Raw genomic sequence first — 71,855 nt, forward strand, 5'->3', positions numbered from 1 at the left:
ACTCCCTGTTTGCAGGGCTCTGCTTTCACCCAGAGCTGCTATTGCACTGCTGGCCCTGGAGCTGTCTGACAAAGGGAGACTTTGCAGAGGGGCTGTCTCTTCCTCCCAGCATAGAAAGTGGCTTGTTTTTTGGGTGCCAGCACCAACTCCTGAGCACCCTCACCTGCCTCGAGGCTTGGAGGGATTCAGGTGCTCCCTGGACGTGGCACACACTGCCCTGGGAGCGGAGAAGGCAAGAGGGAATCTGTCTCCCGTGCCCATTGTCAGTGTGGCAAGCAGGGCTGGAGCTGCCAGTGCCACTGGGGGCCCTCAGCATTGGCCACAGAGGGGCCTCCCATCCCTGCAGGCCCATCACAAAGTGCTGCTGGAGCAGCTGCTTGTTGGAGAGGCCGTGCAGGACACGTTGCAGGGCTGTCCAAGGACGCTGTGCGGCACCTGTGGAGGGCACTGCTCCCCCTGGAACTCCTCAGGTGCTCCATAGGAAATTTTTGCAGGAGCTTTTGCTGTAGCACCTTGCGAAAGAAGCATTTAAATCAGAGAGAGGGGGGAAGAGCCTCAGGAGTCAGATGAGCTGGGCTGGACTCCTTCCCTCAGCTCCAAGAGCTCTCACTCTGAGTCTCCTCCTTTTCTAAAAGCAGGTAGTTTTAAAACTTTTTAAAAGCTAGTTGTGCATCAGAGAGAATTTCTACTGCCAGGAGCCATCCTAGTTCACTTTCATGTCATGTACTAATTAATGCATTGACCCATGAGTATGGGAGAAGATTTTCCCCATGGTCCCTGCACTGGTCAATGGCATGGATGCAGGATGAGGTGAGGGTGATTCTGGCAGTGTTTGTGGAATAGGCCCCTCTGGCTACAGCTGCACTTTGCTCCAAGATGCTCTTCTGCCTCCATTTCCATGCTCAACACCTCAATCTCTCCTGTCTTCCGTCCAGGCTTTCAGTATCCTGCCACTGCCAGGTGTGCTGCAGCCAGGAGAGAGCCAGCAGGTCTCCTCCACCTTCTCTGGCCAGCTCAACACCACCTGCAATGTCCCGGAGCTGTACCACATGGAGGGAGGCTCCACCTCCGAGGTGCTGGTGCCCAGGGCGGCCTCATGTGTCAGCTCCTCCCTGAGCCCCCAGGAGATCAACTGTGGCTCTCAGGCCCCTCTCAGGGACAGGTGAGTCAGCCTTCCGTGGGTTCCTGCTCTGCCATGGGTTATTGTCCCTGCAGGGCTTCCCTGCTCCAAGGCCTCTGAGCTCAGAGGAGCTGCAGAGCAAAGGCCAGCAGCAACACAGGGATGGCTACTCTGAGCTCCCTGGCTGCCAAGAGAGGAAGGACCTTCTTCTGTTGAGACAGAACATCTTCTTCTCTATTTGAGTTCTGAGCCCTGCTGGCTTAGCTGCTGTCTGCAGAGAGCTGGGCTCTGGGCTTGCCTTGGCACCACCTCTAGAGGTGTCTTGAAGTCCATGGTGTTGAGTGGCATCTTCTTCATCATCTGCCTTCTTCACCAGAACAGTGGGATTGTGGTATGGGCAGGCGTGGGGCACAGAGCAAACCTTGCTTTAGGTCCTGCTCCTGCCACAGATGAAGTCCTTGCACTGCTGATTTGCCAGGGATCTCCTTATGGTGGCAGAGCAGCCAGAAAAGCTCCTGTCGTTTAGGCTCCCCTGCAGCTGCAGCCGTAGGCAAGCACAGGAGAAGCTCAGCTCCAGCAAGGCAGCCCAGCTCAGGACACACAGGCACAAGTGTGGAGCTGGGAGTGGAGGTGCTTAAAGCAAGCCTGTGCATCAGGACTTCTTCAGGCCAGAGTGAAGTTGGTTTCATGGGGAGGAGACGGATGAGGCTGCTTCCAATGGTTTCCATGGCAGCCAGCACTGGTTTGCTTGGTGCTTGGTCCCAGCTGGGTTCCAGCAGGAAATCTGCCTGACACGAGCCTGTCTTGCAGGAGAGGAGTTCCTGCAGCCTTTGCTTTCTGACTGATAGGATTGTGCTCATGAAGGAGCAGTCTAGGAGTCGTTAAAACCAAAGATCACGGACAGAGACTCTCTAACTAATTAAAGTTAGACAGTGGGATGTTTATTAACACCGGGAGGCGGCACCAGAGCCGTCCCTAAAAGGCGTGCCCGCGTTGTCCAAGGTTCTTTGCCCTCTCTTTATTTCCCAAGATCTTACATAAAATACATCTGCACAACCCCAGAACCTCCCATCCCTGCTCTGTATTCAAATGAGGTCATTGGTCCTTCACTCCTGTGCAATTCTTCCCTTGAATTGGGTTGGTGGTCTCGAATTGGGTCAGTGGTCTTAAGGGATGAAGTCAGGAATGTCTTCATCAGGTCTCTGTGACCCTCTGGCACCATCCAAGGTCCCCTGCTTAGTGATTGATTAACATCAAGCCCAGGTGCTAACCATTGTTCTACTGGTTTCAAGATGTTCTTATAACAGTTCACTTCCTCCACTTCCCTCTAGAAAGAAGCTCCTAATGGTAAACAATAGAACAATCAGCTCCAGCTTAAGCATCTCATAATCATTAACCTATGGTCTGCCTATCTAACCTACATCCTGATCAATGGGAATTGCTTCTAACCCTCAGCTGAAATCTGAACTCTTTAAAATCATGCTTCAGCTATGCCCAGGGAGAAGGGGGCTGAATGAGCTGAGTAAGAACTGTAGGAGAGCTAAGCAGATGTCAGCAATCTGTGCTCTGCTTTAAACTGGGAAGCCAAGAGACAAAGGGCGTTTCCAGGCACCAGCGCAGAGAGCTGCTGGATCAGCCTTTGGCAGGGGCTGGAGGGGTCTGGCTGTGCCTTCAGAGGGAGCTTGCACAGCCAACACCTTATGATGGCAAATCTCAGGTTTGGCTGGTCCTGGAGGTCCCCTTCCACCCATGCCCTCACTTGGGATGTTCCCAACCTCTGTGGGTTGAGGAGAATTCACGGAAATGGCCTCAGGGTCAAGGAATGAAGTGCAGGGCCAGTCAGGACTAGGGAGCCTAAGGTTCTGGTGGGACTCTCAGCCACGTTTTCTGTTTTGTCTGCAGAAGGGAGCTGAAGCAGCCAGCTCAAAAGCTTGAGCAGGGGGAGGCAAAAGCCTTAGAGAAGGAAGAGAGGAGGAAGGAGGAAGAGAGGCAGAAGAAGGGAAAGAAGAGTGTCTCTGTTGGCAAGCAACCTCCAATACCAGCAAAGGGGAAAACCAAGACCCGAGAGAATAAGGAAACCAAAATCCCAAAAAAGGAAACCAAAATCCCAGAGAGGAAGGAAATCAAAATCCCAGAGAAGAAGGAAAGCAAAGCATCAGAAGGGAAGAAAATCAAAGCATCAGAGAAGAAGGACACCAAAGCATCAGAGAGGAAGGAAACCAAAATCTCAGAGAAGAAGGAAGACAAAGACCCAAAGAAGGCGGAACCCAAAGCTCCAAAGAAGGGAGAACCCAAAGCCGTCAAGAAGGGGGGAACTGAAATCCCAAAGGACTAAGCTAAGATGGAGAAGAACTCTTTATTCTTTATTCATACAACTCATTTTACAAAGTTTAACTGACCTTGTGTGCACCTTTAGTTCGTTCAAAGATTTCTTATCAGTTAGTTGATTATTGGTTAATAAAATAGATTTTACTTGTGCATCAAATCTCTCTATTGTATTGTTTACCTCTTCACTGATTCTCATGGGACAAATTACTTGTTATTGCAGGTGCATTTGTTTTTCACCCTCAGAATAGAATGGTCACAAAGTCTCATTCTCAAAATAGCTTCACATGAGAACTTGTAACTGCTTAGTTGCACACAGAAGAGATGATAGGCCAGCTATTGATATGGCTGAACAAGGCTGCATTTCAAAAGGCTTTTCTTTTATCATTATTCTACCTGTCTATGACATCTCCCGTGGTGTCCTTGGACCCACATTGTCAGAACTGACCCATGGTTCCATGAGGTTCCCCTGTGTCACCATGGTCACTGTCAGAGGCTGGATGAGATCAATGTCCTGAGACACCCTGGGATGAGCTGTCAATCAGTCACACAGTGGGTACAGTGCTAACCCAGCCCTGATTGCCTGTGTGATCAGAAATCCCACCTGGGAGAGGCTCACAAGGGCCCGGGGGCTTAAAAACATAGAGCACAAGGTGAGCCCCTGGTATGGACTCTGCCTTCTCCTGGGGTTTGTGTCTCACCCACACTGGAACCCTAGGAGCTGTTAGTCATATGTGTGTCTTTCTATAGATCTTCTGTCTTTCTGTCTCTCTCTCTTTCTTCTCCTTCTAATGCTCTTTATATGGAACATTTTTGGATACCCTAACAGCTTGCGTGTTTTAATGTTTCCAGGATAAATGGGCTAAGTTAATGAAGTTACTGCTATGATAAGTGTTTTATGTGTAATTTGATGTTGCGTTAAATCCTCTTCCAAAGTTCTTGATTTTTTGCACTTTGCCAGTAGAATTTTGTGTCATTTTGACCTCTTACGAATATCTGCTTGGTGTTTTTCCTGTGCACCAAACTCAAGTAAAGGTGGCAGATGAATTGGTGAATTGGCACGCAAATCCCGAACGGAGCTCCGGATGCGTGGAGGATCAGGGCAGTGTGAGTTGCACACAATCCCTGGAGTGCGGGGACACGGGTCCCTAGCGGGGTTTAGGGTGCCCCGAGTACAGCAGCAGCACTGAGTAGAGCCAAGAGGGCCCCAGTGCCCAGAGTGGAACGGCGGTGCTGGGGGTTCAGTGTGCCGCGGTTCAGGTAGAAACCATAAACCCACTGGAGGCCCCTTGGGGTCACAGGGCAGGGAAGGGCTGTGCTTACAGGGCAGGGTAAGGCTGGACCTGCCCCTTCCTCCCCCCCCACACACAAAATGTTTAGAGCAGACGATCTCCTCCAGTCTGTCACAAGAGGCAGTGTTGGAGGTGAAATCCCAATTGTGGCCATGGGCACCTGGCTGAGAAGGACAGTTCTTTTCCATGGGAAGGAAAGCACAGAGCCTCAAGGTTTGGAAGGCAAGTGAGAGCCTCAGCAGGCCAAGGCCAGCTAGACTTGTCAGTAATTGCAGAGTTTGGATTTAGGGAATTTTGGAGGTGGAAACCCAATCTCAGCCATGGGCACCTGGAGAAGCAGGACAGTTCTTTCCTTAGGAAGGAGAGCATGGAGCCTTTCCCAATGTTTTGGGGACGGATGAGAGGTGACCCTTGTGAAACCACTGCCTGCCAGACTTGTCCTGGCAATATTCCTATTGGAAGAATCCCTGGATATAAGGACCTTTGGAGGTGAAATCCCAATTCTGGCCATGGGCGCCTGGAGCAGAAGGACAGTTCTTTTCCATTGGGAAGGAAAACACAGAGCCTCAGTGTTTCAGCAGCAGATGAGAAGTGACACTCAACATGCAAAGGTCAGTTGGACCAGTCAGGCAGTCTATGGGAGGCCAAAGCAGCCAGACCTGTTCTGTTTTCCCTTGGTTTTATGGGGCTCCATATTGTCACAATGGTTCCTTGGATCCATGGGGCCCCGCAGTGTCATAATGGTGACTTGATTCCATGGGTTCCAGCAGTGTCACAATGTCTCCTTGATTACAAGAAGACTTGCAGTGTCACACTGGCCCCTAGGTTCCATTGGGTCCCACAATGTCACAGTGGCCCCCAGGTGTCATAAGGCCCTGCAGTGTCACAATGGTCCCAAGGATTCCATGAGCCCTTGCAGTGTCACAATGGTCTCTGTGGCTCCCCAGGCCCCACAATGTCATGTGACTCCTCTGTTCCATGAGGTCTGGAATGTCACAATGGACCTTTGGACCCTGGGGTTTTGCTGTGTCACAATGGTCTCCTTTGGCTCCACAGTGTCACTATGGACCACTGATGACAGGAGGCCACTCTGTGTCACCCTGGAGCTTTGGTTCCATGCAGCCCTGCAGTGTCACAATGGTCTCCTTTGGTTGCCCAGTGTCACAATGGACCACTGATGGCAGGAGGCCCTGCAGTGTCACAATGGACCTTTGGTTCCATGCAGCCCTGCAGTGTCACAAAGGCCTCTTGGTTTCATGAGGCTCCACAATATCACAATGGTCCTCCCAGGGTCACAATGGTCTCACTGATTCCATGAGGCCTCACAGCGTCACAATGGTCTCCATATTTCCATGAGTCCCCTGAGTGTCACAATGGTCTCTGTGTTTCCATGGTGCCCCTCAGTGTCACCATGGCCCCTTGGTTCCATAACACCCCAAAGTGTCCAAATGGTCTCCATGGTTCCATGCAGCCCCACGCTGTCACAATGGCCCCTTGTTTTGATGAGGCCTCTCAGTGTCACAATGATCCCTACATTCCATGGAGCCACACAGCGTCAGTACAGTCCCCTTGGATCCATGAGGCCCAGCAATGTCACAGTGCTCTCCATGATTCCATGAGGCCCCACAGTGTCACAATGGTCCCTTGGTGTCACAGGGCCCCACAGTGTCACAATGCTCCCTTGATTCCATGGCCCTGTGCTGCTGCATTCCCCCCTCCCCTTCTCAGGCTGCCCTGCCAGCTGAGAAATGCTCCTTGGGCCTCGGCCTTGGCCAACAGCCCCTGGGCTCAGCTCCTCTGCAGCTCATCACAAACACGATCTGCTCCAGGCACTGCTGCTGCCCAACCAGCTCCTGGTTCCTTTAGCAGCAGCCCTGGGAACTGTTTTTGTTCCCTCAGTGGCAAAACATCCCTGTTCTCATACTGCCAAAGAAAGCTGTTGATGCCAAGTGCGGCCAGGATGAACCATTGCTGGGACTGAAGCCCCTCTCTTGGGGCCCTGCACACAGCGCTCCAAAAGGAGCCCTTGGAGCTCTCCTGGGCCATGACTCCCTCTGGGTGGGGCCTTTCCCAGCCGGGAACTCTCCCGTTTGCTGCACTCGGGGATCCTGAACAATGACAGAGCCTGGGCCGATCCCCCCACTCCTCCAGGCTCAACCCTTTGCCCACTGGGGAGATGCCAAAGGATCCACAGGGAGCATTTCCTGCCCTCAGGGGAATTTCTCCCAGGTGCCTTGCACTGACTCTTTGTGTCAGTGTGCACACAGGAGTGCCTGTGCTGGGGAAATGTGGCAGAAATGCTGCTCTCTGAGGAGTTTGAGCGCCTTGGATAGCTGAGTCAGTCAGGCCTGTAGGGAAGGTTAAATCACAAGGCCTAAGTGAAGTTAATTGCTGCTAAGAGTTTTTCTTTTGCTAAGTTGCTACCTTTAGTGTAAGTTATAAACTAAGCAAAATATTGTAAAGTTTTATTCCTTTGTAAAATTGCAAAGTCAAAAGGTTTTATTTAGGTTGAATGCTGTTACGCTCTGCTCTTTTGCTAAATTGTGAAGTTGAAAGTATCAGTTAAGGTTAAGATATAAGTTAAGTCCTGTTAAGTTTGAGCTCTGTTAAGCTTTTAGGCCATATTCCTTTGATCCTTGCCCTCACTGTCCTTGTGTCACACACACACACAGAGGGACAGTTCTGGGTTAATTTCTGGTTTGATTGCCTGGATTCTGTTTGGTTTTGTTGTTGCTTTGTTTCCCTGGTGTGCCTGAAGAGTCCAGTCAGGAGCAGAGCGACTCTTGCCAAGGAACTTTGTGCTGCTGTTGGTTAATATTAAATCTGGTTTTTGCTGCTCCCTTGCTGGGGATTTTTTTAGCGCTCTCAAGCCCTCATTCATAACAGGGTGAAGGAGCCCTGGCCCAGGCTCTGGCTCTGGGGGACACAGGGACACTGCCGGGAGGTCCCTGTCCCCCTGTGCCACCCCCAGGGCCCCGGCCCCCCGTCCCCGTGTCAGGCTCTGGGGTCGATCTCGTGGAACATCCTCTGGGGGAGGCTGCGGGGCCGGGGGCAGGGGGACCCGGGGGGACAGGGGACCCCGCTGTGCACGAGCAGGGTTGGACTGCTCTGGGGAGAACTGTGAGGGGAGCCGGGGCAGAGTGACCTTCCCAGTGACCTCACACAGCCCCTGTGATGTCACACAGCCCCTGTGATGTCACACTGACCCTGTGATGTCACACAGCCATCTGTGATGTCACACAGCCCTTGTGATGTCACACTGACCCTGTGATGTCACACTGACCCTGTGATGTCACAGAACCAACTCTATGTCCCCTTGTGATGTCATACAGCAGTGCTGTGATGCCACAGAAGTCTGATGTCACAAAGTCACCCTGTGATGTCACAATCTGTTCTGTGATGTCACAGCCTTCTCTGTGATGTTACACAGCTACCTGGTGATGTCACAACCCACTCCCTGATGCCACAGAGCCACCCTCTCTCATGGCAGACTCTGCTCTATGGCTTCACATCCTACTCTGGGATGTCACAGCCAGCTCTGGGATGTTACAGCCAGCTCTGTGATGTCACCATCCCCTCAGTGATGTCACAGAACCCTCAAGAACTCAGTTCTGTTGAAACCCTGAAGTTTCTTGTACTTTGAAGAGATCCCTGTCAGGGACACAACTGAGAAAGTGTCCCCAGGTTCCAGCTAGAACAGAACCCTGCAGGCAGTGATGCCAGGTGGGGACAAGCAAGGGAACGCTGTCTCTGGTGTTCCCCACAAGCCCCACATTGGCTGGAGATTGTGCCTGTGAGACTGAGAGTGAGTGACTGAGTGGCAGTGAGCTCCCAGGGGTTTGGGCGTCTGATTTTCTGTTCCTGTGGGTGTGCATTCCCTCTTCCATTGGGGGCAGCTACGGGAAATACTCATTCCCAAGCTGAAAAGGATGTTTTTGTTAAGTTTTGGAGAGTTTTAAATTTAGAGGGGAGTTATATTTCTGAAGGGAGTTTAAAAGGGATTGTTCATGGTTATTTGAGGAGCTTCCTGATATCTCTGTTGATTCTGTCTATCAGTTATCATTTTGGGATGCTGTCGGGGAAAAGTTTTATATTTTACAAACACAAGGGGTTTTAAAAGTTGGGAAATTTTATCTGTTGTTTCATTCAATTTATAGGATCATTTAAAGAGTTCATGGTTCCAACCCTTTTCCCTGGTTTATTCAACCCGCCCTTCACGTTCCTGAACCCAGGTTCCCTGAGAACAGGATGGGAGATGGCGCCCGCCCTTTGGCACAGACAAGCCATCTGCTGTCTGCCATCTCCCCTCCTTTTCTGTCCTCTCCTCAGGGTGGTAGTGGCCATACTGCCTTGACATATTCCCTCACCCACATTCCTTCATTCCCTAGTTCTAATCCTCCTTCCTATAAATCACAAGACGGCAATACTCCTGTTAGAGCGACCGCCATTTTAGATTCCCTCCCACCTTCATCCCCATTTCCCACCTTTGCTTCAGGTGCCTCCTCTGTGATGGGTCTCACCTTAATGTTGAATTCCACCGCTGCATTGGGTCCCTCCCCTGTCATCAGAAAGCTCCTCCCCGGCGCAGGCTCCACCTCTCCACTTCCAGACCCCTTCTCCAGTCCAGCTTCTTCCAGTTCCCACATCACTGGAACCGGACATGGGGCCAACTGGAAGGAAGCCATTTGGGCTACCAAAGGCCTTCAACGCCAGGCATTGCCGGTCAGCAGAAAGGCCTGCGCCTCTGCCAGCAGACCTGCCTCCTCTACAGAGGAAAAGAGTGATAGCTTATCTGAGAGTGAGGATGAGCCCAAGGATTCTTGGCAGAGGATGCGGAGAAAAGCTGCAAAGGAGGGGGACTGGGAGGTGATATCCAAGATTCAGGTGGTGTGCAGTATAAGCAGGGGCCAAAACCTAAATGGGAATCCATAGGGAATAGATTCCCATTTAGGCTTTGGCCCCTGGGAATCCATAGGGAATAGATTCCCATTTAGGTTTTGGCCCCTGCTTATACTGCACAGGTGCCACCTGAATCTTGGATTCCCTACCTCCATAGGGAAATGAATGACTTAGTAAAGGCTGCCAAGGATTATGGGAGGGGTTCTCCCTATTTTAACAATTTGCTGGACGTGCCATTTACTGCCCACACAATGGTATCACAAAATTTAAAATGGTGTATGAAAATTATATTGTCACCCGATGAATTTATTTTCTGGAAAGGAGTTTGGATAAAAAAAGTTCATGAGTTACCAAAAGGTTATGTTGAGGAAGAAGGGCGACAACACCTCACAATGGACCGCATTACCAGGGAAGGAGACTATACTAGACTGCAGTATCAGGCTGAAGTCTTCCCCCAGTCAATACTGGAAGATCTCAAAGGCGCTGCATGGTCCACCCTCCTCCAAACACCTGATAATTCTACACCCCACACTGACTTCACTGACATTCACCAGGGCCCGGATGAGAACTATATCAAGTTCATAAAGCACCTTATGAAAGCCCTGGAAAAACAGGTAGATGATCAAAAGGTCCAGGATGATCTTATTAGCAAATTAGCTTTCTATAATGCCAGTATTGACTGCAGAAAGGTTCTTCACAGCCTCCCCCTTGACCCTGAGCCTACCATTGCTCAGATGGTTGATGCTTGCATATTCCAAGCGGTCTCAGACCGTGACTCCAGCCTAGCCAAGGCCGCCAGCCAGGGTGCAATTGAAATGCTGGTTGCAGCAAATGTGCTTCCCCACAATACAGAATGTAATAAAGGCAGTGGAAACTGTTATAACTGCAGGAAAACTGGACATGTAACAAAAGACTATAAATACAAGAATACTGTTCTGGTTTTTTACCCAACCCTCAGTGCTACAGCCATTACCCAAACTGTTCCTGAAGCCAACAGCACTACCAGCCCTCGGGAAACTCCCAGCAGAGCACAAAATGACACCAAATATGAAGTTATTCGGTCCCACCCTTCCATTGGTGAGAGATGACCTAGGTTACAATATAAAGCTGTACTCTATTCCCATCCTCAAGAGCTGTTGAAACAGGAGGGGTATTGTTTTATTCCTTATCTCCTGTTAATAGGCCTATCAATGCCTTTCTGCATGACTCAGAGATAATGCCCTCCAGGAGCCATTTCTGTTTAATGGACCCACCTCATGACTCATAGAATGATATCAGCCCATTGTGAGATGCTCCACCCAGGGAGGAAGAGCTAAGCATGCCCCCCTGGATATTATCTGGGCTTTGGGACAAAACAAGCTGCCTCTCCACTGGATTCCTCAGAGTAACAGCTGCCATTTCCACTGGAACTTCAGAGGTAGGCTACACCCTGCTACAGGATCACTGCTCCAACATAACCACATCTGCCACTCCAGGAGGACTGCAGCCACCATTCCAACTGGACTGCTATCAGCACCCTGACCAAGAGAGTGACAGGTTATATTCTGACTTTATCAGTGTTTTTTCTTATGTATTATTGCATGATTTTTGATTTTTTTTTCCTAATAAATTGTATTTCTGACATCGAGTCTCTCTCTGGTTTTGCTTTCAAACCAGAACAAATGGAAAACCCTGAGTGGGTTTCCTGAAAAACAAACCCACCTCAGAAACAACCTGCTCAGTCCAGACTGCCTGGAATGATGTCACCTTTCTACAAGGGACAGTGTGAGCAGAAATGATCTCTGGGAGCAGAATTGTCTGAGTCTTGCACCTGAATTCTCTGTCCCTGTTGTTTCCCTGGATCTCTGTTGCAGATGAAGCTGCTCCTGCCATCCTCACCTTTTACCTCTCTCTTGAATGCAAACAGATGTTCCCAGGTGTATTGATTTTTCAAAGTTTCTACAAAACTTTTTTGTTCCTCATGGAACCAAGGGGCCATTTTGGCACTGAGGAGGTGACGTGGAAGCAAGGAGTCAATTATGACCCTGGGGTCCCATGGAATCAAGGGGCCATGGTGACACAGCAGGGCCACGTGGATCCAGTGGTCCATGGTGACACTGTGGATCCCAGGAGACAATGGAGACACCCCCAGAACCTCGTGGAACCAAGGAGTCCATGGTGACCCAGCGGGCCTGCATGGAGCCAATGGCCCATGGTAACACTGCCCATCCAAGGAAGACATTGTAACACTGTGGAAGCTCATGGAGTGAGGGAGGCCATTGTGACACTGAAGAACTTCATGGCACCAAATATCCATGGTGACACAGCAGGGCATCATGGGAACCAAGGAACCGCTGTTGGCAGTAAGGACACTCATGGACCCAGGGGCCCTTGTGGCACTGCAGAACCAACAGAGCTGCTGGACCTTGTCCACTGGCCCTGCAGAGCTCCTTGGGAGGCACGGCAGGAGCAGCACCCTGGGAGCCTTGGGAATGCCCCTCTGGGATCCATGGCACACACTGCCAGGGGCTGGAATTCCCATTCCCAGGCAGGAAAAGATGCTCCAAGTGGAGCACGATCTTACAGTGACATTTCACTACCAGCCTTCATAGCTTCACCTGTGGTTGTTGTAGCTCCGGGAGTGGGAAATAAATCAGGGCAGGGTCTTTGGTGGGAGCTGCCCTGGGTCAAGAGAGACACTGAGAGAGAAACAGAGCAGGCAAAGAAAGGCAGGAGAGAAAGAAGGGCACAAACACAAACAGCTGCGAAGGTGGCACTCTGAAAAACAAACTGGAACCGACAAAAAATGAATGGGACAGAAATCAGTCATTCTGGAAGTTTTATTTACTATCAAAATACAGGCCACACACCCAGCCCCACACAATTCCAATCCCACACCCTCAAATTTGGATGCCACTTCTCCCAATCTCCTTCCAACCCCCTCTCACCCTGGACACTGTGGAATCAAGTAGATTTGTCATGGGACTGAATTTTTCCTAGGTGGGAATAAGGCATTTTGACATGGATTGGTCAATTTTGGGGTAAAATTGAGGTGTTTTCAATGGGATTGAATCATTTTGAGGTGACAGACCAATCTATCTGGAATTCTGGAGTGCAAAGATATGGAGAACACTTGCTGAAATCCCCCAAGAACCCACAAATCCTACAGAACAAATGTTCACAAACCATAAATTCCACCTCAAATACCTGTTAAATGGTGGGACTTCAGACATCCTTGATCAATTACTTTCATTTTAGTCCTGTTTCAGGTGTTTTTAAGTGATAAAGACAAATCAGAAGAAAATTAGGGCCAAAAGGATAACCAGCCAGGTCTCCTCCCAACATGGATCACTGGGAATGTGGGTCACCAGTGTTCTGACCAATGTGGGTCCTCCCATGGGGGATGAAGCTGCACCAGTGCACAAAGCTCCTCCTGTAGTTGGAGCACACGCAGGGCTTCCCTTACCGGTGCCTCTGTTGGTGTCGGGACAAGGTAGAGCTGTTTGAGAAGCTCTTCCCACGCTGGGGACATTGGTAGGGCCTCTCCCCGGTGTGGGTGCGCTGGTGGATGCTGAGGTGGGAGTTGTGTTGGAATCCCTCCCCGCACTCAGGGCAGTGGAAGGGCCTCTCCTCAGTGTGAATCCGCTCATGCAGGAGGAGATGGGAGCTGATCCGAAACCTCTTCCCACAATGGGAACACTCGTAGGGCCTCTCCCCAGTGTGGATGCGTTGGTTCCTGATGAGTTCTGAGCTGCAGCTGAAGCCCTTCTTACATTCCTCACACTTGTAGGGCCATTGCCCGGTGTGGATCACCTGATGGCGGATCAGGGTGCTGCTCTGCCTGAAGCTCTTCCCACACTCCAAGCACTTGTAGGGATTCTCCCCATTGTGAAGCTGCTCATGCACCACCAGCTCCGAGCTCTGGCTGAAGTTCCGTCCACCTTCCTGGCCCAGGGTGGGTCTTTCCTCCTCAGAGCACACTGGGCTGGGTTTGCAGCCCCTCTTCCTGTGGGATCTCCAGGGCTTTTCCTCTCCATTGGATTCTTGTGCCATGGAGCTGCGCAAAACAGCCTCTTCCACGAGGTTCTGCTGTGGGGATTTGTCCGCCCTGGTTTCCATCCTCAGCTCCTTGTCTGGGGCAGGAAGGACAAAGAGAGGATGAGATTTGCCTCTGTGACAAAAGGAAGGGGAAGGAGATCTCCCCAGTGCTTCCCCGGCAAGACGGCATCGGCAGTGAGGTTGTCCTGCAGCCGGGGGCTGTGCTGGGCTGGGAGATGGAGCAGGAGAAAGGGGGAAAGGGGCACTGACTTCCTCCTCACCCGCCTGGGTGTCCTGGGGCATTGTCTCGGTTTGAATAGACAGGTGTCTGCTAAGGAAGGCAAGAGCCTCCCTTGAAATGGAAAATGTAAACAACCTCCTTCCGAACAGTTATAATTTTGAAATTATGGGGCTCTAAGGAAACAGATATAGGAATAGGAATAACAGTTATTTAGCAGGAAAATTAAAATATAAACACAATAGTACAAAGAAAAAACACTGACAGATTCAGAATACGACCTGACACCCTGTGGGTCACAGTGGCAGTGGCAGGGATCCTGCAGAACAGTGGGGTTTTCCTCTGAAGATCCAGTGGTGGTGGTGTTGGGCCTGGTCTTCCTCTGGCAATCCAGTGGAAAAGACTGACTCTGGTCTTCCAGCCCTCTGATTATATCCAGGTAGGAATGCTTGGCTCCTCCCTCTGGGGGGAGCTTCTCACAATGGGATGATGGAATTTTATCAGTCATGCAGTGGCACTCAATGGCCCATTAACAAAAGATATCTCCTGGCAGGGAGGTTGGGTTGTGAAAGAGATAAAGAAAACTGCCCAATTAACATAAGATAACTGCCCCATCAGATAGGAATAGAATACAGCCCCACTGTCCAACTTAAGATAGCTGGGAAATGCTTTGCAGTATTCTTTGTCTGTGTGTCTGTGTTCATGTGTATTTTACACTCAAAGTCCCCCAAATTTCCAAGAGGTTTTCTTTGGGGTGTTGTCTTGCCCCTGTGTCCATCTGCACCTCCCGTCACTCTGTCACTGTCACCTCCAGCCATCTCTGAGCCCACTGGCGCCTCCCAGGTTTGCACTGAATCCCTCCCTCCTGGCTTCCAGCACCAGCAATGACCATGGCAGGGAGCTCAGAGCAGGAGCAGCCAGGCCAGGGCTAACGCCAGGACCAGGAGCACCTGGCAGAGGCAGGAGGAATCCCCCATTCCAGGGGCTGCAAGGGCTGCAAGGGGGGCACCCATGTCCCCTCACAGCCCCAGGGCTACAGACTAGGGAGGAGATGCCTCAACTGCCTCAGCTGAATTGCTTCCCTCAGCCCTTGGCCCAGGAAGTCTCCGGCTGGAGCACAACCTCTTAAGGAGAGTTTCCACAAGGAAGAGAAAAGAAAGGAACTGTTTCTTCCCTTTCTCTCATCCGTGCCCTGTGTGCTCATTTTCTTGTCATCTCTTAGCAAAACCAACAAAAAAGCATCTGCACTGAGGTGTTTCCCAGGGTCGGTTCCTAAATAAGGCCAAAGGAAGGTTTTCTGCCACGGAAAAAGTGACAAATGTGGGATTTGTTCAGACAGTTGAAAACATGACAATTTCTAAGCACTGGAAATCCAAAGACTATAAAAACCGGAGTTTGCAGTTGTAATGGTCCATTGTCCTCCCTCTTCCCACTGCTGATTTGTCACATCCCAACTCCGGAGGAGCAGATTATGGAAAGAAGACCTGCAGGGAGTGTTGGAGGCCTAATCCCAGAGACTGGAAGAAAGAGTGAAATCAAGAAAAGATTTCCAGTTGTTTTCTTATCATATTGACCACAAATAGCTCTATAGTCCATATGCAATATCCAGATGAAGAAGCACGTTCCTGGTTTTATTTCCAAATTGCAGTACTTTGGAACATCTTTCTGGATGAGAACAAACCACAGGCCAATAATTGACCCACTTTGGTTCCCAAATCAGAAATCATTCAACTTCTACCAAGATGTCTTCCTCTGCAGGTGTCCCAGATTGCAAGGCAAAATGGATTTTATTTGCCATCTCTATGGCAGTTTTCCTTATCTCTTCCACAACCACTCCTCCCTCCAGGGGTGAAGGCATCTGCTGATAACAGCCTATTGAATGTCACTGCATGGCTGATAAGAATTACAGCATCCCATTGGGAGATTCTCCGCCCAGAGGGAAGAGCCAAGCATTCCTAACTGGATAGAATCTGGAGATTCTGGAATAGCAGCACAACTTCTCCACTGGATTTCCCAGTGGAATAGCAGCTGCCTGTTCCTCCACTGGATCCTCAGAGAAAGACTACGCCCTTTTCTACGGGAGCCCCTGCACCAACAGAACCACACCTGCCACTCCAGGAGGACTGCAGCCACATTTCCAATTGGATTGCTACCAACAGCCTGACCAACAGGGTGTCAGGTTGTGTTCTGACTCTGTCAGTGTTGTTTGACTGTACTGCATTGTTGATTTTATCCTTTTATTTTCTTCCCTATTAAATAACTGTTATTTCCGGCTTCTATACTTTTTATTTTTTGCCTGAGAGCCCCTTAATTTAAAATTATAGCAATTCAGAGGGGGAGGGTTCACATTCTCCATTTCATGGGAGGCTCCTGCCTTCCTTAGCAGGCACCTGTCTTTCAAACCAAGACAGCAGGACAGAAGGCACTTTGATTCCTTATGTCCCAAGTTTCTCCTGAGTTCATGACTCATGACTTCAGATGAACTGGAATGGTCCTGACTGCACAAAAGCAGCCACAATGAGCAGGATCAAATGCCCAGGTCACCATTAATTGCACTCGATCCACGCCTTGCACAGCCCAGCAGCAATTCCTACCTGTGCCCCCAGCTCTGGCTCAGCCAGAGGGGCATCGCTCTGGTGTGTACGGGACCGGCTCCTGCAGGACACAGCGCTGGGAGCCGCTCTGTGTCCCACAGCTTCAGCATCTCAGGCACCGCTCCACAGCTGTGGGGCTGTGCCACCACTTTTCCACGGCTGCAGTTCCTGTGCCACCACTGTTCCATGGCTGTAGTTCCTGTGTAACCACTGTTCCATGGCTGTAGTTCCTGTGCCACCACTGTTCCATGGCTGTAGCTCCTGTGCCACCACAATTTCATGGCTGTAGTTCCTGTGCCACCACTGTTCCTCCTTTTCCATGCTCACTCCACTGCTGTTCAAAAGCTGTGTGGTGCAGTTTCAGCACGGTTCCTCAGCTCCTCCACCACTGCTCCACTGCTGCTCCAACACTGCTCATTTACCACTGTTCCACTGCTCCTTCTCTGCTCCTCCCCTGCTCCCCTGTTCTTCCACGGCTGCTGCTTCTGTTTTAGTTCTGCTGCCACAGCTGCAGTGTCACAGAGAGGGGAACGTTCGGGCAGCAACCGCTTTGGTGTCGCAGAAACCGAGACAACGGGACTGCCACAGCTGTGGTGTCACAGAGAGGGGAACACTGGGGCTGCCACAGCTCAGGTGTCATGGAGAGGGGAATGTTGGGGTGGCTGCTGCTGTAGTGTCATAGAAGGGACAACTGGGGCTGCCACCACTGAGGCGTCACAGAGAGAGGAACGTTGTGGCTGCCCCCACAATGGTATCATACACATGAGAATGCTGGGGGCTGGGGGCTGCCTCTGCTGTGGAGTCATAGAGAGGAGAACATTGGGGCTGCCTCTGCTGTGGAGTCATAGAGAGGAGAATGTTGGGGCTGCCAAAGCTGTGGTGTCACAGACAGGGAACTCTGGGCCTTCTACTGCTCTGGTGTCACAGAGAGGGGGACTTGGGGCTGCCACAACTATGATGTCACAGAGAGGGAAATGTTGGGGCTGACACTGCTAGGGTTCCACAGACAGGGGAATTCTGGGGCTCCCACTGTTGTGGTATCATAGAGAGAGGAATGTTGGGGCTGCCATCCTTGTGGGCTCAAAGACAGGGTAATCTTGGGGCTGCTGCCCCTGTGATGTCCTGCAGAAGTCAATGCTGGAACTGCCAACTCAGTGGTATCACAGAGAGGGGAATGTTGGGGGAGTCACTGCTGTGGTGTCACAGGGGAGCATTTGGGGCTGCCACCCCTGCAGTGTCACTGAGAGGGCAATGTTGGGCTTGCCACTGTGGTGCTGTCATAAAGAGGAGAATGCTGCGGGTGCCACCTCTGTGGTGTCACAGAGAGGGGAACACTGGGCTTGCAATTGCTTTGGTGTCATAGACAGGGGCACATTGGTATTGCCACTGCTGTCATGTCATAGACAGGGGAACTTTGAGGTTGCCACCACTGGGGTGTCACTGACAGGGGAATGCTCGGTCTTGAACATCTGTGTTATCTTAGAGATGGGAACGTTGGTGTTGCCACCACTGTTGTGTCACAGACATGGAAGCACTGCCAAACCTCCCCTGGTGCTGTGCCCACTCCAGTGCTGCTCCTCTGTGACACTGCACTGCCTCCTGGGGACATTGTCACACTGCAGTGTCTCCTGGGGACATTGTCACACTGTGAAGACTCATAGGACTGTAGGGGCCCTGTGACACTCCAGGGTCTTGTAGAATCCATGGAAGCAAGAGGAGACTGTGAAACTCTGGGACTTCATGGAACCATCCATTGTGATACCTCAGGGCCTCATTCTTTCCAGGAATCCTTGTGACACTGCAGAACTAAATGGAACAAAGGCGACATTGTGACACTGTGGAGTTCATGGAACTGAGGGGATGCTCTGAGACACTGGTGCCTAAAGATGCTCAGGAACCATTGTGAAGCTGTCGCTTGTGGAACCAAAGGGACACTGTAGCACTGTGGAGTCTCAAGGAATCCTGAGGCCCTTGTGACTCAGTGAGGCCAGTTGGAACCAACAATCCATTGGGATCCCCCAGAACCTTGTTGTGTCCCTGGATTCTTGTGACATTGTGGGGCCTCATGGAACCAAAGGGACACTGGGACACTGTGTGATCGCAGGGAACCAAGGGGACTCAGAGACACTGTGGGGCCTCCTGGCTCTCAGTAACTTCAGACACTTGTGTCCATCTACAAGGGGGCAAAAGTCAGCAGCCTGAGCCTGTTGATCCAGAATATTCCTATCTCCATGGAGGGTGTTCCTGCCAGCTGTGGTGTTTGTGTTCTCTCTGCTCTCTGGGGGAATTGCATCCTACAAGAGACACTGACCACTCCAGTAGCTGACACCACAGGGCCTCCTGTGGGGTGGGGGCAGAGGCATCTTTCACTCCATTATGTTGCTCAGAGCCCATCCAAGCTGGAATATTTCCAAGGATGGGGCATTCACTGGCTCTCCACCAAGGCTAACGGAGAAAGCAGGGCACTGGGGAAGGCAGCAGGGAGAGCAGACGCTGTGCTGGATGAGCGAGGGAAGAGGATGAGTGCAGAAGGCACAGCCCACCAGGAGGCCACCAGGCAGAGCCGTGGAGCCTCCCCAGGTGAGAGTGACCTGCCCAGGGAGTGCCCTGCTGCCCTCAGGACTGTGCTGTCACCCTTGGCAGAGGTGTTTTCCCAGCAGAATGTCCCCTGGTCACCCGGGGCCGTGCCGCTGCCCCTGGCGGGAGGGCGCCGTCAGCTGAGTGTGCCGTCCCTGGAGTCGGTGGTGGAGGTGCCCGGAGCAGCCTGGCTGTGTTAAATGAGCACCCTGCAGCCCCTCCGTGCCCTGCCGTGGCTGCCAAGACTCCTGAAAGGACTGGCTGCTGTGCGGCTGTGCCCTCTGCTGCCCACTAAGAGATGTCTGAGTGCTCAGCCTCATTCCTGTGCCTGCAGGCAGATCAGTCGATAGAGCGACTGGGAGATGGGGGTTCACTATCCAATAGAGTGGCCATTAGCCACCCTGGGGGTGGGCGCCAGAAGCGAGAGCCCCCCTCAGGGTTTGCCCCCCCGCCTCACCGGGTAAGTGAAAAAACAATCAGAGTAGTGGTATTTCACCAACGGCTGGGACGCCAGCGGGCAGGTCACCCCGCACTGCTGAGCGCATGCCCGGCCTCCCACTTATTCTACACCTCTCATGTCTCTTCACAGTGCCAGACTAGAGTCAAGCTCAACAGGGTCTTCTTTCCCCGCTGATCCTGCCAAGCCCGTTCCCTTTGCTGTGGTTTCGCTGGATAGTAGGTAGGGACAGTGGGAATCCGTGCATCCATTCATGCACGTCACTAATTAGATGACGAGGCATTTGGCTATTTTTCAAACACATATAAATAATATATGTTCCTTTTCCGGGTTAAATAAAGGTGGCCCGTCCACCTTGGACAAATCCGGTAAATTGTTTCAAATACAGTAAATTGGTCTGAATCGGGTGGTAATTGATGCGTTATGAATTAAAGTCTTTGTCCCTACTCACTATGAGCTACCTAACTGGCTTGTGGCTTCCTTACGAACCTAGCTACTCTCTAGTTTATTAAAATGTAAAAGTGATACAAAAAAAAAAAAATTGCATACAAAAATCAACATATTAAAACAGCAATAAAAATCTACAAAACATTACAAAGTACAAAAAATGCAAAAATTCACTACCCTGAATCCTGTAATCTTCTGGCCCTACTGGTGAACATATGTACAATCTCCACAGACGATAGGAGTGCTTCTGTGGATAAAGTCTTTGCAACCATCGTTTGCCTCGATTTGGAGAGGCCAAGTGTACACAAAAGATCAAAGTTCCCCTTGTACCATTTCCCCCACGCTCCAAGGGGAAAGCCCATAGAAACAACGTCCTTTGCGTTGGTGAGGCTTTGCACCTTGGTTTCCAAATGTTTGTACTTGTTAACTTTCTCTGCAGCCACTTCTTCCAGAGATGTTTTGGAGGCTTCGTATCATACTGTCACTTTCACGATGAATGCACGTCCGTCCTTAACAGATATCAGATCTGGTTTGTACAGCTTCTTGATGGTTTCCCTTATGGGTGGTTCTTTGAACACTACCCAGTCCCTCTTCTTTGCCTCCTCAATAAGCCTTTCACAGATATGATTGTGCCTCTTGATTCGAGCGTCCTGAATCACTGGGCAGTAGCCGAGGATGAGGGCGCAGGTTTCGTTGTCCGCATCACAGTGCCTACAGGCCTTGATGTAATTTTCCTCTCTACCCCAGGAGAGAAATTCTCTTGTGGGGTAGAAGTTGTCCCTAAGTTGTAGTGTAGTGAGAAGTTTCCTGTGAGGAATGCATCTATAGTATTGGAGCCAATCACTACTAATTTTATCACCTTCAAAGCTTTTAATTCCACGGCCTTGGGATACTAATTTGGTCCATTTCTTGAATTCTTTTCTCCGCCAATCGCAAGGTTTAGGAAATTTAGTTTTAAGGGTCGGTGCTTCCCACTCCGAGGTTGTGTCTGCACTGTTGGATGGTTCATTCGCCAGTAGTGCTTCCCAAATTGAGGGTATCTTCTCGCTTTCCCCTCCAGCTTGAATCCACAATTTCTTATACAGTTGTTCCATTTGATCTTTCTCTAGGAACTCCTTCATTGTTTCATCCGAGGACTGTGCAATCCAGTGCAGTCTCCGGGCCTGTACACTGGGGATCAGTCCCGCCAACTTGGTGACGCCCAAACCGCCGTCCTTCGTGCTCTAGTACAAGATGGCACTGCAGGTGCACGGAGATAGTTGCAGTCAGTCCTTGACCGCTGTTCGGATCTTCTGGTCAAGGGCTTCAAGGGCCCCTGTTTCATTTGTGTATGGTCAGCCAGGTAGGTCAGTCGAGGGATGGTGTATGTTTTGAGGATATCAAGTATTTGCAGAGGTTTAAGTGGAGCTTGATCAATTCATTCAAGCCAGAATTCTAGTTTTGTGGGGAGGTTGGCTTTTGCTATCCCAGTCCAGGGGTCAAAGTGTAGGCCAAGGTATTTCTCATATTCCCTGGGGTTGATCATGTTCAGGGGTGCGCTGTTGATGGTCCATGCAGCGCAGTTATTGAAGGTGTAAGAGTCTTTTGTGGGCTTGATGTAGAAGCTGTGGCACTTTTCCCCTTGTGTTTTGAGAACGGTGAAATCGCAGAAGGTCTCTAATATATTGATATTTGTTTTCATGTTTTCCCAGGAGTCGCTCAACAAGACCAGATCGTCAGCGAATGCCACTGCTGTTATACTACTCTGTCCTCGGTGGAATCCTTTACCACTCTCTTCCAGCTTGCACAACAGGGGGTCCATTGCCAGGTTAAATAAAAGGGGTGACAGCGGGTCACCCTGCTTTACTCCAACCCGGATCTGGATTTTGTCTGTGTGTGTGTTCATTTTTGTGGTGACATACATATTGATGTCTTTGTACATATTGTTCATCAGGCCAATGATGTGGGGATCCACTCCCCTCAGCTGCAAAGCATGTATGATGTGATGATGGCTTATGGTGTCAAAAGCCTTGGCGATATCCACAAATACAACACCCAGTGGTCTGTGTTCACTTTAGGCAGTCTGAAGTATAGTTTGCAGGAGTTTCAGGTTTTCAGAGCATCCTGCTGCTCTAATAAAGCCTCTTTGCCTTGGGTTGAGGGGGCACGCTTTGCTCAGCCTTGCTTTTACAATCCTGGAGAACAGTCTCAACAAGATGGAATTGATTGTGATAGGCCTCCAGTTATTAATGTCCTTTAAATGTTCCGGTTTTGTAGATTTGGGAATCAAAACAGTTCTGCACCCCCTCACCATGTCTGGGATCTCCCCAGATGTTAACCATAAGTTGAAGAGCTCAGCCGTCCAGGAATACCTGGGATCCATCTTTTTGATGTCCTCAAGAGTAACCCTATCTGGACCTGGAGCTGAGCCCTTGCTCATTTCCTGCACATATCTTTCAATTTCTTTGGCCGTGATTAAGTCTCTGAAGGCGCTGTTGTCTGCCTTCCCATTAATTTCAAAGTCCCTGATGCCAGCAAAAGTACCAGGTGTTTCCCATCTGGCTTTAAATACCGAGTAAATTTCACTGGATGATATATCCCAGGACAAACACTCTACGTCATCCAAAATAATTTTTGCTAGTTTCCCCCTGTCAAGATGGAATAAATGCTGAAAGCAAAGGTAATTACCTTTTTTGATCACTCTGTCCTTCATCCACCTCTGAAATGGCTTTCTTGGTTGCTTCTCCTGGGTCTCCTTCCCATTTTACCACGTGTAGCAGTTCTTATCTGGCTTATTGATTCTAGGCATCCAAAGCAGTCCTGCACTGCCTGATTAATCATTGTCAGCATCTCCTGGCCGTCCATCAATTGCTTGAAGGCTCTGGGGAAGTGGTTAATTGCTCCAGCTGATAAACGTTCCTTGACTGTCTTTTGGTAATGAGCCTGCAGCTGCCCCGCCCTCTGCTGGTTTCTGGCGGTGGTTGTCCTTATCAGGGCGTCGTCTTAATTTATCCATTGTTTTCTCTCTGGCAGCTGGCCTCCCTGGTGGATGGTTCTCCCCAGGTCCATTGTCCACGGTTCTTGCCTGGGATTGCTGACTCAACCCAGGTTCCATTCCCATGCCTTCAGCTGCTCTCCTGGTGTGATGACTCACCTCAGGTCCTCTGTCAGCTCCATCTGTTGGTTTCCTAGGCAGCAATCTTCTTTTGTAACTAATTTGCTTAGCTGTTTCTGTTGTTACGTGTTCGGCGATAGGTTTATTAATGTTTTTGTTTCCCTCGAACTGTGCCTCCAGTCTTATCAGCAGTTCTTCCTCCTCTTTTGTCCAGCATCTTTTGTGGGCTCCTGGATTTGATGTTTCTTTCAGTTGGGAAGTAATGATCCTTTCTTGGTTTCTTATCAATGGGTGTGCCAATCTTTTGTGTTGTCCCAGGCCAATTTTGGTTCTGAAGTCTCTGACGCATACTTCACAGATCCACTCTCCAGCTGGAACCCTTTCAGTTTCTGGACCTCTGCATTTTGCAAAATGACAAATAACACTATGATAGTTAATGTTTTCCTTTACACACTTGGCACACCGAAAGCAAACCCTCCTTTTCCAGTGCGACTCCTTTAGATGTTCAATCAGGCTTAACACAGAGTTTACCCGGGTACCACACAACAGGGACAAGGTGGATTTTTGTCAGCAACAGTCACCTTCACCATGTTATCCGGTGATTGCCCTCCATGTTCCCCAGGCACTGGAGGCAATGCCTCTGGTGTGCCTTCACTCACCTTTTTGCTGCTTCCCTCACCAAGCACAAACGGTTCAGTGTCTCGTGGGAGGCTAGGATCTAAGTCTGAGTGCCCACCGATACCCTGGGCAGGCGTACTGGCAGCCCCCAGACCACCCACCCCCGCCCCCCTAAGGACAAAATCCGGATTTTGAGCCATTGAATTGGGGCCACATTTACGGCGAGAACGGAGTGGGTGGTCACTCCACTCCGGAGCTCTTTGCCCCGTCTGCAACCGGGGAGCCAGGTTTCAAGCAATAAGCCAGGCGGCATTTACCAAGGAATTTGTTTCACCGAATTTGGTAGGAGTTCATTGGTGACTTGGTTTGGAAAGACAGGAGTGTGCTAAGGAAGGCAGGAGCCTCCCCTGAAATGGAGAATGTAAACCCTCCCCACCCCTCCGAATTGCTATCAATTTTAAATTAAGGGGCTCTCAGGCAAATATATGGGAGCAGGAAATAACAGTTCTTTAAGGGGGAAAAGAAAAAAATTAAAGGATGAAATAAAACAATGCAGTACACCAGAACAACACTGACAGAGTCAGAACCCAACCTGACGCCCTGTGGGTCACAGTGTTGGTGACAGTCCAATTGAAAATGTGACCGCAGACTTCCTGAAGTATCATTTGTGGTTCTGTTGGAGCAAGGGGGATCTGTAGAGAAGGATGTATTCTTCTTTTGAAGATCCAGTAGGAGAAGAGACAGCCGCTGTTCCTCTGGGGAATCCCATGGAGAAAGCCATGCCGGTGTCTCAAAAACCTCTGGATTATATCTGGGTAGCAATGCTTGGCTCCTCCCTCTGGGCGGAACATCTCACAATGGGATGTTATAGTTCTTATTAGTCATGCAGTGACATTCAATAGTCTGTTATCAGCAGATGTCCCCTCCCGAGGGAGGTGTGAATGTGGTCACTCAAAGAGAAAGATAAAGCAAACTGCCTACTTGACAAAGGTAATCTGCCATACAGATGTTAATGGAAAACATCTTGCATGCAATCTTCAACATTATCCACCCCTTTTTCTATTTCCATCTGCACCACAAAAACAAAAACAAAAGCAAAAACAAAAGCAAAAACAAAAACAAAAACAACAACAACAAAAAAATTTCACACAGTTCTCACTTAAGACTAGGTCTCCATGTTGTACACAATGGCTTTCTCCATCTTTCTGCATTACCCACCAAGTGTAAACAGGTCATTGAGCAAAAACAATTCCATGGATGGTTTTGTCTTTGCCTGAGATGGGATCAATCCAAACAGTCCTTCCTAAAATACCTTTCATGTGTACAACAGGGACTTTATTTCCATCCACTGTGTGCAGGGGTTCAGACTGGGCAGGACCAGCTTGATTTATGGAGCTTCTGGTGTTGACCGTCCAGCTGGCTTTTGCTGAGGTCATTTCCCAATTTCTAAAAGTCCCCTCCCGAGTGCCTTCAGGGTTGTTTGAAGTAGTCTGTTACACTGTTCAACTTTCCTGGCAGCTGGTGCATGATAAGGAATATGATATATTCAATACCATGTACCCTGGCCCAAGCATTGATAAGGCCATTCTTGAAATGGGTCTCATTTTCTGACTCAATTCACTCAGGGGTGACATGTCTCCACAGGATTTGCTTTTCCAGGCCCAGGATGGTGTTCCAGGCAGTGGCGTGAAGCACAGGGTAGGTTTCCAACCATCCAGTGGTGGCTTGCATCATGGTCAGCACGTAGCGCTTGCCCTGGCGTGTCTGGGGCAGTGTGATGGAGTCAATCTGCCAGGCCTCCCCATACTTGTACTTGGACCACCGCCCACCTTACCAGAGCAGCTTCACTCGCTTGGCCTGCTTGATGGCAGCACACGTCTCAGTCATGGATAACCTGAGAAATACTGTCCATGGTTAGATCCACCCCTTGGTCTTGTGCCCACATATAGGTGGCATCTCTACCCTGATGACCTGAGGCATCATGGGCCCATTGAGCTAAGAACAACTCCCCCTTATGTTGCCAATCTAAGTCTATCTTTGACACCTCTATCTTTGCTGCCTGATTTACCTGCTCGTTGTTTCGGTGTTCCTCATTAGCCCGACTCTTGGGAACATGAGCATCCACATGGTGGACTTTCACAGGTAGCTTCTCTAACCGAGCGGCAACGTCTCTCCACTCATCAGCAGCTCAGATGGGTTTTCCCCTAGGCTGCCAGTTGGCTTTTTTTCACCTTTCCAACCAGCCCCAAAGAGCATTGGCTACCATCCATGGATCAGTATAAAGGTAGAGCTTTGGCCATTTCTCTCTCTCAGCAATGTCCAGGGCCAGCTGAACAGCTTTGAGTTCTGCAAGTTGACTTGATCCACCCTCTCCTTTGGTAGCTTGTGCAACCTGTCGGGTGGGGCTCCATACGGCTGCTTTCCACTTCTGGTTCATGCCTGTGATGAGACAGGAACCATCAGTGAAAAGAGCGTAGCGTGTTTCCTCTTGTGGCAGTTGGTTTTAGGGAGGAGCTTCTTCAGCACGTGTCACTGGTCCTTGTTCCTCTTCATCAGTCAGACAAAAGTTCTCACCTTTGGGCTAGTTTGTAATTATTTCCAGAATCCCAGGGCGATTCAGGTTTCCAACACAGGAGCACTGTGTGATAACAGCAATTCATTTACTCCATGTCGTGTCAGTGCCGTGGTGGGTGGAAGGAACCTCGCCTTTGAACATCCACCCCAGCCCCGGTAGTCAGGGTGCCAGGAGGAGTTGTGCTTCTGTACCAGTCACCTCTGAGGCAGCCTGGACTCCTTCATAGGCAGCCAAGATTTCCTTCTCTGTGGGAGTGGAGTTGGCTTCAGACCCTCTGTATCTTTGACTCCAAAATCCCAGTGGTTGGCCTCGAGTCTCCCCAGGCACCTTCTGCCAAAGGCTCCAGGACAAGCCATGGTTCCCAGCTGCAGAGTAGAGCACGTTCTTCACCTCTGCTCCTGTCCTGACTGGGCCAAGGGCAATCACATGAGCGATCTCCTGCTTGATCTGGGCAAAGGCTTGTTGCTGTTCAGGACCCCAGTGGAACTCGTTCCTCTTGCAGGTAAAGAGGGCTCACAATCTGACTGTATTCAGGAATGTGCATTCTCCAAAACCTATGGCACCCAGGAAAGCTTGTGTTTCCATCTTGCTAGTTGGTGGAGACATCGCGGTGATTTTGTTGATGACCTCAGTGGGAATCTGATGCAGTCCGTCTTGGCACTTTACTCCCAGGAACTGGGTCTCTCAGGCCCGTCCCTTGACTTTGTCCTTCTTGATAGCAAAGCTGGCTTCTAGCAGAATCCTGATGATCCTCTCTCCTTTCTCAAATACTTCCATTGCCGTGTTCCCCCACACAATGATGTCATCAATGTACTGCAGGTGCTCTGGAGCCTCACCCTTTTCCAGTGCAGCCTGGATCAGTCCATGGCAGATGGTGGGGCTGTGCTTCCACCCCTGGGGCAGTCGGTTCCAGGTGTACTGCACTCCCCTCACGGTGAAAGCAAACTGAGGCCTGCATTCTGCTGCCAAAGGAATGGAGAAAAATGTGTTAGCAATGTCAATGGTGGCAAAGCACTTTGCTGCCTTGGACTCAAGCTCGTACTGGAGTTCCAGCATGTCCGGCACAGCAGCGCTCAGTGGTGGAGTCACTTCATTCAAGCCACGATAGTCCACTGTCAATCTCCATTCTTTGTCAGACTTGTGCACAGGCCAAGTGGGGCTGTTGAAGGGTGAGTGGGTCTTGCTGACCACCCCTTGGCTCTCCAGCTCACGGATCATTTTGTGGATGGGGATCATGGCATCTTGATTCATCTGATACTGCCGGCGATGCACTGTCTAGGTGGCAATTGGTGGTCTTTGCTCTTCCACCTTCAGGAGTCCTACTGCAGACGGGTTTTCTGAAAGTCTAGGCAAAGTGTTCAACTGCTTGGTGTTTTCTGCCTCCACAGCAGCTATGCCAAAAGCCCATCTGAGTCCCTTTGGTCTTTGTAATAGCCGTTCAGGAGGAAACCTATGCCCAGAATACACGGGGCCTCTGGGCCAGTCACAATAGGATGTTTTATCCACTCTTTCCCAGTCAGGCTCACCTCAGCTTCTAACAGGGTCAATTGCTGTGATCCCCCCGTCACCCTGGCAATGGAAATAGGTTCTGCCCCCACATGTCCCAATGGTATTAGGGTACACTGTGCACCATTATCAACTAAAGCATTGTACTTTTGTGGTTCTGATGTGCCCGGCCTTCGGATCCACACCATCCAGAAAATCCAGTTTTCCCGTGCCTCTCACTGGCTGGAGGCAGGACCCCTCTAACCCTGGGTATTCATGGTAGAGGTACCTTCCAGGGGATCTGACAGATCATACTCAGCAGCTCGGTCATGGGAGGTTGAGGCTACCTTCGCTTTACTGGAGTTCCCTTGATTTGTTTTTCCCTCCTTGAGCTGACGCACCCGTGCTGCCAGGACAGAAGTGCGTTTTCCATCCCACCTTCCCATGTCTTCCCCATGGTCACACAGAAAAAACCACAGGTCAGCCCGTGGGGTGTACCCCCCCTCTCTCTAGCTGGGGAACGTTGGGCTCTGACTCTGGGGCCTGTGACTCACAGCGGTGCAATGTGGGAATTGCTCCTCCTCACCTCTTCCCTCACCACCTCCCTCATCTCCTCTTTGATATCCTTAATCACAGCAGAGATATGAGCCTGCATCAGTCCATTGATCATACTTTCATAATTCTTAAGCTTGTTAGCTACAGAACCCACTGTCTCTTGGTTGTTATCAGCATTAATTGTTGCAATAAAGGTGGTGTATTGGGATGGTCCCAGGTTTGCCAGTCTCCACAACATTTGCCCTGTGCACCTGACTTTGTCGGGGTCATTATCATGCTGTCCATCCCTTCCAAAGAGTCCCTCCAATACTGCCACTTCTCTCAGCTGTTGAATCCCTTCCTCAAGGGTCTTCCAGCACATTCTATGGTGCTGGTCCTGCATTCTCTCCCTGTGGACAAACCTCTCTCTGACACTCATTAAAAGTCGCTCCCAGAGGGAAACAGACCCTGGCTCCTTTACAACAATCTGATTGATACCTGAGTCGTGGGTCAAGGGTCCCAAATTCCTTGCCTCACCATCATCCAGCTGGACACTTGTACTCATAAGATCTCAGATGCGAAGTAGCCAGGTTGTATAAGCCTCACGTCCCTGTCATACAATGTCTTTGCGCAGATTACAGAGACTTTTGTACGTCAGGGACTCGGTGATGATCGCAACCTCTGGCTCCCCTGTGGGTTGTGAGGGCCTTCTTTTATCTGGGTGCTCTGCTTTTGTCTTAGATCTCTTTGTTTCTAGAAGGGCAACTGCTGCTGGCTGTGTCTGCCTTTGCAATTCAGCTGGAACCTGGACAGTTGTAACATCTGTGGGTTCTGCTGCCACACTATTAGACTTTCCCTCTTCAAGGCAGAGGGAGGGCTTCTCACCAGCTGGGGAAGTGTATTCCTTCAGCATCCGGCCCATCTCACGTATCTCCTTCACCAGACCCCCCAGCCAATCTGGGTAGTTCACATCTGGGGTGGGATGTGGGGCAGGGTCAGGCTCTGGGGCAGCAGCATCCCTAGACTCTGGTGGCGTATTAGATTCTGGGGTTGGTGTCAGGGTGGTTATCCAGGTTAGTCACCCCTTCTCTCTAAATGCTAAATAGAGCAGGCCTATCAGCAACACCAGCCACTGTATGATATCATTAATATTTAGAGTGGATCTGAACCCTTCAAAAACTGGTGGGGCGGACCCAAAGAGATGGCTAAAGGGTTGGGAGAAGATTTCACCTGGTGTCATTTCCTTATAGCAGGTGCCATTATTAAAGTAACCTCAAAAACATACTGTTAGTGTTTGATAGCTGTGAATCTGTGTGCCTGCTTTCCAGAGGAAGTTAAAAATCCATTAATTCCTCACCTTTTTCACCCATAAAACATACCGGATAACAGACACAGTAGCCTTGGTTATAGGACCAATGTTTAGATAAGGGCCTATAAATGGGAGAAATACAGCCATGATCACGTGCCACCCAAACCAGGGCCAGCTGGACCACATGGCGTCGCATAATGAGGTTTCTATAGCTACACACAAAAATTAGATTACTCAAGAACTGTTATTCCTTTTTGTTTCTGTGCCCTCCAGCCGCACGTTAGGCGCCAAAATCTGTCTTGGTTTGGAAAGACAGGAGCCTGCTAAGGAAGGCAAGAGCTTCCCCTGAAATGGAGAATGTAAACCCTCCCCACTACTCCGAATTGCTATCAATTTTAAATTAAGGGGCTCTCAGGCAAAAATATGGGAGCAGGAAATAACAGTTCTTTAATAGGAAAAAAAAAATATATAAAATAAACAATGCAGTACACTAGAACAACACTGACAGAGTCAGAACCCAACCTGACGCCCTGTGGGTCAGGGTGTTGGTGGCAGTCCAATTGGATATGTGGCTGACGCCCTCCTGAAGCGTCAGATGTGCTTCTGCTGGAGCGGGGGGGATCTGTAGAGAAGGATGTGTTCTTCCTCTGAAAACCCAGTGGGAGAAGAGACAACTGCTGTTCCTCTGGGGAATCCCGTGGAGAAAGCCGTGCCGGTGTCTCAAAAACCTCTGGATTATATCTGGGTAGCAATGCTTGGCTCCTCCCTCTGGGCGGAACATCTCACAATGGGATGTTATAGTTCTTATCAGTCATGCAGTGACATTCAATAGTCTGTTATCAGCAGATGTCCCCTCTCGAGGGAGGTGTGAATGTGGTCACTCAAAGAGAGAGATAAAGCAAACTGCCTACTTGACAAAGGTAATCTGCCATACAGATGGTAATGGAAAACATCTTGCATTGCAATCTTCAACACCAGCGCACACCAGATCTTGGAAGGGAATGTGCTGACACTGAGAAATTGTCAAATGTTTCTGTGCCAGCAAACTGCTGGAATTATGCTGTGCAGGCATCTGAAAAAATCCAGATCTGGGCACTGGTGGTGTCAGCAAACACAAGATTTGGCTGGTGTAGGCACCAGGTATTTGCCTGGTTTGGCTTTCATTGCCAGCAAATTGCTGCACTTGGGCTGTGGTGGCACAGGGAAATGTCCAGATCTGGGCATGGGCGGTGCCATCAAATACCAGGTCTGGGTGGTGACAGACTTTGAAATTGCTGTGTTTTGTCTTCTTTTTCCAAAAAATTGCTGCTCCCCTATTGGTGCATCCTGTGGCACCCCACCTTATCTCCAGCTCTGGCTCCCTTCTCCATTGGATCATTTGTACCCTGACCCCTCCTGCCTTCCTCCAGTTATATACCCTGGCCCCAGTCCTGCTCCTGGCTCTTTGCCTCTGGTTCCCTTCAGCAGATGTTGTGTTCCTGCTTGCTCCTGTTTCCCTCTGCACCCTCACTTCCCCTGGACCCTTGGATTTTCCCTTAATAAACCCAGCTGGATCTGCTCTGCGAGGAGTCCTCTCGTCCCTCTGCTGAGGCTTTGATTGCACCATCCGGGCTCAGGGTCTGCTGGGCTGGGGGAGTTGTCAAGGCAGCCCCAAGTGGAGACGCTTTCGGTGCTGCAGGCACCTGACAGCATCTGCCTGGGGAAGCTGCTCTGGCCACCCGCAGCAACCAATTCCTTTTTCCAAGCAGCAGCTCCCAGTGTCCTCCTCCGAAGCCCAGAGAGAGAGGGAGCAGCTGCCCTCAGCCCTGTCCTTTACCGCATCCCAATTCTCATGGAATGTCCCCCCTCGGAGAGAAACTCCCAGACAAGAGAAGTGCGACCAGATCCCCTCCTCCCCTGAGCTTGATCACTTCTTTTGTTTCTTAAGGATCCAGTCCATCAGAGCGGTGGTATTGCACTGAGAGCTGGGACACCAGCAGGGGATCACCCCACACTGCCCAGTGTGCACCAGGCTCAACAGGGCTCCTCCTCACAGGGCACCTCTGTTACCCCAATTAGCTCCGAGTGGCTGCCTGGGGACAGGCGCCCACTTCCCCATGTGCCTGGGATGGGCACATCCTGCTCGGGGCCAGTGCTGGCCTGGGCCCAGAGCCAGGGCCATGACCCAGGTGCTCTGAAGGGCTCCGTGGCTGCGGGTGTGACAGGATGAGGGGCAGGGAAGGGCATATTCTCCTCTGGACAGTGCTCTGGGCATGGAGCTTGGTCGGGTTTGGCATCTGCGGGGAAAGGGGTGTCGGGTTGTGTGGATGTGGGAATTGTCACTGCTGAGGCATTCCCCAGCCCTCAGCCTTGTCTGCAGGTGATCAGCATTGCCCAGTGCTCCCCAGTGTCTGCAGTGCCTGAGATGCCAATCAGCCATCTGATCACATGTCCCTTGTTCCCCTTGTTCTCCCACGTGTTGGGTTTGCGGCCGGGCTCAGCTCTGGGGTGTCCCCCAGGGAAAGCTCTGGGAGGGGAGGGGCAGCAGGAGATGGGGGATCTGGCACTGGGGGCTGTTGGAGGATGGATTGTGTTGGACTGGGGGTTGTCCCCACAGGGTCCCCAGGTGCCTTTGGCTCCCTGCCTGCCCCCCTTGGCCCCCCAGGTGCCTGGGCCCTTCCAGGGGCAGCTGCCCCGTGCAGGAAGCTGGAGGGATGCCGAGCAAGGGGGCTGGATCTGTGCGACAGGTGGGGTGGGATGGACTCTGTGCCAGGGCTGGGCTTGTGGGCAGGGCTGGGGGCTGTGCCAAGCTGGGCTTTGGCCTGGGGGCTGGCAGGGAGGGTGCGGGGAGGAGTCCCGGCAGGGATAAAGGTGCTCCTCACCTGCTGCAGCCTCAGGCAGCGCTGCCCAGAGCGAGAGGAAGATGAAGGTGGCTGTACTCAGCTTGGCCCTGCTCTTCTCCATCCTCCTCCATCCACAGGCCAAGGTAAGGCACCAGCCAAACGCTGTCCCCACATCCTGCCCTTTCTGGCCTCCCATCCCACCCTTTTGGTCCCTCCTCTGTGTCCCATTCAGGGTCCCCAGCTGCCCTCCCACTGACCATTCCTGAGGCCTTTCTTTTCATGTCCCCCCTCAATCCTTTGCCTTTCTTCCTGGCCACTGCAGAGGGGTCCCCTTGTACAATTCCCTGACTCACTCCCCAATCCCACACCATCTCCCAGTCCTGTTGGTTTTGTCCCCACCTGTCCTCATTCTCCTGTCCCCACCAAGCCCCTCCCTTGCACTCCCATGTCCCTACACCTCAATTCCTTTCTCCTCCCCTGTACCTCACACGCTGCTCCTTCCACACCCCCAGCCCTGTCTCTTGGACTCTCAATGTTTTTGGGTCTCCCCCCACCTCAAACAGATCTTTTTGGAGGCCCTGAATTCCCATCCCTCTGCCTGCACCCTGCTCCCTGCACCCGTGTGTCACCCCAGCCCCACAAGCTCCAGTCCGGACCCAGCCTTTGTTCTCCTTTCCAGGCACTCCTGGAAGGAACCCAAGATGATCTGCGGGAGGTGAGTGGGCTGCTGGCATTGGAGGACATCCCCTCAGGGAATTGGGGGGCAGTGCTGTCCCCCCATCCCTTGCTGGCACCGGGGACATCCCAGTGACCAGCGAGGTCACCTGGTCTCTCTGCAGTTGGATTTAGACAATGTTGCAGTCCTGGAGACACCTCTGGTGGGTACCACGAGTTCTGCCGGTGCCAGACCCTCCCATTGCATGGCCACCACAGCCCAGGCCATCCCAGTGTGTCCCAGCACAGCCCAGTGCACCCCTCCTGACAGCCCAGACAATGCCCTGCCCCAGGGCTCCTCCCCAGTGAAGCCTTTGCCCAGGGCCCTGCTGCATTCCACCCCTGTCACCCCAGGACCCCCTGGATGAGCCAGGACGCAGCCCCTGCCCCAGCTGTGGCTCTTGGCCAGGAGCCCAGTGCTTCTGGGCAGCAGCACAGCAGCTCCTGCACCCCATTGCTGCCACAGCCCCTTCCCCAAGGCCCCCCTGCTCTCCCCTGCCTCCCAGTGCAGCCCGCTGCCCCCATTGTGTCTCTAACGCTGCCTTTTCCCCAGCCCCTGTGGCTGAAGAGCTGCGGGCTCTCCTGCGGCAGAAGCGCCTGGCTGCCTCTCTGGATGCCTAGGTGAGCCGTGCCTGCAGGGACAGGGCTGGAGACAAAGCCCATCCATGTCCCAGTGGGCTCCAGAGGTCACGTTCTGGGGTTTGTCTTTTAGGGTGTGAAGGACCAGTGTACTTTTTCCTCCAGTGGCATGAGGAAATGATCATCGCTGGAGGAAACCCCTGAACTCTTTGAGCCCTGGGCCATTTCCCCTGAAGAATCAATCATCAAGAATCAATAAATCCTTTGAGCAAAGCTTTGCTCTGTGTCCATGTGTGTCCATGGATCTGGATTTCCTCCTTTCCAGTGGTCCAGGGAAGTCAGGCCAGGTCTGGGCTTTGCTGCCTTTACACAGTCTGTGCCTTCCCCCAGACAAATGGTGTGTTGGGAGTTGTGCAGAGTCCAGGGGGAGTGGGTTGACGGGGGGGTGGATGTCCAAGTGGTGAGAAAGGCAGTGGTTCACTGTCAGCATGGTAGGAATGACCTGGGTTTAAAAGAAAAAGAAGTAATTTCAAAGAAACTTTCTTTCACAACTTTTTCTCCCCGTGAGAAATCACCATTTACTTCTCAATATTTTGAAAGGTCTATTAAAAACTTAATAAAACTTACAACAAAAGGACTAAATAAGGAAAAAGTTACAGCGCTGGGAGCCTCCCCCACTTGGTGGCTGGTAACCACGTGGCTGGCTCATCCACACAATGGCTGCTCTCCCTTTTATATCCTTGCTGCTGCAACAGGCAGCCCTAGCTCCTTCCAAAGGCTGTCTGTTGACTCTTGGTCACTATCCATTGGTGTAGACTGCTTTCGTGGAACTGCATTGGAGGGCAGGTGTTGCTAGGCCGTGCCTCTTAGGAACAATCTGCCCCTCCCCAAATGCCCAGACTACCAATATCAGCCCGGGATAACAATGCTGGGTGGGGGGGACACATTGCAGTAACATAACTATACATCTGTACAACTTCTCTTAACATACTTATCATGTTCACCCTTTAACTGGGAGAGCCAACCATCTCATTACTCATCTCAAACATTGTGGCATTCACATTCTCTGAAAAAATCCCTTTGCCCAGGATTTTTCTCCTGGGAAGCTGAGAAGCCTCAGAGAAAAAGGAAAACAATTCTTATCTCATTTGCTTTTCCTGTGTTGTGCTCATGTGCAGAATGTGTTTGGAGATTGTTTACCCACAGGTGATTGTTTAACTGGATTCTGGTGTGAGTTATTTTGACTCATTGGCCAATTATGGCCAAGCTGTGTCGAGACTCTGGAAAGAGTCACGAGTTTTCATCATTATCTTTTGAACATTCACTAAGAATCCTTTCTCTGTTCTTCAGTATAGTATAGTATAGTATAGTATAGTATAGTATAGTATACTTTATTATAAGATAGTATTATAAAGTAATAAATTAGCCTTCTGAGAACATGGAGTTAAATGCATCATTCCTGCCTTTGTTGGGCAACCCTGCAAATAGAATATTACACCCCCAAAATTCTTGATTTACTCAAAAGAATTTAAATGCCAAAAAAAAATCTTTCTATGTCAAAAGTATGTTGAAATTATTTATTGGTCTTGAAATTTGGTTTCCTGGCGGGATGGGGCTGCTGGGTCTACCTGTCTACGGGGCACTGTGGGGCTCTGGGGTTTCCTGGGTGAGGGGCCCTACACGGTCACCTGTAATGCCTGGCCACGGTGGGGTAGAGCCACCGCAGTGTCCTGGAAAAGGGTGAGTGGTTCTACCTGGCTCTTGGGTCGTTCTTGGCCGCTGGGTCCATCGGCTCCAGCAGGACTTGGGTGAATTTTAGGGTGGGCCAGGTGGATCAGTTGTCCCCGGCCATCCTGAGAGCTCACCAGTCATGTTCGCTGACTCCAGTTCCAATACTGAAAGAAACCACTGGTGCCAGCATCGCCCCAAGGAAGCCTCACAGCAGAACTGGCACAGGGCATTCCCCTGGCAGAGGGGCAGGGAAAATGTCTTGGCCATGAGCACCAGAATGGCCAGAAAGCTGCTGGTGCAGGAGTTGCCCACCCCAGCAGATTGAAGGCAGGTTTGGGTTGCATTCCTGCTGTCCTGGCAGTGAAATTCTGAGCAGAGGGCACAGAGGTGTCTTCTCCTCGGGGCTCACAGGTGACACCGAGATGCTGTGGGGGAGCTGAGCCCTGCCTGAGGGCAGACTCAGCCCAGCAGGAGCCCCGGACTGACACCGCGATAGACTACACAGCTGGCTCAGGGGTGCCGTGTGCCATGAGTGGGGAACAGCTTCCCCTGAAACAGGGAGAGCTGAACCTTGGAGCCACCTGCTCCACAGCTGGAATGGTGTCAGCGTCAGGGAGCAGACTAAAGAGGAGAGGGAGGCCTTTGGTGTGAGATTCTGAGGAAGCTTTACTCATCAGGGGGAACAGGCACCAAAGAGCTTCAAGCACCAGTGTGCTCAGGATTTTATAGAGCACTAGAACTGTGGGTGGGCATGATCGCTGAGCCAATAGGGAATCAGGGAGGGAGGAGCAAAAGGAGGGGAATACATCTCAGGGACCAATGGGATAAGGGGGTGGAGAGGGCAGGTCACATGGGCCAATGGGGCATCATCCATGAGGGGAATTCCCGAGGGGCGGAACCTGCAGGGGAGGGGTTTACAGGAGACTGACAGGGAAGGGTCCAGAACAGGGGCAGAGTTTACAGGGATGGATAGGGAAGGCACTGGAATACAAGGTGGGGATTATAATGATTGAAGGGTAAAAGGGGAGGGATATAACCTGGGAATATCCCAGCTTGGGGAAAGACAACACACAGGGGGTGAACTGGAACAGACCATCCAAAAAGCTATGAAATAAAAGGGCACTGCAACAGCGCCCGATATAGAGGGATGCAGGACATGTTTTATGGTGCAAAAAGAAAGGATCGATCCTGTGCTATTTTTATACGGTCTTTTTATAGGCCTTTTCGTAGGGTTTTAAGAACATCCCGTGTCTATCCCCAGTTGGTCAGCAACAAGTTGTTACCCAGTATTGATTGGTCACTCAAACCCCTGGTGTGTATGTGCAAGAAAAGTTGTTTGTGAGAGATAGTTTTCATTTTTCTGTCTAAGAGGGAAAATACAGTTTATACGGGTGGCTGGTGTTTATCACAGTCTTACAGCTCTTTTTCAGGGAAAATAGGTTGTTTTCTACAGTCCTAGAGCTCTTTCTCAGGAAAAACAAGTTGTTTTTCACTGCTCCACAACTCGGTTCTCACAAAGAGTTGTCAGCTTTCTCATGGCTTCTTCCTCTTGCTGGGATTTATTAAAAGGCCTTCAAAGGATTCACCTTGAGCAGGACAAGATCCCAGTTGAGGCTACACTCAAAATGGATGACTGGTCAGGAGTTTTCACACTTTTATAAGGTTTGGTCCATTTAAATATTGGAGTTAGTTGTCCAGTTACAGCCTCAGATTATGCAGTCCCATCCTCCCAGTTTGCTTTCCTCAATTCGCTGTTATTTGCACTTTTTGTGCCTGAAGCTGCAACAGTGTCCGGTTCTGGGGCTGGAAAAGGATTGTTTTGTCTGACTACACTGTGAAGAGAACTTGCTAACACTGTGTATGAAGTCCAGAGTTACAGACTAATGCAGTAGAGAATCTGGAAATATGACAGCTAAAACTGAAGGCATCAGCCTGTTCCATGTTCCCTTGGTTCCATGGGGATCCACAGCATCACAATGGCCACTTGTTCCCACGAGATTCCCTGATGTCACCATGGTGTCCTTGGACACACCTGGTCACAACTGACCCATGGTTCCATGAGGTTCCCCAGTGTCACAATAGTCACTATCAGAGGATGGATGAGATCAATGTCCTGAGACACCCTGGGATGAGCTGTCAATCAGTCACACAGTGGGTACAGTGCTAACCCAGCCCTGATTGCCTGTGTGATCAGAAATCCCACCTGGGGGGAGGCCCACAAAGGCCTGGAGGCTTAAAAACATGGAGTGCAAGGTCAGCCCCTGGCATGGACTCTGCCTTCTCCTGGGGTTTGTGTCTCACCCACACTGGAACCCTAGGAGCTGTTAGTCATATGTGTGTCTTTCTATAGAGCTTCTGTCTTTCTGTCTCTCTCTCTTTCTTCTCCTTCTAATGCTCTTTATATGGAACATTTTTGGATACCCTAACAGCTTGCGTGTTTTAATGTTTCCAGGATAAATGGGCTAAGTTAATGAAGTTACTGCTATGATAAGTGTTTTATGTGTAATTTGATGTTGCGTTAAATCCTCTTCCAAAGTTCTTGATTTTTTGCACTTTGTCAGTAGAATTTTGTGTCATTTTGACCTCTTACGAATATCTGCTTGGTGTTTTTCCTGTGCACCAAACTCGAGTAAAGGTGGCAGATGAATTGGTGAATTGGCACGCAAACCCCAAACGGAGCCTAGGGTGCGTGGAGGATCGGGGCAGTGTGAGTCGCACACAATCCCTGGAGTGCAGGGACACGGGTCCCTAGCGGGGTTTAGGGTGCCCTGAGTACAGCAGCAGCACTGAGTAGAGCCAAGAGGGCCCCAGTGCCCAGGGTGGAACGGCGGTGCTGGGGGTTCAGTGTGCCGCAGGTCAGGTAGAAACCATAAACCCACTGGAGGTCCCTGGGGGGATTGGGGTCGCAGGGCAGGGCAGGGCTGGGCTTACAGGGCAGGGCAAGGCTGGACCTGCCCCTCCCCCCCCCACACACAAAATGTTTAGAGCCAACAATCTCCTCCAGTCTATCACAACAGGCAATGCTGGAGGTGAAATCCCAATTGTGCCCACAAGCACCTGGCTGAGAAGGACAGTTCTTTCCATGGGAAGGAAAGCACAGAGCCCCAAGATTTGGAAGGCAGGTGAGAGCCGCAGTAGGCCAAGGCCAGCTAGACTTGTCAGTAATTGCAGAGTTTGGATTTAGGGAATTTGCAGGTGGAAACCCAATCTCGGCCATGGGCACCTGGAGAAGCAGGACAGTTCTTTCCTTAGGAAGGAGAGCATGGAGCCTTTCCCAATGTTTTGGGGACGGATGAGAGGTGACCCTTGTGAAACTACTGCCAGCCAGACTTATCCTGGCAATATGCCTATGGGAACAATCTCTGGATATAAGGAACTTTGGAGGTGAAATCCCAATTCTGGCCATGGGTGTCTGGAGCAGAAGGATAGTTCTTTTCCATTGGGAAGGAAAGCACAGAGCCCCAGTGTTTCAGCAGCAGATGAGAAGTGACACTCAACATGCAAAGGTCAGTTGGACCAGTCAGGCAGTCCATTGGAAGCCAAAGCAGCCAGACCTGTTCTGTTTTCCCTTGGTTTTATGGGGCTCCATATTGTCAAAATGGTTCCTTGGATCCATGGGGCCCCGCAGTGTCATAATGGTGACTTGATTCCATGGGTTCCAGCAGTGTCACAATGGCCCCTTGATTGCAAGAAGACCTGCAGTGTCACTGGCCCCCAGGTGTCATAAGACCCCGCAGTGTCACAATGGTCCCAAGGATTCCATGAGCCCTTGCAATGTCACAATGGTCTCCGTGGTTCCCCAGGCCCCACAATGTCATGTGACTCCTCTGTTCCATGAAGTCTGCAATGTCTCAATGAACCTTTGGACCCTGGGGCTTTGCTGTGTCACAATGGTCTCCTCTGGCTCCACAGTGTCACAATGGACCATTGATGACAGGAGGCCACTCTGTGTCACCCTGGAGCTTTGGTTCCATGCAGCCCTGCAGTGTCACAATGGTCTCCTTTGGTTGCCCAGTGTCACAAAGGACCACTGATGACATGAGACCATGCAGTGTCACAATGGACCTTTGGTTCCATGCAGCCCTGCAGTGTCACAAAGGCGTCTTGGTTTCACGTGGCCCCACAATATCACAATGCTCCTCCCAGGGTCACAATGGTCTCACTGGTTCCATGAGGCTTCACAGTCTCACAATGCTTTGCTTATTCCATGGGGCCTCATAGTGTCACAATGGTCTCCATGAGTCCCCTGAGTGTCACAATGGTCTCTGTGATTCCATGGGCCCCTCAGTGTCACAATAGCCCTTTGGTTCCATGAGGCTGTAAAGTGTCTTAATTGTCTTTTCATGGTTCCACGAGGCCTTGCAATGTCAAAGTGAACCTTTGGTTCCATGGAGTCCCACAGTGTCACAATGGCTGCCTGGTTCCATGACACCACAAAGTGTCATAATGGTCTCTATGGTTCCATGAGGCCCGGTGGTGTCACAACGAACCCTTGGTCCGATGGGGCCTCTCAATGTCACGATGATCCCTACATTCCATGGAGTCACACAGCGTCAGTACAGTCCCCTTGGTTCCATGAGGCCCAGCAATGTCAAAGTGGTCTCCTTGACACCATGAGGCCTCACATTGCCAAAATGGTCCCTTGGTCTCACAGGGCCCCACAGTGTCACAATGGTCCCTTGGTGTCACAGGGCCCCACAGTGTCACAATGGTCCCTTGGTCTCACAAGGCTCCACAGTGTCACAATGGTCCCTTGGTTCCATGGCCCTGTGCTGCTGCATTCCCCCCTCCCCTTCTCAGGCCGCCCTGCCAGCTGAGAAATGCTACTTGGGCCTCGGCCTTGGCCAACAGCCCCTGGGCTCAGCTCCTCTGCAGCTCATCACAAACACTGCTCCAGCCACTGCTGCTGCCCAACCAGCTCCTGGTTCCTTTAGCAGCAGCCCTGGGAACTGTTTTTGTTCCCTCAGTGGCACAACATCCCTGTTCTCACACTGCCAAAGAAAGCTGTTGATGCCAAGTGCGGCCAGGATGAACCATTGCTGGGACTGAAGCCTCTCTCTTGGGGCCCTGCAAACAGCGCTCCAAAAGGAGCCCTTGGAGCTCTCCTGGGCCAGCGACTCCCTCTGAGTGGGGCCTCTCCCAGCCGGGAACTCTCCTGTTTGCTGCACTTGGGGATCCTGAACAACGACAGAGCCTGGGCCGATCCCCCAACTCCTCCAGGCTCAGCACTCTGCCCACTGGGAAGATGCCAAAGCATCCACAGTGAGCATTTCCTGCCCTCAGGGGAATTTCTCACAGGTGCCTTGCACTGACTCTTGCTGTCTGTGTGCACACAGGAGTGCCTGTGCTGGGGAAATGTGGCAGAAATGCTGCTGTCTGAGGGGTTGTTGTGCCTTGGATAGCTGAGTCAGTCAGGCCTGTAGGGAAGGTTAAATCACAAGGCCAAAGTTAAATTAAATGCTGCTGAGAGTTTTTCTTTTGCTAAGTGGTTACCTTTAATATAAGTTTTATGTTAAGTTCAATATTGTTAAATGTTATTCCTCTGTTAAATTGTGAAGTCATAGGTTTAAGTTAGGTTACATGCTGTTACGCTCTGCTCTTTTGCTAAATTGTGAGGTTGAAACTATCAGTTAAGGTTAATGTATAAGTAATGTCCGGTTAAGTTTGAGCTCTGTTAAGCTTTCAGGCTGTGTTCCTTTTATCCTTGCCCTTGCTGTCCTTGTGTCACACACACACACACACAGAGGGACAGTTCTGAGTTAATTTCTGGTTTGATTTCCTGGATTCTGTTTGGTTTTGTTGTTGCTTTGTTTCCCTGGTGTGCCTGAAGAGTCCAGTCAGGAGCAGAGCGACTCTTGCCAAGGAACTTTGTGCTGCTGTTGGTTAATATTAAATCTGATTTTTGCTGATCCCTTGCTGGGGATTTTTTTAGCGCTCTCAAGCCCTCGTTCGTAACAGGGTGAAGGAGCCCTGGCCCAGGCTCTGGCTCTGGGGGACACAGGGACCCTGCCGGGAGGTCCCTGTCCCCCTGTGCCACCCCCAGGGCCCCGGCCCCCATCCCCGTGTCAGGCTCTGGGGTCGATCTCGTGGAACATCCTCTGGGGGAGGCTGCGGGGCCAGGGGTGGGGGGACCCGGGAGGACAGGGGACCCCGCTGTGCACGAGCAGGGTTGGACTGCTCTGGGGGGAGCTGTGAGGGGGGCCGGGGCAGAGTGACCTTCCCAGTGACCTCACACAGCTCCCGTGATGTCACACAGCCCCCGTGATGTCACACTGCCCCTGTGATGTCACAGAGCCCCTGTTATGTCACACAGCCTTCTCTGTGATGTGACACTGCCCCTTTGATGTCACAGAGCCAACTCGATGTCACCTTGCGATGTCATACAGCAGTGCTGTGACATCACAAAAGACTGATGTCACAAAGTCACCCTCTGATGTCACAATCTGTTCTGTGATGTCACAGCCTGCTCTATGATGTTCCACAGCCACCAGGTGATGTCACAACCCACTCTCTGATGCCACAGAGCCACCCTCTATGATGGCAGACTGTGTTCTATGGCCTCAGACCCTACTCTGTGATGTCACAGCCAGCTCTGGGATGTCACAGAACCTTCAAGAACCCTCAAGAACTCAGTTCTATTGAAACACTGAAGTTTCTTGTACTTTGAAGAGATCCCTGTAAGGGACACGACAGGGAAAGTGTCCCCAGGCCCCAGGCAGAGCAGAGAACTGCAGGCACTGATGGCAGCTGCGGACAAAGAGAAGCCAAGTCTTGGTGCCCTGGGGCACAGCAGCAGGGTCTGTGTCACCAAGGGCTGGGAGGAGACACCTTGTCCTGAGGCACTGGGGCCTCCTGGCACAGCCCCAGCCAGGCTGGGCACTGTCACCCCCTTGTCCTGCCCTCAGCATCCCCCCCTAGCCCACATCCCAGGGGCCTCAAGGATCTGCTGGAAGGAGTCCCTGGGGAGCCTTGCTCAGCAATGGCCCTGGGGGCTCCTGAATGCTCCCTGCAGGGACTTCAGGCTTTTCAAAGGACTTGGAGTTTTGCTTTTGCTTTGGAGTCTCTGACAGCTTTGTGCAGTCATGGCCTCCAATTATGTGTTGTAGTTAGTTCTTAGAGAGGCTTTGTCAGTAACACCACTCAGTGGGGCTCATTAATGCTGCAAGGTACTTCAGTTCTTTTAAGGTACTTGGTGTTTCCCTTGGGATAGACTCTGGGAGATATTTGTCCAATCATGGCCCAATTATCTGCGTTAATTAGTCCCTGGAGAGCTTTGTACTGACACTCAGTGGGGCTCATTAATGCTTTGAGACACTCAAGGTGCTGAACGTGCTTTGGATTTTCCTTTCCACACTGAGTGTCTGAGAGGTTTTTGTGCCATCCTGGCCACCAATTCTCTCCTCCAAGGAGTCCATGAGGAGCCTGTGTTGGAGAGGGACCTCAGTGGGAGCCATGAATGCCTGGAGAAACTTGGGGTGTTTCCTCTGCCTTTGACTCCTGGCAAGGTTTGTGCAATCTCCTGCCAGGCCCTGATGTTCAAGGGCTCAGCTCCAAATGCACAGTGAGGCTCATGAGGATCAAGCAAGTCCTGACAAACCCTGGCTCTGCCTTGATTTCCCTCTGCTCCAGTGCAGTTCATTAGGGCGGTTTCCTTTGACAGTTATGGAGAAATAGTTCCAAGAGCTTCCAGGAAATATGTAGTCCTATTTTAAAGGGTGTCTTTTATTGCTGTTCCTATTACACAAGAGGTGATTGCAGCATTCAGTGACTGATATTGATCCAGGGACTCTCCTAAGGAGCCCTGGCCTGCTCAGAGAAGCTGTGCCTTGAGCTCTGAGCCAGTGTAGACAACCTTGCTCCACATTCCCCAAGCCCATTGTGTCTCTCCTCACTCACCTGAAACCTGCTTTGCTTGAAGAACTGGCTGCACACAGCCAAAGAGGGATTTTCCTTCTTTGATTTTTGAAGCAATCTAAAACTCCTGAGTTTCCCCATTGCAAACAGACATCCTCCTCAAGTGTGTGCCAAGCCCAAGCTGCCACCAGGAGCACTCCAGACCTGCCCTGGGCCAGCTGTGAGGGTGGATCATCATCCCAACATGCAGTGGTGCCATTGCAAGGGACTGTTGCCATGGACACTGCAATGACCCCACTGCTGGGTTTGGGTGCCATGGCAACCCCCATCAGTTCAGGTTTCCTTGGAAACCAGCCCAAGGAGCCATTTCTGCAGCCAGGTTCCATGGCCACTTGCCTGCAGAGCTGTTGCTGTCCTCAGCGGCCATGGCAGCCCTGGGACAAAGCGGTGCCAGGGCTGTTCCAGGTACAATTGCAGTGACACTCGTTGGAGCCACCAGGTGCCATGGCAATGGCCACGGGGACCCGTTCCTTGGTTTGGTGCCATGGCAACTAATGCCGGAGCTGTTGTGATGGTTGGTGGCCATGGAAAGCTGCCCTGGGCCCTTGCTCAGGGCTGGTGTCAGTGCCCAGAGCCAGAGGGGATCCCTTGCTGGGGGCTGTGCCATGGCCACCTGCCCTGTGCCGTGCTGGCCACTCAGGCACCAGGAACCAGCAGCCAACGGCAAGGCCAGGGCCAAAGGCCAGGTCAGCCAGACAGAAAGGGGCAGGGCTGGGCACTGTTTCCATGGCAACCGACACTGGGAGGACACCTGGGTCACCTGGCCTGGCAGTTGCCATGGAAACCCCTGGCAGGCACTGAGGGCACAGCCCCTGGCACTGAGACACTGCTGGGCCGGGTGCTGAGCACAGGGCTGAGCACGCAGAGATGGTTTTGTTCTTGCTGAGCTGCAGCACAGCCAAGGCCTGTCCTGCCCCTCGTCCAGCCACGCTGGGGAGGGGCTGGGGCTGCGGAGGAGCTGGGCGGGGGACACAGCCAGGACAGGGGACCCCAACTGACCCCGGGGTACCCCAGACCAGAGCACATCATGCTCAGGGTATGAAGGGGGGAACAGGGAGGAAGGGGGGAATTTTGGAGTGAGGGCTTTTGCCTTTCCAGGGAACACTTAGGCAAGAGGGGGCCCTGTTTCACCAGTGGGCAGGGTCACTACCAAAGACACAGACACCAACTGAAGGAATTGTGTCATTTATATCATGCACAGCTGCAAAGATTTACAAAAGGATAAGCTCAGCAAAGCACATCATCATTAGCAACGAATTACAAAAGAAGCTCAGCAATCCATCATAACCCATCATTATATTTTGATGACCAATCCCTTGGTGAAACACCAGAGGTGTTTGTGGCAGACAAAGATTCTGGCTGACTATCAAGGTACACCTTACAGACATCAGCAGTACTTTAGTGACACCGTTCTTCATTCTTTTTTCTCAATCTCATTCCAATTAGGAACAAGAATTCTGTTGCCCATGGAGCTGGCACCTTTTTAATTCCAGAATAATGCTCCAAGGCCCTTTGCTGTTCAGCTTTACCATGCTGTCTGTGGCTAACAAGGCTTGGGGGGGGCCCTTTCCCCTCTGGCTGGAAGGGGCTGGGTCCCAGTCCCTGAGGGGCACCCAGGCTCCTGGATGGAATTCCTGTGCAAGTCCCTCAGTGTCACAGCAGCCTTCACAGGGAGCCCCATGGATCAGAGCATTTCCCAAAGGGTCCCTTGGGGCATACGGGGATATCTGGTCTGGCAGGATGTGTAAAACCATATCCTGTCAGATCTCCTTGTTCTCACACAGAATCCTTGGATGCAGGGACACATTCCCATTGTTCCGGCCCAGGTTTCAGGACTCAGAGTTGTCTTTCCCAGGAGCTGCTCCTTCAGCTGCCTTGGGAGGGCCACTTGGCCTCGGGACCTACACTCTGGCTCCATTATTAGGACTGCTGCACCCAAACCCTTTATTTGCACAAACAGTGGTGATTGGAGGTGGATCTCCTTTTTTCACAATCATTCCTAAAAATGCAGTATAAATAATTGTACTACCCTGTCACAGGGTTGACTAATCCAATCCTGGTCACTATTGTTTACAGAATTACTGTAATTTCTCCTTGATATTCTGCATCATTTCCTCCTGCCATGACAGGAACACTTTGCAAGGCCAAGCTCCAAGGCAGCAGTAACCAAAGCAAAGTGTCCTGGAGGAATCTGAATTCCTGTTTCAGAATTGATAGCTCTTATTTGCTTTGAATTTCTCCTAATTAATTCCAATGCATGAAGGCTCAGCCCTGCAGCCTCTGGGCTGGCCCTGCCAGGGGCCATCACAGCCAGAACGATTTCCCAGGCAGCCCAAGTCTCACTGCCCATGGTTGGATTTGCAAATTGGGGGCAGCCGTGCACAGCCAGGGGGTTCCATTTCCCCTGTGGGCCATTGGGAAGGGCATGGAGCACATCTGGGAGATGAGTTCTCCATGGACAAAGGTTCCCATCTCCTTATTTTTCCAACTGCTCTTTTAACAACCCCTTACCCGTGCAACCAATCCTGCAGCTTGCGCATAATCTGGTACATGAAAAACCCTGCAGGCAAAATCACTGTATTTTTCACAGGAACAGACAAAGCACCCTGCACCACAGTATCAGCAACCCCTGCAAAAATAGCCAATTTTCTCCCTTTCTCCCTTTTTCATTGTATACAATCTCAAAAAGTTGACCACTGACATGAGGGTCCTGGCCAGTCCTGTTCTGTAGGGTATTTAGTGTTACATCCCTGAGCAGCCAAAGCTACCAAATTAGTATTGTCAGCAGTATTTCACGTTATTATATAATTTCATAGATAGATAGTGATATAGAAATATAGATAGATACAGACATAAATAAATTTTTATAAATAGATATATTGAGGTCTTATTATACTATAAATACATATATAATTATTATGTATATAGACATTTCACTTGCACAAATGCATATCAGTTCAAGATTTGTCTGCCCAAACCCACAAGGTCTTTTCCTTTTCCATGTGATATTTTTGGATGCATTTGAAGACATCCAGGGGTGCAGCTTCTTTTACCCGACTGCCCCACTGCACCCACGGGGCTCCGACCTCAGCCCACTCCAGAGCCAGGGAACTCCAGGGAAGGGCTTCCCAGCTGGGAATTTCTGATGGGACTGATTCCTCACATTTACCCTGAACAAGTGACATTTTGTTGGCATCTGGCCAGACTGTGCTAGTTTTGTTTTGCCAGTGGGCAGGGTCAGCACCAAAGCCACAGACTCCAGCTGAAGGAATCAGTGTCATTCACTGCAGTTCAGAGCAGCAAAGAATCGCAACAGGAGCAGCTCAGCAATGCACCCAACCATCCCCACCAAAGATTGCAGCAGTGATTAGGAAAGATCCAGCAGCATTTACCCTCAGCCTTTACCATCTCCCAGACCCACACAGCAGCTGGGGAAGCTGTCACAGCCAAGGGCTGCAGAGCCACTCCTGGGCACTGGGAATTCCTGCAGGTGCCTCCAGCCCCAGGTGAGGCTCCAACCCCGCTGGGAGAGGGCCCAGCTCTGACAGTGCTGAATGAACAAACTGACAGCACTGCTAGTGTGGCAACATCTGCTTTCATCCTCCTCTTGGGTCCCTCCCAAAGCCTGGCCAGGGCTCAAGGAGGAACCAAGGGAGCTGACTTTGACCATACAGCCCCAAACAAGGCCAGATGTCAGATTTCATGGCCTTGTCTGGCTTCTAAATACACAAAGGTAAATCCGTGTTTCCCTAATGAGTGGCTACATCTATCTCAGTGCTAATGATCATGCACATTTCATCAGGGAGCAGATACAAAGATAACCTTTGCTTGGAAGGTTCATCCAGAGGCCATCTTTGGCTCAGGGCCTGCTGTTCAGGCCGCACTCAGGGCTGGTGTCCAGACCTTGGCACTTCAGGGACGTGGTTTAGTGCTGGGCTTGGCACTGCTGGGTGAGCGGCTGCACTGGGTGAGCTCAGAGGGCTTTTCCAACAAAAAGGATTCTGTGGCTCCATGCTAATATCCACTGCATTCAGCTGGGGCTATTTTAGCAGCATTACTTTGCTCAGAAAGTCTCCTCTTGCCCAGCTCCTGTGGCCTGAGGTTTCAGCTCCTTCAGCTCCTGGTGCTGATCTGCTCATGCTGAACGAGACCAATCAGAGAGAAGAGCACAGTCCATGCAATTCCTTCTGGGACATGGAGAGGGGAGGCTGTGCAAACAGGAGCATTGTTTGCTGTGGCCTCCTCTCTGCCCTTCACGTCTTTCAGCGCTTTGAACCAGCCAAGAGCTTTCTCCAAGAGTGCAATGGAGCAGCTGTTCCTGCTCCCAGGCCTGGCCCTCTCCAGTCTCTGCCCTTGCCTGGTTCTGTCCCTCTTGCTGTGCCCTCTGTTTCCCCAGGGCTCGCTGGCTGCTGCCCAGGACTGTGGCACTGGCACAGATCCAGTGCTCCAGAGCCTCCTTTCTGTGCCCTTGGAGCTGCCTGGGCACAGCCGCCTTTTCCATCTGGAAGCTCCCCATGGACAGGCAGTGCCCAGCTCCGTTCCCTGCACAGCCTCCAGGAGCCCAGGGCTGCCATCTCCAGTCCCTGCTGGCACTGGGGGCTCCCAGGTGCCTCAGGCTGCTGTGATACCGCTGCACACGGGAGGGAAGAGGGGCAGGGGCTGTGCTCAAAGTCAGCTCCATGTGCTGCTGCGGCTGCTGCTGCTGCTGCTGCTGCTGCTGCTGCTGCTGTGGGGTCATTTGTGCAGCCCTGGCCCAGAGTCAGGGATCAGATCCTGCCAGTCTCTTCCAGCCCTGGCTGCTCAGAGTTTGGGCCTTGGAGCCTCAGGTGGCCAAAGGCAGCTGCTGCTGGTCCCTCTGTGTGCCCGTGTTCAGCAGTGCTGCTCCATCAGTCTGTGCCCAGAAACGGGGAAAAGCCTCAGCCCTGCAGGGCCAGGAGCTGCCGGGCTCTGCCTAAGCAGCTCAGCCAGCAGGAAGGGAGCTGCTCCACACGGGAACCAGGAGCAAAGGACATTTCTTCTGTAGGACATCTTTTCTATTTAGAAGGAAAAAAAGGAAAAAGGAAAAAACTAGGTAAATTGTAAAAGATAAGAATAAAATCCAAGTGTTAGTGAAAAAACATAACACAATGTTAGTGAAAAAAAACAAAACATAAATGCAAAGACACCTTCTTTGCATTAAGAGGTAAATGATCTTTTTCAAAAGAGAACTCAGTTCTTTACATTGTAAATGTGCTGATGGCATGGATCCATCTTACTGACCTCAGCAGCCTCTTAAAAGATTTTGGGCTTTGTTACCAACACTGGTATTTGAAATTGTGGTTGAAGCAAGAGGAAATTGCTTTGTGCCCTTCCAGCTCCAAGCAGGACTGGGAATGGAAACTCTGTCAAACCCCAAATCCTTTAGAAGATCACCTTCCTTCTCACCCTGCAAATGAGCTGCACATTCCTGTTGTAACTGCCAGGCGTTTCTTAGAGACACGAAGTCCCACTGACAGCTTTTTGCTCTGGTTTGGCAGTGCAGAAGGGCAATTCTCCATCCACCAGCTCCAGACTGCAGTACCTCAGGAACACAGCCCACTCGCCAGCTTTGGCCCACTTGTGGCACTTCTAGAGGAGGAAGAAAGTGCAATTGCACAATTCCAGCCAATCAAGAAGGAAGAATGGGACAGACAAAACACTCTGTACAGATGCAGGCGTTCAGCTGGGACTGTGGAGAGTTTGGGTCCTTGCCAGTTGGATGTGTGTCCCCAGCTGCAATCTCTGGGCCTGCAGCAGAGTCTCACTCACCTGCCAAAGCAGAAAGCTCAGGTGCTGTGCTCGCAACGGGCTGGTCTGATGCAGAGCTGTCAGAGCAATGTGAGGGCAGAGCCAGCCCAGCTGGGCCCAGGGCTGAGCCCAGCAGAGCCCTGGCAGAGCCCAGAGTAGCCTCAGCACCCGCAGAGCCCAGCTGCAAGGAGAGAAAGCAGAAACCGCCTGTCAGCTGAGGGCTCCTGTGCCCTTGTGCCAAGGCCTGCGATGACCAGGCCATGCTGGCTGCGCCCAGAGCTGTGCCCAGAGCTGCCCATCCCTGCTGCCAAAGGCACAGAGCAGGAGGGCAGCACATGTGCCCAGCCTGCAGCCAGCCACGGCACATCCAGCCCTCAGCAGCTGCCCGGAGCAGGATGCTCCTGTGCTCGCTGCCATCTCCCAAAAGCTCTGATCCCACCCTGCCAAGCACACAGGGACCCACCTCACGCCAACCACGGCTGCAAGAAAAGCTGCTCCCAAACCATGGCCTCAGCCTTCTCCAAGGGCACGGCCCATCCACACCACAGCTGCTCCCAAGCACTTCCCCATCCACACTGGACCACCTGGAACGCTTCCTCTGGAATAACAAACAACACATTATTGAAAAGAGTTTAGAGACAAAATGGGAAAACAAGAAAATTGGTAAAAAATCTTATCTCTGTCAGGGTCTTGAGGAAGGCCCAACCCCTGCATGCCAGGGAAAACCCCAGCCATGGCTGTGGGAAACCCACACTTTCTCTCTTCCCCTCTGCACTGCCCCCCAAAATCACGGTGACCCCAAAGCAAACAAGGACAGTGGAGCAGCCCAAGCCCTTCCTTGCCTGCACAGCAAAGCAGCTGTGCTCAGGTTCTGGAGTCCCACCTCTGCTCCCACCATGGGGCTTTGTTTGTGTCGGGCTCGCTGCCCCAGCCCCAGCCCCAGCCCGGGGCACGGTGGGTGCTGGGGGCTGTTGGCAGGGCCAGGAGCCCACTCCCATTTCGTACCCACCTCAGCCCAGGATCCGGCCCTGCCAAAAGCAGCCGGGCAGCGACTGAAGAATTACTTGCATCTGCCCCAGCAAAGGGGGAGCCTTTGCTTCCCCGCCACGCTGGGTCATGCCCAGATCTGGCAGAATTTCCCGGGTGGGACTCATCTGCAAATTCCCTGTGGAGTTTGGCTTTGAAGAAGGTGCCAGAATCAAAGTGCACCACCTTCAGCCTCCAGTGGCCAGGCTGAGGAAGAGCTTGTCATCCTTGATGTCACCCTCGCTGTCTCCAGCAGCAGCAGCAGCAGCAGCAGCAGCAGCAGCAGCAGCAGCAGCAGCAGCAGCAGCAGCAGCATCCCCACCCGGTACAGCTTCTCCAGGGGCTCCTTCTCCTTCCCTGGGGGCAGACCAGCCTCTCAGGGCTCTGCCCAGGGCCCCAGCTGTCAGGGAACCAGGACAAGTAAAACGAGCTTGGAGGGTGGCCACCAGTGCTGAGCAGAGCAGCTCAGCCCCAGCACAAGGGCTGCGTGCTCCCATCCCATGACCCCGGTGCAGTGACACAGGCAGCACAAAAAGCTCTGGGTTCCTTTGCTTCTCATTGCCAAGGCATATCTGGAGCAGGAACTTACCAGGGCCCTGGATCAAAGTGTGCCTGTGGCTCTCTCCCTTCTTCTATGGCAGAGGAATATCCCACATCCAAGGATCACAGAACAGGTCTTCCAGTGCGGGTCTGTCCAAGGAGTTCACGGATAAACACCACCTGATCAGGTCTTTGCACTCTGGGAAGAGAAGCAGAAACTGCCGGTCAGCCAGAGAAGGCTCCTGTCTGCTTTGCCCCACTATTCCCACACCCAGGCCATGCTGCATGTGCTCCGAGCTGGGCCTAAACTTTCCCATCAATTCCCTGTTTTGGAGGAGAGCAGGACATGTGCCACCTCCTCAGCAGCTGCCAGAGCGGGATGCCCACTAGCCCGCTGCTGGCTCCCAGCACTGGGATTCCCCCCATGCCCAGAGAAGAGGATCCACCTTGAGAGAGCCCTTGTGGCAGCGGGAGCTGGCCCCAGCTGAGGTTCTGGCCCCTTCTGAAAGGGTGCTCCCCGCAGACCATCTGGTGCAGCAGGATGCCCAGGGACCAGACTGTTGCTGCCTCGCCATGGTACCAGCCAAAGTCGTTCCATTCCGGGGGGCTGTAGGACAGTGTTCCTATGGAATACAGATGGAGTTCATCAGGGGGATGCTGCTGCTCCCAGAGCCTGGCCCCAGCATCCCTGGGTGTGCAGGGGCTGCATCAGGGGCACTCAGGGTGACCACTGCCCTCTCGCCAGCATCTGGGACTTGTGCACAAAGTTAGGGTTGGAAAAGAAGCCTCTGGTGTTGGAAGAGGGCAGCCCTGGCTAGGCCCGACCATGACATGCAAAGGAAAAACCCACTCCATGCTGGGGAAAAAACATGCCCTTATCCTCCCTGCCTGCATTTCCCCAAAAATATTTTGAAGCCAAGGGAAACAGGGCGAGTGAAGCAGCCCAAGCCCTTCCTGTCATCTGCATACCAAAGTGGCTGGGGCAAAGGTTCCGCCCTCCCTCTCTGCTTCCCCAACCCATGGGGCTTTTGGTTGGGCTGCCTGCCCCAGCCCAGCCCTAGTCCTGGGCAGAGTGGCTGGCAAAGGCTGCCAGCAGGGCTGGAAGATGGCTGCCCACCCAGCCCTGCTCTAAAGCAACTCAGCTGAAGATTTAGTGCCCTGACTGGCAGCAAAAGGGAGAATCCCCGCTGCCACAGCCAGCTTGGGCTGGGAGATGTTGGGCCATGAGATGTCAGCAGCGGGAGCACAGCCCTCTGCAGGCTCACCTGCAAAGTGAGTGTAGACTGTGTCCTGCAGGTAGGTGCCACAGCCAAAGTCAATGAGTTTGGCCTGCCCGGTGTCCAGGTCAACCAGGATGTTCTCTGGTTTGATGTCCCTGTGCAGGACCCCGCAGCTGGTGCAGTGCCGCACGGCCTCCAGCACCTGGCGGAACAGCTCCCGTGCCACCTCCTCAGGCAGGAACCGCCGTGCCCGAATGAAACGATGCAGGTCCTGACACTGCTCTGGCCGCTCCAGCACCATCACGATGCAGCTGGGGAGCTCGAGCCACTCCAGCATCTGGACCACACCGGGGAAGCCAGTGGACACCCTGGCCAGCAGCACGATCTCCAGCGGGGCGCTGGTGCCGTCGGGCTGCGGGAGGAGCACGATGCCGTCAGTGGGGCCGATGCCGTGCCAGGCCTGGGGAAGCCCTCAGCCAGGCCGGGATGCTCTGCGCCCTGCGCTGGCCCCACGCCCGCTCTCTCTCGGGGCGTCCTGGTGGCTCCCACCGTGCCGGACGCCGGCTCATCCCCGGCCGGCAGCCCCGGCTGCTGGCCCCGCTCACTCACCAGCTCGCCCCAGTGCCGGACGCGGTTCCGTGGCACCCTTTTGATGGCCACCTGCAAGCCAAGGGGAGCAGCGGGGTGAGCTCGCCGCCCGCACTGCGAGCCCCATCCACCGCCCTCCGCCCTCCTCCTCCTCCATCCCCTCCTCCTGCGCCCGCCGCCGGCCCCGCCGCTCACCGGGGCGCCGTCCGAGAGCCGCGTGGCCGCGAAGACTCTGCCGAAGCCGCCGCGCCCCAGCAGCGATCCCAGCCGGTACCGCTCCTGCAGGGCCTCCTGCGCCGTCCCTGCGGGCGGGACGCGGCTGTCAGCGCTCGGCCCGGGGCCAGCAATGGCCCCCGAGCGCCCCTCACCCGCCCCGGGCCGGCCATGCCCAGGCGTTCCATCTTCGGAACGCGGCACGGGAGGCTCGGGGCTGGCGGCCGCGCTGCCGAGCGGCGGAGCTCGGGCCGGGGAAGCCGCAGCGGAGGCGGCGGGAGCGGCCGCGCCGCCTGTGTCCTCCGCAGGCCGCGGGAGGAGCCGGGGCCGGTGCCGGGGCCGGGGTCGGGGCCGGGGCCGGGGGCGGGGCTGGGGCTGGGGCCGGGGCTGGGGCCGGGCTCGGGACTGGACCCTGCGTCGGGTCCGGGGCCGGGCTCGGGCCAGGCGGAGGCAAAGGGCGGCGATGCCGCCCCCGCCCCAGGCACTGATGCCCGCCCAGCAGCGCCACCGCCAGTACGGCCAGAGCCGGGCGGAGGCGAGACCGCGGCGGGACGGCCGGGGCTGGGCACGGGGCAGCCCCGCCCGGGGCCGGGGGCGGGCCGGGGGCATGGCCCGGCCCGGCAGGGGAGAGGGAGGCGGGGAGAGAAGAGGGACGCTGGGCAAGGGACCCCGAGAGAAGGGTGCCCGACAGCGGGAAAGGGAGAGAAAGAGAAAGAGAGAGAGAGAGAGAAAGACTATTCAAAACTATCTGTTTTGCTGCTGCCGCCGCTACTGCTGCCGCCGCTGCTGCTGCCGCCGCCGCTGCCGCTGCTGCAACTGAAGCACCGGGGCCGTTCGTCCCCGTGTCCGTTCCCCGCTCGCCCCACGAGCCCCACGTTCGAGCCCCGCGCGCCCCGGGGACAGCCCCTCCGTCTGCCCAAACACGGGAACTTTGCAGCGCTGAGCCCGGATGCAGAGCCCTGACTCCTGCGCACTGGCACAGCGACCCCCTCGCTTGCTGCTGAGCACTGTCCTTGCTGAGGGTCAAACACTGTCGGGGCACCTTCCCTTGGTGTAGGATTCCTACCTGACCCAAGCACTGCACTTACACCTCCAGTGTTGCTTTCCTGTGTGGAAAGGAAAACTGTGTGTAGCTCATGGTATTTTAGAGTGTCTAAAACTTGCCAAGTCACAGATTTTAGAGGTGAGGTGCATTTGGAATGAATGGGATGGAGAAGCAGTGCAACATGGAAAAGAGGAGCATAGAAATAAATAGAGGAAAACATCTTGGATTGTTTCTTTCATTTTCATTTCCCTTCTGGAAAGCTGTTTCAGTTTTCCAGGAATCATCTGCTGTCTGCTCTTCTCAAGAATCTCTCATGGAGAACAAGGTTGAGCCTCTGTCACAAGATTTGCCACCAGCTGCAGCTTCTCTTAGCTTTCCACAGTGCACAGTGTGTGCAGCAGGACTTTTGCAGCAAAGCAGGACAAATGTTAGGAGAACTTTACATGTCCGTTCTTTTCCTGCTGGGCTGGGGAGTTGTGCCACTGGTGAAGTTTTCATTGTGACTGTTTGTGCTGGTTTCAGGCAAATTTTGGGAGGAAACCTCCAAAAGGGGTCAGTCTAGAAAGCAAGTTCCAGCGGCCCCTCCCCCTACTAGCTGAGGAAAAGACTTCCCTCCAGAGCGGGTTTAAACAATTCCAAGAAAAAGGAAAGTCACAGTCCGAGGAACTTCTCTGCCCCAGCTAGCTAAAACCAAATTGCTAGACCTGGGCTGTGAAGGCATCAGGAAATTTCCAAGTCTGGGCACTGGCGGTCCCAGCAAACACCAGATCTGGATGATGCTGGTGCCAGAACCTGGAAATATCCAAACTTTGGCTTTCTGTGCCAGCACCAGGAAGTTTTCAGATCTGGGTGCTGGCGCTGCCAGCAAACACCAGATCTGGGTGGTGTCATTGCCAGTGACAGAAATCTGCCAGATTTGGGCTCTGCTGGCACCGGGAAATTTCCAAGTCTGGGCACTGGTGCAGCAAACGCAAGATGTGGGTGGTGCCAGACCCAGCAGCAGGAAGCTGCCACAGGTTTTAGCTTTCTGTGCCAGCAAATTGCTGGACATGGGTGGTGCTGGAACAGGGAAATTTCCAGATCGGGGCACTGGCAGTGCCAGCAAACACCAGTGAAACCTTCTGGTCCTCGTCCGGTCCGTTGACCAGTGGTTTCCCTGAGAACCAGCTCTGGCCACTTTACAGACAGAGACTGCTTTCATCTGGTTGTGTGGAAACAGAACTTTACTGAAGGCAAACACAACAAACAGGATGGCGTGCACAGTACAGAGAGCGAAGCAGAAAAAAGCCTGGGTCCAGGATCTAGCAGGGATATTTATACATTTATTTATGGGGAAGGGTTAAGGTGGGATCTGAGGGAAGGATCCAAGAGGAAGGAATGATTAGGAATATCACAATTTTGCGGCAAAAAGTAACCAATGGTAGCAAAGAGAACTCAGAACTTTCTAGTAACAATCTGCATAACTGAACAAGAGGATTATGGGTGGGAGCTCCTGCTCACCCTAAAGAGGGTTTTCCCACAGCCTTAAGCCGAGGTCTCCTTCTTTTAAACCAACCCAAACACAGCAGATCTGGGCGCTGCCAAGTTTGGGCTTTCTTTGCCAGAAAATTGCTGCCTTTGGGTTTTGCTGGCATCGGGAAATTGCCAGATGTGGGCACTGGCAGTGCCAGTGCACACCAGATCTGGGTGGGGAATGTGCTGGCACCGGGAAATTGCCAAATGCGAACCTTCTCTGCCAGCAAATTGCTGGAATTATGCTGTGCAGGCATCTGAAAAATTCCGGATCTGGGCACTGGCGGTGTCAGCAAACATGAGATTGGGTTGCTTTAAATACCTTTTAAATCCAGGTATTTGCTTGATTTAGGCTTTCATTGCCAGCAAATTGCTGGAATTGGGCTGTGCCAGCACCAGGAAATTGCCATGCCATGTTTGGACACTAGCAGTGCTGGAAAACACCAGATCTGGGTGGTGCCGGCCCCAGGTATTTGCCAGGTTTTGTATTTCTGTGCCAGCAAATTGCTGCACTTGGGCTTTGCCAGCACTGGGAAATTTCTGCATCTGGGCAATGGCAGTGCTGGGAAACTCCAGGTCTGGGCAGCAACAGAGCCAGCAGTGGAAAATTGCCAGATTTTGGGGGTTTTTGCCTGCAAATTGCTGCACTTGGGCTGCACCAGCACCAGGAAATTTCTGGATCTGGGCACTGGCAGTTCCGGGCAACACCAGTTTTTGAGAGCCGAAATGAGGGATGTGGGACGCCAGGCGGCTCTTCAAAGTGCAGTTTATTGTATCCAAGGTGATACAGCAGTCCAGAGTCATGGGTGACAGAGCTGTGCTACAGCTGTCAGCTCCAGCTGCAGGCCTGGAGACCCTTAGTTTAGGTTACAAATGCATTATATACTTTTCTTTGCTGAGCATCTTCACACAATAGAACCAATCTATACCTTAACTTTTACCTATAGCCAATCATAACTACTATCATTACCATATTCATGTTACTATTCTCCAATCACTAAAAGTTAGTACATTACAGTTTAAGCTAAAAGTTGTTTTCCAGTTTTCTTGCAGTGGAAAATTCTGAGACCTTTTTTCTACTTGCAAAATTTGCTGACTTGTTTGCCTGTGCTATCTTTCTGCTTGGTAAAATCTTCTTGTTTGAGGTGGGCTTATCCTTTGCTCTAAGTCATAAAAACCCCTTCTAACTAACATACACTTTGCCTTCTTAGCTATCCAAAAAGACTGGCTCATCAATTCTTTTCTTTTATATCAAAACTTGCTTTCATTTATATTCGTCTTCAGACATTACATTCAAAAATCTTTCAGCCAAGCATACATATCTGTTAGACTTTCTTGTCAAACTGCATCCCTGTATAGTGGTCAAGTGCTTGAGGCCAGGAGCACCTGGACAATGGGGACAGTTCTTTCCTATAGGAAGGAAATCACAGAACTCCAGGGTTTTGAAGGCACATGAGAAGCAGTCCCCAGAGGCCAAGGCAAGCCAGACCTGTCTGTCCTTGCAGCTTTTGTCTGAAAGCAACCCTTGGATATATGGGGAGTTTTGGGGTGGAATTCTATTTCAGCCATGGGCTCCTGGACAGGAATGACAGTTCTCCATAGAGGGGCAAGGGCCCCTCACAGCTGCTCATGGTCCCTCACAGCCCCACATGGCCCCTCACAGCCCCTCACGGCCCCTCACAACCCCTTGTGAGATGCAAAGCTGTGTTTCGTGTCAGGTACAAACAGGCAACGTGTGTACTTGTGAATGAGAAATGTGTGGATACCGACAATGGGATAGTTGTGAATTCTAGTAATAACTGAGGAAAATAAAGCATGGAAAAAGACTTTTGAACGTATCTTTTGTTTGCAAATTAACCCTAGTTGATTTAGGAGCATTTGAATTAAAGTGTTATAGATGTTGCTTTTTGTTTGCATTTAATCCATAAAGAGTTCTGCAATAATAACCTTTTGAAGTATAATTTTAGAATATTACTTGTATTATTGAAACTGTAGCTTTGGAATATATATAAAGGAAATATGCTTATCTCACGCCTTATTGAAGCAGAGAAAAACAGCTTGAAAAAGGAAGATGAACATCACCTCAAGGGTTTATGGTTTCGACCAAAGGGAAGCTGGACATCACTGTTATGAGATTTGGAGTCTCTGCAATTAAAAGGTGGACCCATATCTGGGGAGCTGGACTCCACCAGATGGAATTAGTCTTTCTTCTTTTGGAAACTGGACCGTCACCATCTGGGAATTCTCCTTTGAGATAGATCCTGAGAAATTAAAATCACAATAGTTTATAGAATTGTGATGTAATAATTTGGAATAAAAATTGCTGATGAGTAAAAGATTGGAAATAGAAACTGCTGAAAAAACCTGATGGGTACCCCTGTAAATACCTGTAACCATCAATTATCGGTATGCAGTTGGAGGGAAAACTTCCCCCACTGTACCTGGCGCTGTATTGCTCATACTTTATCACATTAAATAATAAATTGATTGCTGCTTGAATATTGGACTAGTCAAGCTTCTGATTCATAACACTCTCACAGCCCCTCACGGCCCCTCACGGCCCCTCACAGGCCCAGTCCTGGGGCTCCTCCCAGAGGAGGGGTCGGGCCCTGCTTGTTCCCCTTTCATTTCAGTGCCTTCATTACAGCAACAAGCAAAGAAAGCTGAAATGGAGCGTTTCCCCAGCATTTCCCTCGGGGTTAACTGCGGGCTGAAGCTCTGTGCTGGCGCTGGCCCCAGCGCCACCATCCCTGCAGCCGCCAGGCCTTTGCTGTCCCCCCGTGTCCGTTCCCTGTCCCCGAGTCCCGCCCGGCTCTGGCAGCAGCAGCAGCTGCAGCGCAGGGGGCACCGGCCCGGCCCAGCCGGGGCTCCCGGCCAGGAGCAGCAGCAGCGCCGGCCCCTTCCCGCCTGCTCCTGCCTCGGCTCCCAAGGGCTTTTAACAGCTCAATTCTGGAGCAGAGCAGCCAGCACCCACACACAGCCCTGACTGCTCAGGGCCCGCCTGTGCTGCCCTGAGCCAGCCCTCAGAGGAAGAAAGGATCGGGCTCCAGCGCTGTTTTCAACGCTCTTTTACTCACCCTGAGCTGACAGCAGGAGGCTGCTGGTGCCCTTTGCCTTGGCAATTGGAGATCATGGCTGCTCTTGGCCCTCTTCTGCTTGCCACCTGAATTTTATCAGTACAACTGCACTTGCCTCTTTCAATCACTGCTGCCCACTGTGCTTTTGTGATGGTGAACTCAGTGTTTTTGTCACAGGCATCATGATTAGCAGAGACTGAAATGCTCACAAGTCCTTGAGCACCAAGTCGAGGGGAATGAAAGCATCACAGACCACTTTTGCAGCACTCAAACACAGCCCTGCTGCTGGTGCTGTTGAAATAGAATCAACCTACAGAGACCATCACAGAAATTGCCTCTGGAGTGGCAAATCAAATGAAAAAATCCACCAGGAGAACGAAAATACTGAAGTTGGCTGGCTTCATTGCTTCCTCGGAGCAGCAGAAAATGGAGATGCCCAGAGGTATTTTGCACTGCTGCTGATCCCAGTTGGAGCCCTGCCCTCTGCAGAGTCCCAGCGGGAACCTGAGCCCAGCCCAGGGAGCTCCCAGAGTGTCCTGGAGATTCTTTCTGCATTCGATCAGGCTTGCATTCCCCAGCAAGTCCCCAACAAAACCTCCTGTTTTCTTGGGTTAGAACAGGCACAATGAAAAACTCAGCAATGGCACAACTGCCCAGCCCACAAGGAAAAGAAAGGACAAGTTGTCAAGGAATCCAAACATTTGTCTTGCTTTGCTGCAGAAGTCGTGCTGCACACGGTGTGGAAAGCCAAGAGAAGCTGCAGTTGGGGGCACATCTTGTGACAGAAGCTGCACCTTGTTCTCCAGGAAAGGTTCTTGAAAAGGGCAGACAGGAGTGTGGAGAAGATTCCTGGGGAAGTGAAACAGCTTTCCACAGGTGAAATGAAAATGGAAAGTGTTATGTTTGTCCAATTATCTCATCATAAAAAAACCCAATAATATCAAAAGTAGTAGCAATTTTAATTGAATAGTTAAAATAAAAAAAAAATTAAAATTGGATACAATATAATTTGATTAAAATAAGAGATAATTTGGTTCCAATAATAGCGCATAAGCAAACGATAACCACGGGGTACGGAGGGCAGAGTTCTGGGATCCTTGCCACCTCACCTACAAGCTTGCCAAGTGAAAATCATCCCTTATATGTCCTGTGTCAATACCATCTCTTGTCATTTTCGGTTCATCATATCTCTATCTCCGCCCTCATTACCACCCTTATCACGCATGCACCATCACTTGGTTTGGTGTTCACACAAGTCTTTGGGGGTCGTTTTGGATGAAGACCTCTCCTCTTCCTCTTTGTCTTTTAATTCACCTTTGGGTTACACATGCGCATCAAGCCAGCACAATGTAAGCCAAGACTAACGTATCACTGCATCTACATATCAAGGCAATAAATCCCTTATAATTAGCATTTTCTGGTACCCAACCAGGTTCTTGGTCATTTTTAGCAACTGTATCTTCAGCTTGTTTCCTGTGGTCCTTGAGAACATCTGCTGGGGGGGGGGGGGGGGTGGAGCCCCTCCTCTCCCTCTCTTCTTTGGCATTTAACTATTTTATTATTCTCAAATATTAATTACTGTATCATTATTGATTACTGTTTCAATCTTTATCAGCACGAATCATACCTATTTATCACAAATCTCCCATTTCTCTTTTTGATCATTATGATTCGTGCTGCATTTAAAAAGCTGTGCCCTGATGTCTTTTATATTTTTCAGAATTTTGGTTTTCTTGTTGTCTCTTTTCAGCTTCAAACTTTTCTAGCATTTCTATTACTGCTTCTAGTCTTTCACACTTTCAAGTTTAGTTAGCATGTCCTGGTCTATTTCAATCTTTTAAAGTCCTTTTTGTCTTTAACAGGGGTCGATTTAGCTTTTAATACCATTATAGATCTTGGTTTTACTTTTTCTGCTGATTCTGAATCTAGAGACATTGTTGAAATTTGCATCTTTTGAATCACTGAGTGAATTAGCCTAATAAAATACAAAATCATACAAGGCAGAAACATAAGTCCTAGAATTGAGCATAACAACATGAACTCTAACATTTTCCTCCAAACACTTCTAAAGAGGTTACCCCACCAATCTGTTTTCAAGATTGAATTCTACTTTTGTACCGGCACATGAGCTACTCTTTTAATCTTTTTTGCAAGTTCTGTGATAGCTTCTCCATAATTATCAATTTCTACATAGCACTCAGATTCATTAAATCTCCTACAAACTCCTCCTTCTTTTGCTAACAGATAGTCTGGGGTGATCCTGTTTTGGTACACAAACACCCACATTCGTGTATATTGCCTGGCCAACATTTTTAAAGCATTGGAGGTGCGATTTGACACCACCTCTACTACTGCTTGGAGCCTTATTAATCGATTCAACAGATAAACTGGGGTCCTATATCTCCATGACCCATCCTGAGCTCATGTTGCTGGGTCATAATATGCTATAATTCGTTCTGCAGGCTATTTGTCCTCCCCCCAGTTTTGATTCCCTCCTGCTGTTGGAAAATTTAAATTCAAATCTCCTTTATTCCACTGCAGGGTTTCATACAGTGGAGTTCCTAGCACATTGCTCCTAGATCTCAGTAAAACAAAGAAGGAGGGTTGTATTACTCCCAAAGTACAAGTTCCTCCCCATTTTTGAGATAACTCACTGTATGCTCGTTGCCCACAAATTTAATATATCCCATCTGGGGCTTTCCATTTCTTATCAGTTTTCTCCGGTTGTTCCCAATCAGACCTCAGGCTGTCGATGGATTGGTAGGGGTTAGTTCCAGGACTTCTGTACCAGCATACATTAATCTGTTCATCTTATTCACAATTTATTTCTTTTATTGGTCCCCAATATCCAATGGGGTTTTCAGGTCGCCAAATTTTTGAACAATTATCCATATTAACCACCAACGTGGATTTACAAGGAGTATGCCCTACTATTTTATTAAATTTCCTTCCTTCTCGAGTTATACAAATGATTCCAATTACTTGATGGCTTAAAATCCATCCTTCAGGTCTCTTCAATGTTCCAGAAATTTGGGTGTGGTTCTACTTTAAAAATTGCTCTGGAGCTAAGCTCTCACCTTTCCATGGCCATCTTTTAGCCATTTTTTAGACCTCTACAAATCTCACATTTGGATAATTCCAATTCTGTAGCAATCCTTTGCATCAATCCTACAAACTGGTTCTTATTCAAGGCTGGCAAATTCCAATCTTTGTAGCACTGTTTTACCTGTTTATACAATTCAGCTAATTCTCTTGACTCTTTTCTCTTGTTCTTTCTTCTATTCCCCTTTGTTTCTTTTTTTTCTTTTTTTTTCTTTTTCAATTTTTCTTTTAGTGCCCGGCCCCCTATTCTTATACTGGGATCATCTTTATTATGATTTCTTTCAAAACAAAAAAAACCTTCCATATTGAGGGCCAATCTGATTACTATGGGGATAAGGAGCTTGTCCGTTATATCCCAAATTTTTCCCTACCCAATACATCTTTCCTTCCTTAATACAAACATCTATAACACTGCTGCGATTTTAGCAGGCAGAACTAGCATATGGGTGTGTTACAAACACAGATTCCACCTTGTCCTTAATCCACACAGGTTGATTACAATAGTCACAAATGTTGAAATTGCTGGGACTTGGTTTTTGCCTTGTTTGCTTTTTCATTGCTGAAACTCTGTCCAGTGTGGCTTTCTGGCTTTGGCCAACTGCCCAGGGTACCAGAATGATCACAGTGAAAATAATCCTCAGGAAATCTACCATTTTTCCTTTCTCAAGGCCCCTTGGGTTGCAGCCAAGGGCCGAGATGCCAGTCTTCTTGGTAGCAAAGGTAATATCCCGGCATCTAGTCACCGGTGCTTTTAGTATTTTTGGTACCCATAGCCCCACAGAGTTTGCTTGTCTCTTTTTAAATGCCGTTTCCCAGTTCTAGCTGGTTAAGAAGCAATAATTAAAACAAAAAGAACAGGGAAAAGATTAGGCCGGAATACCATAAACCTGTATTTTCCAAAATTTCAGGGATGTGCCAACTACAAGAAGATTTTTCTAATTATTTTGTGCTTCAGGGGCGGGGAGTGCATTAAGTCACCATCTCCAATAGGCACACTCGCGGCGCCAATGTGCCCCTGGAATGCACCTATGATGTGGTGTATAGACTTCTTCTCCACCACAACTATCAATTTTGAGACACTGGTCTATAATATTATGAGTTGCTCGTTCTCTTATTTGTGCTATAGCAAATATAGCAAGAACCAATTGATCTAAGTTTTGTATTAATCTAATTGCTGCTGGAAGGGTCTCATCTCCCAGTCTCAAAGGTATCCCAAAAAAAATTATCAACAATACGTTCTATAGTTAGCTGGCTAAATACATAACCATAGCAAAGCAAGCAAATAAATTGTCTCTTCTTTTCTTCTCTCTTACTTTCCACCATGAGTTAAAGCAAAGTGTGCAAACAATACATATTCAGGGATGACACTTTAAACCATGTTTACTGCACTCCCAATGTTTTACTTGTCTCTGCTCTCTTTCAACAACAGCTGTTATCAATCGCAGTTTCTGGAATTGCAGTTTTGTAATCAATTCTAATAATGTTGCTGGTGCATGACCCTGGAGGAGATCTTCAATCTTTTTAGGCCGTTCCCACTGATTCAGAAAGTCTTTTGTTCTTTTTCCATCGGCGTTCTTCTGCCTCCGAGCTCAAGGGAATTGCGGTTAGCAGCCATCCAGGATGCCTAGTTCATTCTTAATAAATCAGGGTTAATATAAATCTACTTAAATCCCACCATATTATCACATTCTTGGAATTTCATGTTCCAACAATATTTTAGCTTAGTTTGAACTTTAGTTCAACTTTAGTTTGAACTGTAGCCCGAGCTGCTGGAAATGCTTTAACCCACTGAGGTAATTCATCTATTATAACTAACAAATATTTCCACCGACCCACTTTAGGCAATTCTATAAAATCAACCTAGATCTTTTCAAATAGCTTGTAGGCTCTTTTGCATCCTCCAGAGGGAGGGGTTTTTAACACTTTCTTTTTTACTTTTTGACAGGTGAGACACCCCTGGGTAATTTGCTTTCCAATTTCAAATATCCTTATACACCCATAAAATTTTAAAAAGTGATCACAAAAGGCTCTTGTTCCCCAGTGTGTCTGTCTATGCAAGTTATCTAAGATCTAATGTGCCACTGGTTTTGGCATCATAATCCTGCCATCAGGAAAAACTCACTTTCCCTCCTTAAATGTTGCTCCTAATTTCTTTATAGTTGCCAGTTCTGCTAGCGGAAGGGAAAGTGTCTCCTGCTGAATTTCTATTTTTTGTAAGATCATGATTTCAGTATCTCTTTTTCTTAAGGTCACTCTTTTTGCTTCTTCATCGGCCAAATTATTTCTCTGACCCTAATATCCCTCCCTCTCTGGTGTTCCTTTACATGAACTACTGCTATTTTCTTTGAGCCTTTTAAAGCTTCAAGTATCTGAATTATCAATTCCCCGTGTACTAACCCTTTCCCTTGAGTGTTTATAAGTCCCCTTTCTTTCCAAATTTTTCTAAAAGTATGTACTACACTAAAAGCATATTTGGAGTCTGTATAAATAGTCCCTTCTTGCCCTTTTAGTATTAATAGTGCACAGAGTAATGCATACAATTCACGGCTTGTGCTGACCAGGAGGGACTAAGGGGACCAGACTCCTTTACCCTCAACTTTTTCCCACTTCACCTGAATGCCAACCCGTGTCATTAATTTCTAGATTATCTTCTTCAGTTAAAGAATACATTTTAAGTTTTCCTTCACAGGGTTTTATCTGTAAATTTAAGGCTATTATTAGATCTCTGCCTAACAAATTATTCTTGGCCTCTGATAACAACAATAAATCATTTACTCCAAATTTGTCATCTGTTTTAATTTGCACTCCTTTTATTACAGGAACAGGGAAAGCTTCTCTCGTAATTCCGATTACTGAAACTCGCTCACGACTTATCTCACATCCCTGGGGTAATTTTGTCACTGTCGACTGAGAAACTCCTATATTTACTAAAAATATAACTTATCAAGGGCTCTTCTGGTGGCGTTTCTGTCCCCTTCATTAAACAGAGCCCCTGACCTCCCTGAAAAGTTTCCTCATCGTGCTGTTTCTTCCCGCAACTTTTTTTGTAGGTGCTCCTTTTTATAATAGTAAAAACAGGTGGGTCCTGCACCCTTCAAGGCAGGGCAAGGATTTCGTAAGTGCCCTTTCTTGTGGCGGGAAAAAACACACAGGTCCTGTGTTCTTAAAAATAGATCCTGACATCTGCAGTTTGTTTTTCCCTGCGGATTTTTTTTCTTTTTTTTCTTTTTTTCTGTATTCAAAGCTGCCTGCATTTCTCTAACTGCCACCACCAAAATTCTGGCATCTGCTTTCTGCTTTTCCTCATCTCTGTTCACACACACCCTTTGTGCTTCTCTCAGTAACTCCTGAAGTCACCTGTCCTGCCAGTCTTCTAATTTTTCCAGCTTCTGCCTGATGTCGCCCCTCAGGACTCTAAAAGGCAGCATACTTACTCTCTTCCTGATTAACAGGGTCTTTTGAACTCACATACATATTTAGAGCCTGGCAAATCCAATCCTCAAATGATCTGAACTTGGGCCAATATAAATTATCTTTCCGGATCATTTCTTTTGTCCATTTAAACATGTAATACTTAACTATTTTCTGTTTACTTTTTCTCCTTTGGGATTCTCATTCATCCCAAAACCGTATCATCATCCCCAGTGGGCTGTCCTGAGGAATGCTCCCCCCCGAGAACCCCCCTCACGGTTCCCAGATACCTCAAACCACTGAGAATTTTTCCTACAATCTGCAGCCCCTGGGTCAAGGAACTTGTTCCCTGACCCATTTCTGGCGGCAACAAACTAAGAAATTCCCGGTACCAGGAGAGTCTTAGTTTCCCACACTCACCTCGTGGCTCAACTTCCTCACTTACTACTCTGCCACACTGCCTTTTTAATCTACCTGTTCCACTCCTATCTCTCCCTCTGCAATCTACTTGTTCCACTCCTATCTTTTCCTCTTTCTCAATCTATTAGCCCCATCCTCTCACCATCTAATCACATACTAAATTGCCTGCTACCAACCCATCCAAAGAAATTGAACCTCTTCATTCACTCTCTCAGTCTCCCCACTGAGTCAATCCCTCCTGCCCAAGGACCTTCCCACAGGTGCCTGGACCAGGGATCCCCTCCTTCCCCCTGGGTCAAACCCTCCCGGGGTCCCCACTCATTCACTTTTCTTTCATTTCCCTCCTTTCCCGGCCGGCCTCCTCTCGGACAGCACGAAAACGCGGTACTGGGAGGTCCCACTCACTTCGGGGGTCCGGGACTGCCCAGCCCCCATCTCAGACACTCCACACACACTCACACATGCATACAGCCGCCCCCCGACGCAAAACCCCATGATACTCACAGCCTCCTTTTCTCACAAGGGTCTTCGTGCACAAGGCAGTTTTCTATGGGTACTCTCTCTCCTACAAGCCGGCACTCTGATGGGACCCTCTCTTGCGCGCTCTTAAAAACTAATTTGCTTATGCATTATTGTAAAAAAGACTCTCTTTTCCCAAGGGAGAGTGGTCTAGCCTTGGGACCACTTAAAAGTCTGGTGGGGAGCTCCTTCCCAGAAGCTATCCGCCTCCCCGGATTTAAAAGAGTCCCGGGTATCGGCACCAAAATTGTTACGTTTGCTCAATTATCCCATCATAAAAAAGCCAAACAATATTAAAAGTAGTAACAATTTTAATTGAATAGTTAAAATAAAAAAAAATTAAAATTTGATACAATATAATTTGATAAAAATAAGAGATAATTTGGTTCCAATAATAGCGCATAAACAAACGATAACCGCGGGGTACGGAGGGCAGAGTTCTGGGACTCTTGCCACCTCACGTACAAGCTTGCCAAATGAAAATCACCCCTTATATGTCCTGTGTCAATACCATCTCTTCTCATTTTCGGTTCATCATATCTCTATCTCCGCCCTCATTACCACCCTTATCACGCATGCGCCACCACTCGGTTTGGTGTTCACACAAGTCTTTGGGGGTCGTTTTGGATGAAGACCTCTCTTCTTCCTCTTTGTCTTTTAATTCACCTTTGGGTTACACATGCGCATCAAGCCAGCACAATGTAAGCCAAGACTAACGTATCACTGCATCTACATATCAAGGCAATAAATCCCTTATAATTAGCATTTTCTGGTACCCAACCAGGTTCTTGGTCATTTTTAGCAACTGTATCTTCAGCTTGTTTCCTGTGGTCCTTGAGAACATCTGCTGGGGGGGGGGGGGGTGGAGCCCCTCCTCTCCCTCTCTTCTTTGGCATTTAACTATTTTATTATTCTCAAATATTAATTACTGTATCATTATTGATTACTGTTTCAATCTTTATCAGCACGAATCATACCTATTTATCACAAATCTCCCATTTCTCTTTTTGATCATTATGATTCGTGCTGCATTTAAAAAGCTGTGCCCTGATGTCTTTTATATTTTTCAGAATTTTGGTTTTCTTGTTGTCTCTTTTCAGCTTCAAACTTTTCTAGCATTTCTATTACTGCTTCTAGTCTTTCACACTTTCAAGTTTAGTTAGCATGTCCTGGTCTATTTCAATCTTTTAAAGTCCTTTTTGTCTTTAACAGGGGTCGATTTAGCTTTTAATACCATTATAGATCTTGGTTTTACTTTTTCTGCTGATTCTGAATCTAGAGACATTGTTGAAATTTGCATCTTTTGAATCACTGAGTGAATTAGCCTAATAAAATACAAAATCATACAAGGCAGAAACATAAGTCCTAGAATTGAGCATAACAACATGAACTCTAACATTTTCCTCCAAACACTTCTAAAGAGGTTACCCCACCAATCTGTTTTCAAGATTGAATTCCACTTTTGTACCGGCACATGAGCTACTCTTTTAATCTTTTTTGCAAGTTCTGTGATAGCTTCTCCATAATTATCAATTTCTACATAGCACTCAGATTCATTAAATCTCCTACAAACTCCTCCTTCTTTTGCTAACAGATAGTCTGGGGTGATCCTGTTTTGGTACACAAACACCCACATTCGTGTATATTGCCTGGCCAACATTTTTAAAGCATTGGAGGTGCGATTTGACACCACCTCTACTACTGCTTGGAGCCTTATTAATCGATTCAACAGATAAACTGGGGTCCTATATCTCCATGACCCATCCTGAGCTCATGTTGCTGGGTCATAATATGCTATAATTCGTTCTGCAGGCTATTTGTCCTCCCCCCAGTTTTGATTCCCTCCTGCTGTTGGAAAATTTAAATTCAAGTCTCCTTTATTCCACTGCAGGGTTTCATACAGTGGAGTTCCTAGCACATTGCTCCTAGATCTCAGTAAAACAAAGAAGGAGGGTTGTATTACTCCCAAAGTACAAGTTCCTCCCCATTTTTGAGATAACTCACTGTATGCTCGTTGCCCACAAATTTAATATATCCCATCTGGGGCTTTCCATTTCTTATCAGTTTTCTCCGGTTGTTCCCAATCAGACCTCAGGCTGTCGATGGATTGGTAGGGGTTAGTTCCAGGACTTCTGTACCAGCATACATTAATCTGTTCATCTTATTCACAATTTATTTCTTTTATTGGTCCCCAATATCCAATGGGGTTTTCAGGTCGCCAAATTTTTGAACAATTATCCATATTAACCACCAACGTGGATTTACAAGGAGTATGCCCTACTATTTTATTAAATTTCCTTCCTTCTCGAGTTATACAAATGATTCCAATTACTTGATGGCTTAAAATCCATCCTTCAGGTCTCTTCAATGTTCCAGAAATTTGGGTGTGGTTCTACTTTAAAAATTGCTCTGGAGCTAAGCTCTCACCTTTCCATGGCCATCTTTTAGCCATTTTTTAGACCTCTACAAATCTCACATTTGGATAATTCCAATTCTGTAGCAATCCTTTGCATCAATCCTACAAACTGGTTCTTATTCAAGGCTGGCAAATTCCAATCTTTGTAGCACTGTTTTACCTGTTTATACAATTCAGCTAATTCTCTTGACTCTTTTCTCTTGTTCTTTCTTCTATTCCCCTTTGTTTCTTTTTTTTCTTTTTTTTTCTTTTTCAATTTTTCTTTTAGTGCCCGGCCCCCTATTCTTATACTGGGATCATCTTTATTATGATTTCTTTCAAAACAAAAAAAACCTTCCATATTGAGGGCCAATCTGATTACTATGGGGATAAGGAGCTTGTCCGTTATATCCCAAATTTTTCCCTACCCAATACATCTTTCCTTCCTTAATACAAACATCTATAACACTGCTGCGATTTTAGCAGGCAGAACTAGCATATGGGTGTGTTACAAACACAGATTCCACCTTGTCCTTAATCCACACAGGTTGATTACAATAGTCACAAATGTTGAAATTGCTGGGACTTGGTTTTTGCCTTGTTTGCTTTTTCATTGCTGAAACTCTGTCCAGTGTGGCTTTCTGGCTTTGGCCAACTGCCCAGGGTACCAGAATGATCACAGTGAAAATAATCCTCAGGAAATCTACCATTTTTCCTTTCTCAAGGCCCCTTGGGTTGCAGCCAAGGGCCGAGATGCCAGTCTTCTTGGTAGCAAAGGTAATATCCCGGCATCTAGTCACCGGTGCTTTTAGTATTTTTGGTACCCATAGCCCCACAGAGTTTGCTTGTCTCTTTTTAAATGCCATTTCCCAGTTCTAGCTGGTTAAGAAGCAATAATTAAAACAAAAAGAACAGGGAAAAGATTAGGCCGGAATACCATAAACCTGTATTTTCCAAAATTTCAGGGATGTGCCAACTACAAGAAGATTTTTCTAATTATTTTGTGCTTCAGGGGCGGGGAGTGCATTAAGTCACCATCTCCAATAGGCACACTCGCGGCGCCAATGTGCCCCTGGAATGCACCTATGATGTGGTGTATAGACTTCTTCTCCACCACAACTATCAATTTTGAGACACTGGTCTATAATATTATGAGTTGCTCGTTCTCTTATTTGTGCTATAGCAAATATAGCAAGAACCAATTGATCTAAGTTTTGTATTAATCTAATTGCTGCTGGAAGGGTCTCATCTCCCAGTCTCAAAGGTATCCCAAAAAAAATTATTAACAATACGTTCTATAGTTAGCTGGCTAAATACATAACCATAGCAAAGCAAGCAAATAAATTGTCTCTTCTTTTCTTCTCTCTTACTTTCCACCATGAGTTAAAGCAAAGTGTGCAAACAATACATATTCAGGGATGACACTTTAAACCATGTTTACTGCACTCCCAATGTTTTACTTGTCTCTGCTCTCTTTCAACAACAGCTGTTATCAATCGCAGTTTCTGGAATTGCAGTTTTGTAATCAATTCTAATAATGTTGCTGGTGCATGACCCTGGAGGAGATCTTCAATCTTTTTAGGCCGTTCCCACTGATTCAGAAAGTCTTTTGTTCTTTTTCCACCGGCGTTCTTCTGCCTCCGAGCTCAAGGGAATTGCGGTTAGCAGCCATCCAGGATGCCTAGTTCATTCTTAATAAATCAGGGTTAATATAAATCTACTTAAATCCCACCATATTATCACATTCTTGGAATTTCATGTTCCAACAATATTTTAGCTACAGTTTGAACTGTAGCCCGAGCTGCTGGAAATGCTTTAACCCACTGAGGTAATTCATCTATTATAACTAACAAATATTTCCACCGACCCACTTTAGGCAATTCTATAAAATCAACCTAGATCTTTTCAAATAGCTTGTAGGCTCTTTTGCATCCTCCAGAGGGAGGGGTTTTTAACACTTTCTTTTTTACTTTTTGACAGGTGAGACACCCCTGGGTAATTTGCTTTCCAATTTCAAATATCCTTATACACCCATAAAATTTTAAAAAGTGATCACAAAAGGCTCTTGTTCCCCAGTGTGTCTGTCTATGCAAGTTATCTAAGATCTAATGTGCCACTGGTTTTGGCATCATAATCCTGCCATCAGGAAAAACTCACTTTCCCTCCTTAAATGTTGCTCCTAATTTCTTTATAGTTGCCAGTTCTGCTAGCGGAAGGGAAAGTGTCTCCTGCTGAATTTCTATTTTTTGTAAGATCATGATTTCAGTATCTCTTTTTCTTAAGGTCACTCTTTTTGCTTCTTCATCGGCCAAATTATTTCTCTGACCCTAATATCCCTCCCTCTCTGGTGTTCCTTTACATGAACTACTGCTATTTTCTTTGAGCCTTTTAAAGCTTCAAGTATCTGAATTATCAATTCCCCGTGTACTAACCCTTTCCCTTGAGTGTTTATAAGTCCCCTTTCTTTCCAAATTTTTCTAAAAGTATGTACTACACTAAAAGCATATTTGGAGTCTGTATAAATAGTCCCTTCTTGCCCTTTTAGTATTAATAGTGCACAGAGTAATGCATACAATTCACGGCTTGTGCTGACCAGGAGGGACTAAGGGGACCAGACTCCTTTACCCTCAACTTTTTCCCACTTCACCTGAATGCCAACCCGTGTCATTAATTTCTAGATTATCTTCTTCAGTTAAAGAATACATTTTAAGTTTTCCTTCACAGGGTTTTATCTGTAAATTTAAGGCTATTATTAGATCTCTGCCTAACAAATTATTCTTGGCCTCTGATAACAACAATAAATCATTTACTCCAAATTTGTCATCTGTTTTAATTTGCACTCCTTTTATTACAGGAACAGGGAAAGCTTCTCTCGTAATTCCGATTACTGAAACTCGCTCACGACTTATCTCACATCCCTGGGGTAATTTTGTCACTGTCGACTGAGAAACTCCTATATTTACTAAAAATATAACTTATCAAGGGCTCTTCTGGTGGCGTTTCTGTCCCCTTCATTAAACAGAGCCCCTGACCTCCCTGAAAAGTTTCCTCATCGTGCTGTTTCTTCCCGCAACTTTTTTTGTAGGTGCTCCTTTTTATAATAGTAAAAACAGGTGGGTCCTGCACCCTTCAAGGCAGGGCAAGGATTTCGTAAGTGCCCTTTCTTGTGGCGGGAAAAAACACACAGGTCCTGTGTTCTTAAAAATAGATCCTGACATCTGCAGTTTGTTTTTCCCTGCGGATTTTTTTTCTTTTTTTTCTTTTTTTCTGTATTCAAAGCTGCCTGCATTTCTCTAACTGCCACCACCAAAATTCTGGCATCTGCTTTCTGCTTTTCCTCATCTCTGTTCACACACACCCTTTGTGCTTCTCTCAGTAACTCCTGAAGTCACCTGTCCTGCCAGTCTTCTAATTTTTCCAGCTTCTGCCTGATGTCGCCCCTCAGGACTCTAAAAGGCAGCATACTTACTCTCTTCCTGATTAACAGGGTCTTTTGAACTCACATACATATTTAGAGCCTGGCAAATCCAATCCTCAAATGATCTGAACTTGGGCCAATATAAATTATCTTTCCGGATCATTTCTTTTGTCCATTTAAACATGTAATACTTAACTATTTTCTGTTTACTTTTTCTCCTTTGGGATTCTCATTCATCCCAAAACCGTATCATCATCCCCAG

The sequence above is a fragment of the Melozone crissalis genome, unplaced genomic scaffold, assembly GCF_028551555.1.
Source record: "Melozone crissalis strain CALT ecotype California unplaced genomic scaffold, PUWL_Pcris_2 ptg000165l_1, whole genome shotgun sequence".
NCBI classification, from domain to species: Eukaryota; Metazoa; Chordata; class Aves; order Passeriformes; family Passerellidae; genus Melozone; species Melozone crissalis.